The 72,089-nt window shown below is 38.3% G+C and overlaps 1 non-coding gene across 1 annotated transcript; it reads right to left on the bottom strand.

Annotated features, from left to right (window-relative positions):
* Positions 1 to 41,934: 41,934 nt before the first annotated feature.
* Positions 41,935 to 42,017, bottom strand: TRNAL-CAG (transfer RNA leucine (anticodon CAG)). Its single transcript has one exon. It is a non-coding gene; the product is annotated as a tRNA-Leu (tRNA).
* Between the last annotated feature and the right edge of the window lie 30,072 nt (positions 42,018 to 72,089).

Genomic DNA, 72,089 nt, shown 5'->3' with positions numbered 1-72,089 from the left:
CTCATGAGTAAAAGTGACTGCCTGTTTTCATTGAACCAGAAGAAAATCACCAAGTTTATTTATTTTCTGTATTTATGGTAATCAGGGCATTTTGAAAGCATCTCTACACATTCTATAGCAAATTTCTTTCCTCTTGGTCTTGAAATTCTTGCTTGGTTCCTCAAAATTATTGCAAAAGTAATGGACTGTCAATTTGCTTTGCTGTTGTGTGTGCCAGCCAAATGTGCCAGTCTTTGAATCGTTTTGAGTACTTTAAATCTCATGTCTGCAAATACCCTTTGCAAAATTGAGCATTCAGAGATTTATTGTTGCTGTTACAATACTCTAGGGATAGTGTCTACCTAGAACAAAACAACCCAGAGAAAAGAAATGTGCTTTTATCTAGTCTGAAGCAAAGAACTGGATTGTGACTTGAATGCTTTCTGTGTAGGGGGGCTCACAATCAGCACTGGCCAGTTCAAGCAGGGACACCTTGGTGGCATCAGGAGGCATGACCCTATCTAAAGCATGCCAGGGTATCTGCAGAACCCTGTTTTGTTCACTTCAGGAGTAAAAGCATGGAAGACTTTTTGAAAGGAAGGAAAAGGCCTGAGTTTTCTGTCAACATGGTCTGTTGCACTGAATCTGGTAAAATATTAGGAGCCCAAGTATCAATGAGGTTCTACCAATGGGCAGTCAACAGTTAATTTTAGTGATAAGATCCAAATTGCTTTGGTCTGCTGCCAGAGTCACTGTTGAACATAGTTTATGGTTCTGTTTTGTCGTTTTGGGTTTTTTTTAAATTAAATAGACAGAAAAAACAAGGGAAATAGTTCTGAAAATGAAGAACTTTAATAATATTGCATTAACTGTTTAGCTGTGAGGAGTTGTTCCAAAGAAAGCTCTATGTTTGACAATCCTTTGTGTGAGACAGGAGCACTCAAGGGTCAGGGCAGGGGAAGAGATTTATTTATTGAAATTATCTGGGTTGTGGCAGTAGCTGTGGGTGAAACTTGGTCCCACTGGTTGTTCTGAAAGCTAATTCATTAGTGGGGTCAGAAGAGCATGTCAGAGATTAAAATACTTCTGCTGCTGCTCTTTACTTGCATTCTCTTTTCTTGAAGGGAGACCCAACACACTATTTTCACTCCTACACCAGTACAGCAGAATCACTAACTTCCAGGCAGCTGCAGGGGAGGGCCACATGACACAGTCCCTCCTCTGTGACATGCCTGGTGTGACGACACGCAGACACATGATGATCACAAAATATGTTGTGAAGAAATAGTACACAATTTATAGTAAACTTCTTTTTTAAACTTTTTTTATATCCATTATTTTCTCTTTTCATCCTCTGTATCTCTCTTCCTTGGTTTGAACATTTTTGTTTGAAACTAATTTGGCCCATAATTTTCAGTTTGGCCTAAGGTTTGTTCTTTCATTTTAATGTTATATTTCATTGCCTTTCTTTCTGTCTATATTAGATATACTTACTGTGTCTTTCTGGCTTAATTTCTGTTTTCTGGACTCCACTTTGCCTCTTTCTTCTCTTCTAGTTTTTATTCGCCTCAGTCTCCTCTCACTGCACATTTGCAATTTCCTACAAGGAAGGAGAGCCATGAAGGGAAAAATCTTTGCTTTCTCAAGTATCTTTTCTTTTAGCAGCCTTCACCGCATAAAACGTTGTCCTTTAAGAGAGATGAAGAATTTAAAGTCCTTTCCACCAATAAAAAAACCCCCAGACTGTGTTACCCAGGAAGGACCAGATTTTAATTTTTTTTCCCCATTCCCCTTATGGATATGTCTGTGCAAGTTCTTGGTTTCTATTTCAGGGAAGCTGTCACCCACATCACCTTTGTAGCAGCAGCACTGAAGCCATACCACATTCCGTATTTGATTTGATTCTACTCAGATGGTTTGAGCCACTCAAAGGCAAAGAGTTTCTAATGTAAGTATAAATAGGGAGACACTATGAAGGGTACCTATCAGAGCTACATTTTTTATATTATAACAGCATGGGAACCCCTCACTGATTTCAGTTGACTGCAAGTTGGGTCCCCGTTGAGGAAGGGACAAAAATTAAACAATACATCAGCACTGTTTCTCTTGCTCAAACCTTTTCACTCATTCAAGAGCTGAACGACAGTCTGTGACTCTCCATTCCCCGAACTAGCACAGCTCCAGGCAGCTACAGAAACATTCATAGCTCAGCCATCATACAAAAGAGTAAGCCTGAATTAGTGTTTCTTTTTGTCAAATCTTCCTTTGCAGAATGAACAGTCTGTATTATAAATCAGAGAATAGACTAACCCCTGATTTGGCTCCATTTCTTCTGGAAGTCAATAGCAAACTAACAAATACCAGGCAACAAGGAAATATGTGTGAGTCAGTGCTAAGTAGTTACTAACTCCAGGTAAATGTTGAGGGCTTCTGCCTACATATGGATGCCTCATTTCCCACTTCTAGAATATTTCACACTAAGTACAGTCATGACTAGTCTACATTGGAGCAAAAAAAAATGGTTATATCAACTTCAATATTTGAATGCATTTTCATTCTTATACCTCTACTGACATACAGTTCACATCAGGGTAGTTTGTTACAGGAGCTGAAACGTAATTTAAAAGCCTAAAATAACAATGAAACTATATGGAAAGAATAGTAGACTTGTCCCATGAACAGCACAGATGGCACCACAGTGTGCCAAACTCCCACTCTGCAGCAAGCATAAGGGTTTTCATATCAATAGCCATCTTGGTGCCCTGCCTGGATGCCAGGTGCCCACAAAAGCTGCTCCATCACTCCCTTTCTCAGCTGGACAGTGGAAAGAACATATAATGAAAGGCATGTGGGTCGAGATAAGGACAGGAGAGACAGCTCACCAATTACAGTCATGGGCAAAACAGACTTGACTTGGGAAAAATAGCTTAATTTTCTACCAATCAAATCAGAGTAGGGTAAAGGGAATTTAAAAAAGCCCAAACACCCAAATATTAAAAATGACTTCTCCTCACCCCGTCTTTTTCCTGAACTAAACTTCAATCCTGATTTTCTCTACCTCCTCCTCTAAGTGACATAGGGGTACAGGGAATGGGGGCTTTGGTTGGTTTATCACACACTGCATCTGCCACTCCTTCCTCCTCAGGAGGATGCCTCATACTCTTACCCTGCTCCATCATGAGATTCCTCCCATGGGAGACAGTCCTCCACGAACTTCCCCCGCATGAATCCTTCCCACAGGCTGTAATTCTACATAAATGGCTCCAGTGGGGCCATGGGATGCTGCCCTTCAGGAACAGATTGCTCCAGAATGGGTACCCCACAGGGTCACAAGTCCACTCAAAAAAGCTGCTCCAGAGTGGGCTCCTCACTCCACAGGACCACAGGTCCTATCAGGATCCAGCTCTGTCCCAAGCTTTCCATGGGCCCACTAACTTCTTTGGGCATCCACCCACGCAATGTGCTGCAGCTTAATCTATGCCCTAGTACCTAGAACACCTCCTCTCTTTCCTTCTTCACTGAAATTGGTGTTTGCAGAACTGTTTCTGTCACAAATTCTCACTCTGCTCTGGCTTCTGTTGCACAGGTTTTTTTCCGAACTCCTTCTTAAATACATTACCCTGAGGTGCTGCTACCACTTCTGATGGGCTTAGTCTTGGACAGCAGTGGGTCTGTCTTGGAGTTGGCTGGCACTGGCTCTATTGGAATGGAGGAAACTTCTCACAGCTTCTCGTAGAAGCCACCCCTGTAGCTGTGCTGCTACCAAAATCTTGCCACGCAAACTTAATACAGACATAGAATCTTGCAGGACCTTTAAGTAATAGAAATGAGCATGAGAGACCATAGCTGTACTGATTGCATTATAAAGATCTCAGTTAGAGGTTTTCCTATAAGATTTGCTTCTAAATATTATAACTAACTATGAAGTTTAGAAGAAACATATTTTTAATGCAGAGGTCTCCCAAAAGCAAGAGAATCAATCTGGAGAGGATCCTGCAGAATTACTTGGTGTCTTACTGAGGAAGACACTGTTAGCTGTAGCTGTGTTTCTTCTGGGCCTGTGTGGCACAGGTGTCAGTCTTGACCCAGTAGAAATTTAATGGGAATAGAAATGTATTACACAGCAAGTTCTTAGAGCTGTTTCAGACACATGAAATGGCCTGACTAGGTTTTTGAGAACAAAAGCACTATGTTGCGTTCAAAAGGAAAAATGTTTCAGAGATGAACAAAACAATGGTGAAGTGCCTTGCTTGGAATGGTAGTTTCCCTTTTCTTTAAAAAGCAGCATATGGAAGGTCAGCAAGAGAGTAAGGTTTGAGGAAAAAAAAGAAAAAGGAAGTCTCATTTGGTAAAGTGTACAGATTTAGTCAAAACTACATTTGACAGGCTATCTTATTTTAGAAAAACATTCCTTCATGTATATCAAGTGAGTATAGGCAGGATGAAGTGCTATTTGCACTAAGGAAGATTTAAGGTTTATTGTTCAAGGCTTTTTCACATCTAAATTCACTTTAGCCCTTTCAGGGCCTTTAGGCGTTTAACAGAGTACATGTAACGTTGTATGGTATAGTTGCATAAACTTCCTCCTGGACGTATTTGACAAGCCTTCTGAAGTCAAAATTCATCAGCAAATCTCATCTCCTTCTCAATATTTCATGCTACAACCAAGTAAAGACATTGAAAATGTTTAAGGGTTGGGACTTTTTGCTCTGTAATGAAGTCACTTAAAATGAAGTGTGAAAGGAATAGGAAGAGAGGCTGAGGGATTGAAGAGAAGTCCATGGCTTAGGGCACAGAAAACCACTCAAAAATAATGCATGCAGCTAGTGGGGAATTACCTTTCAGTTATGACCATGTTGTAGACAAGAAAAAAAATTGCTCAGTCTTACCAACAGTGATATCTAGACCTCTGTTTTTCTCCCCTTGTTTGCAGACTCTCCTCAAGACCTTATTTTGAAATTGATGAAACTCCTTGGATGAGAGTTTCAGAAAGGAGATAACTTTCACGGATCCTTGCTTGATAAACCTTAGCTAGGCTGTATTTTGGAGATAACCACTCATTCAACACTTTCTACAATCACAGTTCCCTTACATATCTTGGTCTGGGAATTCTAGATTAATGTACCTCCAATTACCAGCCCATTTAAAAAAAACATTGTAAAAGTGGTGACAGATGTCTCACAGACACAGACACACACAGACACACACAGACACACACACACACACACACACAAAATTTCCCAACCAAACTCTACAAAAATCTCTCCTCAGAGATAAAGGCATCATCTGGGCTGAAACTTCAGAATTGTTTATATGGAGTGATTTGATGATGCACAAATGTCTATATACATTAGAAACCTTCTGAGTGGTTCTGAATTATTTTAATGGTATTTTCCGATTTTAGCAGATTAGAAGTTTTTCAATTTGCAGGTTATTTAATATACACTTGCAGTATTTTACATAGAACTTATGTCTCAGTTCATTAATGTGATACATTTGCCTCTCATAGGTTTGCGACAGCTTGTTACAAACCTCAGGTTGTAATTCTTGAACCATTTTTGCATCTTGTCTCTCCAGGGTTTTAATGACTTCATCTACCCCTACAAAGTCTTTCATCAGCTGTCTACACACTGAAGTGTCTGACCTCTTCTTCTTATGCCTCCCTTTTCACCTGCATACCCAATCTGTCAGTGTTAAAGGTTTCAACTTAAAATGATAAACCAGAAGTGACTTCTAAGCCCACAAAGAAGTGACAGTTGAGAAAATACATCTCTACTGGACCTTCTCACCAGTAAGACTCAGGAGCTTAATGCTCTCTCCCCGCCGTGTTCCTTTTCCCCTTTTCCTTCTGAGCAACTGACATATCTCTGATGTCTCCTTCACTGCACCTGCCAACAGGTATTATCTTCTGTTTAATCACTCAACTGTTATATTCAAGTTTGTGCCTGTCCTCCAGGAACCTCCAAAGTACACTGCCAAACAGTGCATTTCCAGTTTTTGGACTGAAACTGGGTATTTTCCAAGGACACCTTTCATCCACAGATGATATTTTGTCTCTGTCTGAGCTCCTGAAACAAGCTCTCCATGCACTAGATTAAAGTTCATTTTGTTCCTTTATATCCTACCATTTTTTTGGTTTTGTTCTCTCAGCCAGCCATACGGCAAATGTTCTTGCAACTTCATATATTTAAAGCCAGCCAGGTGAAAAAAGGCATATGTAACAGCAAACACAGCACAGGCACGTGTACTGATAAGATTAATTCCTTGTCATCTGCTACAATGTCAAATCTAATTTGAATTGCAGCCCTTGGGACTTACAATTACATTTGTCCATATGTCAATAAACTGCCATTTTGAGTTGTACTGTAGTTCATTGCAGTTAATATGCAAAGCTTTCCCCTTATTATTCTTCCATCCCTCCACATCACCTCTGCTTTTATTGTCAAGGTATAATTAAAGACAAAGAAAGAGGAGCAACACTGAGTTAGCAAGTTATTTATTTAAGAAAAACCTGAAGGATCAAGATAGATATTATTTGCTCTGGTCTAGGAAAAAACCCACCAACCCTCTTTAACTACAGAAAAATTAAGGAATAGGCAAAAGTGAAACCAAAATTTAGGGAACTAATAAAATAGAATTTGTGAGAGACTATACTTTCCTAACACATGCTCTTTGTTTCTAATACTTTATCCCTAGTGCATGCAAATGTTCTCTGAATATTCAGGTTGGAATCTCTTGTTCCTTGTTAGATCTAAGATAATCTCTGACCCTGATAATTAGTTATGGGTAGTCCCAATGTCCATTTCAATTGTACCCACAAGGACAGAGTGAGCCTCATTTAGATCTGCTTTTCTTAGCTTAGGCATAGCTATGTTTGTACTCATGTACTCTAGAGAACCTTATAAAAATTCTTAATGTTCTATGGAGGATGGAAAGAAATTTGAGTTTTTATTTTTGAGTGCACTTGTTTCCTTCAAATTCCCTAAGCTGTTCTAGAAAATGTCTGGTAAATGATAACACCTTGAAACAAGGTGTAAATTTAGAGATTTCTTGTGGCTGCACATGAAATACCATTGATGTAATCACTGATACACTAGGGAGTCAGGCTACCAGCCAGAAGGATCTCTACAGGTTGGAGAAATGTGCCAATAGGTGACACATTTGGGGAGTTGCATTTTCAGCACAAGAGAGGTGGACATAGTAGAGATGGTCTGCTGAAGAGCAACAAAGGTGATCACAGAAGGCTGACAGAGCTGGGACTTCTTAGCCTGGAGAAGAGAAAGCCTAGAGGGGATCTGATCAGTGTGTATAAATATTGATGAAGGGGAGTAAAGAACCCAAAGCTAGACTCTTCTCAGTGGTATTCAGTGAGAGGACAAGAGGCAATGGGAACCATTTGAAATACAGCTAATTCCATTTAAACATGAAGAAAACTTTAAAGATGATCAAACACTAGAACAGGTTGTCACAGAGGCTGTGGCCATTCTTAGAGAATCTGAAAACTTGACTGCACATGGTCTTAGGCAGCCTGGAGTAGATGGTCTGCAGAGGCACCTCCAGCCTCAGGTGTTCTGTGGCTGCACGATCACCTTGGTGAGCACAATGCCCCCTCAGCAAAGGGCTTTATGTTCATAGTTTGAAATTGCCTTTTTGTACTCTCTGGACCCAGAAATTGATTCAGTGAGTTGTACTCCAGTGTCTTCCTAGTCACTGAGGTGAGGCTGAGTAGCCAACAGTTTGCCAGGTTCTTTTTCCATGATTTTCCAAAATGCTTGTTTGGTTTTTCTTCTTCCAGCTATCAGTGACCGCTCTGTCACTTAACCCCACAAAAAACAGATAGCAGCAGCACTTTAATTGCGGTTGCAATGTTTTTCCAGCTTTGTGGTTAATTTCCATGCAGTCCCATTGATCTGAATCCATCCAGTTTACCTAAGATATCTGTAAATTGTTGCTTCCCACAGTGTTGCCTGACTAAACAGGTATGAGCAGAGGCCCAGAAACAGGGTTTGCTTGTGAAGAATGAAGTAAAAATATGTTTCTGTATGGTCCTGTTTCTGTTTTACTTATAGAGAAGCTCCTTAGCAAAGCAAGACTTTTGCCAAAGCTCCCACTTGTCTGGCATAGTAAGTTTCTGCTAACCATCTCTTTTTCTTCGTGGTTGTAGTCTTAAGTGGAAGATCTGAATTTCTGGCCCTAGTGGTGGCTGTTTCTTCTCTATGACTGAGGCTCTGATCCTATTTCTTAGCAGAATAACTGCAGTGAGAAGGAAGCCAGCCTTCAGAATTCACTCCTCCTGGGGGGATCTGTGTCTTCATTAGATTCTTCCTCTGCTTCCATAATCACTCCACACCACTGACATCACTTGATTGGAGCTTAGGCTTTTGTTTTTGCAGAGGCTCTGTGAAGGTCCTCACAAATGTCTGTTCACCCTCAGCAATGATGAAGGGAAGGTGTTTGCCCCTTCCTCCAGCTCCCATGCCTGGTGCTGCAGGCTCCCCTCCACATGCTGAGGCCGTTCTCACTGCTGCTGGCCCAGGAGCTCCAGGAGCACACTGCGGTCTGAGACCTCCATGGTAGTGTCCATCCTCAGGAGCTGCATGTGGAGGGGTGGCTGCCCTGCAGGGGGTGTCTGCACCACCTGAGTGAGGTGCCACATTCAGGGCTCCTTCTCTCCTCCAGGCAGTCCCCTGTGCACCAGCTCATCCTGTGAAAACCATGAACTGCTGCTTTATGTGGTGTGTGACAGTTTCTTCAGGTTGCTACTTCATGAATGTTGAAAAATTTTACTCCATGTTAGCTAGTTAATTTGAAGGCAAGTAAGGTGGGCCTGCATCTTGGACATTATCAGACTAAAGTTGGATTTGAATATACTATAGAGCTCTTGAAAATCTGTTGTTGAAAATCTCATTAGAGAGCTTTTCTTATTTTCTTAAATAGATATCGGTAACAGGTTATTTTGAACATGATGGCTTAATTTAGACATCTATGTTTGAAAATCTTGTCTGGAGTTCATCTGCAGTTCAGTCTTTAGTTATGTTTATCATAGTTAAATTTTACTTATAAAATAAATACATAGCATTGTACAAGTGGTACCTTTCATTTATAAATTTCAATGCAAGCAAATTTAAATAAATGGAAATTCTGTTTAGAACAATGGTGAATAAATAGCCTGGGTATCTCTCTGGGCTTGTCTTCAGGCAGAGACTTAAAGAAATATATTCAAATAAACATTTAAGTCAGTTCCTAAACAACATAATTGTGGATCTCTCTGTACTTACAGCAAAAAAGTGGCTTTAATTTTGAATTATTTTCAATTTCCTTAATTTGTTTTATTTCAGTTTATTTTGGAAATGAGATAAGTTAGCTGGAACAAAGCAACTTGACTTCAGAATAAGAGTGTTTCTGGAGGGATTTAATGCTGTTTAATGACATCATAATACCCTCCTTTTCTATTTTCATGTAGTTAAGCCTCAAACACTAAACAAAATGTGAACAGCTTGTTAATTCTGGAGAAAAGAAGTCAGAAGTATTTTCAGGTTAAAGAGGTTCTTTTAAGACTGGTTGGATAATAATGCTGAGACACTTTGCATAAATGAATTAAAGCATTCATGTTAAAAGATTGACTACCCATATTAATAGTTCTATGCACAGAAACATCTTAATCAATCATATTATGTAGCTCCATTAATGGTGAAATACCATATGGAAGATCCTTTTAGCAGCTGTGAAGGATCCCAAATGTTCTGGTTTGACAAAAAATGGAAGGTCTTTTTGAAACATCCAAAGGAATATTTGAAACTGAAGGATTGTATAAATTTACTCTGTAAAATTTTATATGATTTTGCACAGAATCTTCATTCTCCAAAACAACATTTGCATAAAAATTCTCCTGCATTGAACATTTTTTGTCTCAGAAAAGAGGTATTTATTGCTGATTACTTCAATGTTTTCCTTTCTGTAAGTAATAAACAATATTCAGAGCAATTCTTTTTAACCTGGTATTCATCCTATCTTGCTTTAGTAGTGGTAACTCTATGCCAGTGGCATTGGCAACTGGAAACACTTCTGCCAAGGGTGAGCTGACTGTACATAGTGGGTAGAAGGTGAATAAGATTGAAGCCTAAGCAAACATGGCTTGGAAAAGGATTGGAGTATTTGGCACAATGGAGATGTGTTATACCTGTATAGTGATGACATCTATCTCAATTTCTGTCAAGTTTGAAATACAACAAAATTAAGAATTTATACTGGGCTTTTTAGTCAAAGCACTTGAGGAAGGGCTTGTATCTATATTTGAGCCCTGAGAAAGGAACACTTATTTCTCAAATGGCTCAATGTCAGACCAGGTCTACAGGGTGGAAACTGCCCAATGTGGGGGAGGAACTGGCCTAACCTCATGACAAGTAGAGGTGTGTCAGATGGTGCTTTACTTCAACTACTTGATTATCCTGAGATACAGTTTATGGATGTTGCATAACTATGTTGTCACAGCATTATAGTTAGACTGACATCAAGTCCTGAGCCTACTTCTGGCCTTGGGCTTCAATGTGGCTGTAGCAGCGTACCTAGAGCTGGGGAGATCTTTTATTTGCTCAGGTATGGGGATATACTGGGAAAAACTGTGGGTGGGGAAGTTGACTAAGGGAGCAAGACCTCCCCATTTAAGGACTGCCAGATACATCACAAAAAGCTCTTGGAATAAAGGATCTAAGAAATCACTTAGCTTCTCTTGATTAGAGAGAGAGATTGTATCAATCTCTGCTAAGGAATAGAAAAGCAAAAAGAAAACCAAGATAAAGCCAAGAATACAAGCTTGGCCACTTCTGTTCCAGTCTCATTCCATGAGTACAGAAGTTCTTTAAATTGAAAATCTGTAGTGAAATGTTTAACCAGAATATGCTAGACAGTGATAACTAAACAGACAGCACAGGATTTTCCTTTGCTTTTTATGCATAAAATGTTTTGTGCTACCACTGTAAAGAGTTGAAACTCCTGTTTCATACAGCAGCAAACACATTGTGAAATGTGCTTTGATAAGAAAACAATGGAGAGAAATGGTAGCTTGCACAAAGATCTGAAAAAGCACTACTAAATTTTGATTTAAAACAATATTACACAAGAAAGTAAAAATTTAACAAATAGAAAAGAGTACAGGGAAAACAGTAACTATTTTCACGAAAAGCAGGAACTGAACAAAATTCAGAAAAAAAAATGTCATTTCAACCCCTACCGTTACCATTCTATACTAATGTGGGAGCTCTAGAATAGTAATATTTGTGTGTTTACTTCCACACCTGTGTACTGAATCTGAGTGAAATGTTGTGAATGGATGACATGTAAATTTAGCTTTATTTGATTATTTTTTATCCTACTCTACCTTATCATTTTCTTAAAGAACTCAGCTCCAGCTGCTTTACTCTGTTGGGGCTTTTATTATTTGATGAAGTATTTTCAATTAGAAAAGGGAAATACACAGTGCTTTTGAAACAGAAACATGCACAAATCTTAAGAGAATACTGTTAGACCTTAATCAATAATTTAAGGAGAAATATAATTGGTTAATTCAGCCTATTCTTCCAGTGTCTGTACACAGAGATATAGTCATGTTGAGTCAGTAATTTGCTTGCATATTCTCCTTTTCCCCATATACTGAAGAACAGCAGCTTTTGTTAAGTACAAATACTTGATACTCAAGCTCTTTTATATAGGTAGAATTTTTACATTTCAGACTAATTTGCATTATCAGCAGTATGTTCACATGGATAAAGAAAGAGTGATTTTCCTGATACAAAGTTCAGCATGAATATATATTTATGGGAGAACTAAGCTTCAGATGCTATAAAACTAAACAAAAGGATGGGAAAAGATGCAAAGAGATGGAAAAATAATGAGAATAATACAAATTATAAGATTTAGCATAGAATAGCTGAGCTCTTCCACATAGGTTCCTTAGTACTGTCTCTGCTATGACTAAGAACCCTGGCAGCTGCAAATATCACTGAAATTGAATTTTATATGAGAACAGTTATAGGAGACTTTCATTAAGTTTGGAGTCACTGAGACTCAGCTGCTTAAATTGTCACTGAGAGCAAGTTCAAGAGGAAATGATCACACAGCTCTTGTAGCTGCCTGGAGATTTTTCCCATTGCCCAGATCCTTGTTAATATTTTTGTTGGCAAAGTTATATCAACCCCTCTGTCCCCACGCCAGATGCCAGTCTAGGAGACCACAGTGTTTAATTCCTTGGAGAATGGAAATCGTTTTACCCCAAATCAGGAAAATATCTGAGCGGTGATTTTTGATTGTTTGTTTGTCATTGTTTTGATTTTCTTTTTAATTGGGTTGATTACATTCTATAGGATCAATCATGCCAAACTTTAACACTTAGTACATTGTGTAAAGAGAAGTTTCTTCAAATACAGAATGAATTTCACAGTGTCAGAGAATCTTTTTCTTAGTATTTGGTACTGATGCCTCTGCATACTAATGCATATGTTACCAAGCGTCAGACCTTGTAAGCTCACATATATGATATTAAATGGATGAGAGCAGAGAGGAAGCAACAATTAGAAAGAAGGGTGATACAGATGTCCTTGCAGTTGGCAGTATAAGAAGGCTAACTGTATTTTTCCTAAGGATCCCTACTATATAAAAAGCTTAATTCCATCTTTTTAATCTTTAGTTTTTTGTGCATTATGTGTTCCAACCCCACTGTCTTAACCAGTGTTTTCACCACTGCAGTCAATCATGAATCTTTCTGAAAGGCTTAGCTGTGGGTGTATGTGAAAGTTCAATGCATATGTGATGGAATCAACCACAAAGCAAAAAAGAAATCTTGTTTCAGTGCAATTAGTGCAGGAGTGTTTTCATGTTGCCACCTTTCTGCTTTTCTGTTACAATGGTTCTTCTTGCATTATAAATAAGAGCTCTGCTCCTGCTCTAACATTTTTCCTTCAGTGACTAAGTAAGTATAGCATATTTTTACTTCAAATTCGTCATTTATGTGTTCCTGGACTTAGTGCATATTCCAGCAGGTTCCCTGATGGCTGGATGTGCTTGAGGTGGGACTTCAATATCCCTACCATACTCTGAGAGTACAATAACTGAAGCTGCTTGTGTGTCTCTTCTCACATGAAAAACGTTCTCTCTAATTACTGCAGCTCTGATTCAGAGAAGCTGTGGATTTCAACATTGGGTTTAACACAGATGGAAGCCTTTAGGGATTTACTGAGGTGGAACTTCTTTCCCTTCAAGTAAATAACCAGGGTGCAGAACACTGTGCTATAAAATTAGTTGACTTAAGAACTATTTTTTGCTTATGATTTGAAAATATCATGAAGGATGTGACTCAGTGGCTGAAATAAATACTGGGACTAGATATTTTCCATTTAAATAACATAATAGTAATATTGTGCTTTGCTGTTTAAAACTCATTAGCAGAGCATGACTATTAAGAAGAAGTATGGATGGATTTTTAAGCAGTCACTGTCACATGGCTGTGCTTTGCTGAGCCACTTAAAAGCTGCCTTGACTCATTGCAGAAGACTGAACATTCACTCTTCACCTTACATTTGAGACAGTGAGGGTGTCAGCTCAAATTCTTTGTTAGAGCCCTTGTGGTACTGTGATAAGTGCTCTGGAGATGTTCTTATGATAACTGCAGAGATTATTTCATCAGTTTTTAAAATCAGGTTTTAAAACTCGGGAGGACTAAGTATGAAGATGCATTATGATAGAATTTAATCTCTGAAGGTGATTGAAGATTTCTTGTTCCATAAACTTGCTTATGCAGAAAAACAGTTGAGTAGGACTGGAATGGGTTCACAAACTCATAAATTTCTGAAAGTAGAAAGGACTCCTACTTATTATCTAAAAAATTATTATAAATTTGAATTTTATGTATTAATGTTAAAAACCGATCTGAGCTCAATTTATTTCAAGAACCATCTGTCCAAGAAATGCCTCTGTGCTCATATATTGATTATGGAGCTATGATCTTTATGCTTTCAGATTCATTAGGAGACTGGCACCCTTTTTTTTTTGTGGTTAAGTTTCATGGAATGAAATCCTATTTTGAATTAAAATGCAAAGATGTCATTGAAATATTCAGTTCAACATGCAAAAGAGCTTTCAAATCTGCTCTTCAAAAACCTATTCTCAGGATGAAGTATGTCACAGGTAAAATTCAGTCTGGGTTATTTTACAGTTGTTTGAATACATTTTTTCACTTGAGAGTCTTAAAATTATTCAGTGGAAATGATTGCATTACTTACATCTCAGTGGAACTAGCTGTTTGGTAACTAGTTTATAACTGATTTAGTGATTGTGACTTAGAAACCCCAATTCATTACGGTGATCAGTATCAATAAACTAATCACCAGCATGGATTCTTCTTTAAGCTTTTATCACTAAACTTCAAATATATGCTACTTCTAGAGGGATTTGACATCCCAGAGGAAAAGTCCCCTTGACCTGTCACTGCCCTTAACTCTTGTGAAACACAGAGGGGCCAACAGCACTGCAGTGCTCTCTCTCAGGCACCCCCCATGTGTTGCGACACTGCAGCACCGACAGGTGGTGGAAAGTTTAAAGATAGCAAAACCTGGTAAAATAAATAATGAGTGAAAAGCCATCAACTTCAGAATCAAGATCTAAGCATACAGTTTCAGGATATATATGTCTGTTTATGTAATATGTGAGTTTTCTACAATAATTTCAGACATATCAGAAATTAAATTCCAACCTATCTGTACCTCCTTCAGTTTGTGGTGCTTTGTTGTTTTGCATTGGTGTATACTTGAAGTGTGATGTTGACTTTGGTTAGGGGATGTAAGATAAGGGAGTAGTAATTCTACTTGTCATTTATTTTTACTGCTTGTTTACTTTGTTTTTAGTGAAGTTAGATAAATAAATAGATGAAAGATCTGTTATGTAAAGCTATTTACTCAACACAGCTTTGGAAAGAACATCACTGTGATATACATTAACTCATGTTAGAATTGCCTTAATAGATGTTGATAATGAAGGCCAATCATAATCTTGAGAATGAGTAACCATTAATTAGTGTCCTTAAATTCCAAGACAAGCATATGGAAGGACAAATATATGAAAGAGAAGAATAAATAAAAGAAAAGTAAGTTATGGGATAGGGAAAAAAACAAACAGGGAAGAGGCTGCCTCTGGCCAAAGATAAGGTTCTTGAAAGTTCTCTGACGGCTGTTGCAGAAGAAAGAGCCATTAAGCTCAGAGAATTCTGGAAACATTTTTTTGGGAAAAAGGATTTCTTAGAATTCATCGTGTACAAGACCATGTAAGAGAAGCTGGCATGCTTTGGAGGATACACAAATAATTCAATTTTGCTTTATGGGTTTAAAAATAAAAGATACCTCTAAGGGGTGAATCATGCTACCTAATGTTAAAACAGGACTCCTACTTTACATCAGAGAACATGACTTACCAAGTCTGTTTTCTGTACCTTTGAATTCCTTAAAATTTTATTATGTTCTAACTTAACCGTTGTGATGGGTGTATGCAACACTTGGAAAAGTTTTCACCCTTTTCTCCATCACATTGTGAAGTTTCAATAATGTGTTGTCAGAACTTCAGGAAGGGTCTGCCCCAACTGTTTGAACCACAGGTAACAGTAGGTGGTTGGAGATGAAGAGTGAAAGATGGTGAAAATGAATAAAAATAACTTTCCTTCAGCTGTAATCAAAATGAAAGAAGTGCTATTTGTCTAACATACATAGCTGTTTGGGTTTATGTTTTGTTCTTCAGTAATAAGTGACAGTACTGACAGCCTATGGCTTGATAATAGAGTCTGAAAGGTGTAAAACGTCTCCTAAGGTTTTCTTTCCCAGTACTCTTGAAAGTACCAGGCATTTGGGGCAATCTAACCCATTTTTAAAGAAAAAATGCAGCTCAGAAAAAAAAGAAGCAATGGCTGGAAAGGACAATTTAGCAGGGAAATTATCTCATTTCATCTTCTAATTTGAGGTGGAATTTGTACAAAGAGCTCTTGGAGTGCTGAGATGCCTTCCGGCCTCTCACCAAAGGAACATGTCTGTTAATTTAGCCAGCCCTTCCTGCACCCACGGTAAGGTGGAAAGATATTTCTCTCTTCCCTTCATGCTTTTTGCTGGTCTAATTGAGGGCAGTGAACTACTTTGTTCTTCTTGTGGAAGACACTTTAATAAATGTGTTCCACTTTGTACTTTTTTTAAGGCTATTCAGCTTTAAATGCTCTTCTCACAAGATGGTGTCATTTTAGTTACTCCAACATATTCTTCACTTAGTGTGAGATCTTTAAACAAGGGAGAACTGTTATATATTTCATCTGACTAATAAATATCTCTGCCACAGAAAAGCGTATGTGAGTCAGATATTTTCCTAGGCTTGATAAGCATATATCTAAAAGACATTCTGAGAAAAAAACCCCAGACATTATTATTATTTAGTGTTTACAATGCAAAAGAGACCTCCAACTCTCATATCCCTCAAAGGATTATACTGAGAAATAAAAACATGAAAAATGCCTTAGATTGTAGGAGATATTTCTTACCATAACCAGATATCACTTAAGATTGAATGTATACATACTTCTTATAGGGTCAGGAAAGAACTTGTGTCAGCTTGCTCCTTTGACAAACACTGACAATCCACTGCTAATTTGAGAGAGGAGTGGAAAATAAAATGTCATACAGGTATCCACAATGCACTTTGGGAAAGAAGGAGGGATGATTCAACTGACTGTAGTCAGATGTCAGAGATGTGCATTGTGCTGTGTTCAAAATAGTTCCAGGTGAAGATTTTTGAGTTTACAGGTTAGGTGTTGCAATTAGTATTTGCAACTACTGACATTGAATTCAAAACCCAGTTTGGCACTCTATCTGCCAAAAGAGAAGAATTGTGTCTGAGGAAAATGTTTAAAAAAATTTAGAAGGCAACCAGGGAAAAGACACTGAAAACAGGAGTGTGTCTGAACTCCCACTTCTTTTCAGAGTTAAGGCATCTGACCAGAGATCTCTCTAACTATTTTTGACCGTTTACTGCTAATTTTCTAAGTTAGTAATAAGTGCAATATAAACCATAAAGACTTTAATCTTGTCTTCCATGATTAGCTTGAGCAAACTATGCTGCAGGATAGAGTCTTCCCAGGGAAGTGGTCATAGCACCAAACCTGACACAGTTCAAGAAGCATTTGGACAACACTCTCAGGCTCATGATGTGACTCTTGGGGATTATCCCGTGCAGGGCAAAGCTTTGAATTCAGTGATCCTTGTGGGTCCCTTCCAACTCAGAGTATTTATTCTGTAATATTGTGATGCTGTGAATTAAGGTTTTTCCTCTGGAACATACAAAAAATCAACATATAAATGAAGGGTTTATTATTCCTGAAAAGTTCTGGCTATTTCAGTAATTTTTGTCAGGTATGCTCCCTCTTTATAAGCAGAAGGTACTTCTGTTTCCTGAGCGAAAAGTTTACAATAGCAACTGAATGTCTAGAGCCACAGAGTGGATTACACAACTATTACTGAGTTCATTTTACCAGCTCAAATAAGGTAATGATAGAAGAGTCCATGATACTTATATGTCTGTATCACCAAGGGCTGCTGCCCCAGGAAACTTTGCCTGGTGACAAGTGCTAACCAGTCATTCAACCCCAAACAAGTCAGTGTAACTTCTCCTTGAGAGTACTAGTCATTCCTCTTGGCATAGCACTTGTTATGGGTCTGTGATGGGCCTGAGAACTGCCCCTATGGCTCAAGAGTTGATGAATATTTTCCATGTGTGTGTTTTGTTCAACAGGCACAACTTGAAGCAGTGTGAGGGCTGTTATCACAGCACGATGGAATTGTGGATGCTGCTATAACATTATGTCTGGGCAGTGTTTCAGGCTTAGAGGACTCAAGAGAGCAATGGCTGCTTCAGGGGTGTTGGAGGACTATGAGGGCTTGAGGGAACCCAGGCTGGAGTGGACTTGTTTATTGGGAGCCTTGTGGGAGAGATTGTGTTTGAGGAAGTAGCAGAATCTTGAGCAGACCATGTCTGCTCCTTTGGGCCTCATACTTATGGCTTGAGAAACCTGTATGTTATTAATGTACTCTGTAATTTATCTGTGCTCATTAGCTGGAATGAGCAAAAGGGACAGGGTTTGCTTTGTGCAGTGTAATGTGAAAAAATCCATCTTGGCTTCATCCAAGGTTACATGCATTGAGGTTTACTGGCATCTGAGTACAGGTAAGATTTACTTTCTGTCTACATGTTTTTTCTTATCCTGTCTCATTGAAACAATTTATTAAGCTGTTTGTTGTTGGGTCTTTCTTATTGAGATACAGAAAGAGCCCTGCATTCTCTCTCACTCCCAGGGCAGAACAAATTTTCAATATGGAGCAGTCCTATGATGAATTATCTCAATAGCAGTTATTTAACACTATAAGTATACTCATTATTTAATACATGGCCATAACCTATTTCAAAATAATTTTTAAATTATAGGAGGAAATGTGAGACTCAAGTGCAGTAGATGGTTTTAGTGCTACCTTTTCTGTGCTGCAACAATGTATTTCAGAACATCAAACCCCCTCATTTTCCTTTCAATACCTCTAGACACTTTCATGTCATATGGGAAGATATTTTATAGACAAAATGTACAGAAATAAAACCAGAAAGCAATTTACTTCAATTTACCTCATATTTAGACCTGAGAAACTCATATAACCTTTTTATACAACTCATACTAGCACCAGCCAGGGTTAAGATTGATGTCTTTTTAAATGCATTGATTCTGACATATAAATACTAACTCCTGTGCAAGTGAAAATTCTCCAAAGATTTACAACATGGATTTAATGAAAAACAAAAGTGATTTCCACTTCTGCAAACCCTCTGTTTAGTTCTGATTTTATGTGTCTTAAAAGAATTCTTCAAAAAACTCAATCTGTTTGTCCACATGATAAAATTGCTCAATTGCACAGCTGAGACTGGGGCTTATAGCAGGAATTACAGACAGAAGATAACTCTCGACAGCACTGTTTATTGGAGTGTGGATGCTTAGAAACCTAGTCAAAGTGTTTGAAATGTAGTCATTTCCATGGCTTATTTTTGCACATTCCAAAAGGGATGGTTCAAGTATCTTAACATTCAAAGTGTAATATGAGGCAATTGATCATCACTAAATGTGAGCTAAGGAGAATTAGTTTACTTTGAGGGCTCCTCTGTAATATGGGTGTTGTGACTCTGCAACTAATATGACAAATTTGTCCATTCATCCAGAAGAGGCAGAGAAGGTTATTTTTCCTAGTTAGTATTCAGAATTCCACAGGTAGAAAACGAACTATTAGTTAGATGCACAGTTATGAAAAATCCCATTTACAGCACTATGTATGTATTTTTTTTGCCTCATCTCTCTGGAATAATATATTTAAATGAATGTGGTAAGGAAATGCTAATCTTCCTTAATTCCTATGACCTAGGAGACAATTTTTACATTTTCCATTAAACTTCTCCACTTCATGAGCTTCTGATACTCTGATACCACTGGCCAACATCAGCAATCACAAAAGTTAACTGGTGTTTCGTTGGTACAACCAATGACACTTCCTCTTTTATTCAATGCACCATTGCACTTCAGAAAATGAAAGAAGATTTTCCAAAAATTCCTATGATTTTTAGTCTTTAGGAGGGATGAAACTTTTACCTTCTTATCACCCTACCAAAGAACATATACTGCATTATGCATTCATAAGCTTTTTGGCTGGTACAACATTTTGTTGGTACATCTGCTTGTCTCAGAGAAAACTTGCATCTAACATAAGCACTCACTAGGCCAGCTAATGGAATGTGTTATTATGATTACCCCAGGAGAACTCAACAAGCCAACCAACATTAAGTGCTATCATATTCTGATAGACTGAAGAAGGGAGTAGTACATTTTAGGGTGAAGGGAAGTGATTTCCAGGAATTTAGAACTTTGTAATTACTTTTGCAATTTAATTTCCAAATTTATTTACTCTTCTTGCATCATTATTTCAGTATGAGTATTCCTTCAAAAGCTGCAGTCTGGATTGTATTTTGCTAGACATGCTCATTGGCAAATGCTGTCCCAGGCCTGAGGAGTTTCAAGACCACCGCTTCAGTCTAGTAAATTTGACAAAAGGGAGAAGAGGATGCCTGAAAATATTACAACCATCATATGTAAACATGTTGTTATATTACAAATAAACAGTATTAGCTACTGTTGGCTTTAGCGTGCATTAAGTGGGTTTTACCATCTGTCAGCTCTTCCCAACTAGTATGATTTTATAATTTCCACTGTCCCTTTCTCTGCTCTCCTATGAAGACAGGCTGAGAGAGTTAGGGTTGTTCAGCTTGGAGAGGGCAAGGCTCTGTGGGAGACCTTAGAGCAGCCTTCCAGTACCTAAGGGAAGCCTATAAGAAAGTTGGAGAGGGATTTTTCACAAGAGTATGTAGTGACAGGACAAAGAGTTAAACTGACAGAATGTAGGTTTAGATTGGATATTAGAAAGAATTTCTTTGCTGTGGGAATGGTGAGGCAGGAACAGGTTACCAGGAGAAGCTGTGGATGCTCCATCCCTGGAAGTTGGATGTACCATCCGAAGGCCAGGTTGGATGGGACTTTGAGCTAAGTGGTCTAGTGAAAGGTCTAATGGATGGTGTTCCCTCTCTATGGAGGATGGTTTAGAGGTAGATACTCTTGAAGGTTCCTTTCAACTCAAACAATTCTATGATCCTTTGTGTATACAGACAGCAGAATCTGGGTCTGCCCAACTGCTCAGAATATTCTTTTCCAAGTTTCCTTCCAGGGCTCCACAAACATAACTGCCCTCATCCTTCCCATGCTATTTTCTCCTTTATTCCATATTGTGGCTCTCTCATCAGTTTCACATACAACTTCTGGCAAAAGCCTTTAATTTTTTTTTGGTCAAGAAGTCAGTTTCACCAAATAGAATTTGTTCCTCATTAATATGTTTATTTTGAAAGCTCAAGATGCAGACTACTAGCACTGCATGCATTTGAAAGTTGCTCTATTCTTATATTCTCCAAATGAAAACTTGTACTGCACTTTTGCTTCCTTAAATGGGCCAAACTGACAACTTTGCTATGATTTTCAGTGGGTAAAATTTACCTTTTCACATTTTGGTTTGAGTTTGTGTGAATGAAATTTGCTTAATCCTGTCAAAGGTGTTATTTATGTCAAATGTGCCTCAGTAACCTCTCAGACCAGCAAAGAAAATTGCTGAAGCTATTCCTATCCCTTTATTTAAGGTTCTGCATCCTTGATTCCCCTAAAACTTAGCAAATTACCCCTTCATGCATGCAGATTTCATCCAAAAGCCAATGCACGAGCCTCTCTCCCTACTTACTCACTCTTGGTCTGAGGCAAAATTGCGCAACACCCGTATGACTGATCTGTTGTTAATAAAGCCCAGTTATAATTTCTGCCTGTTCTCTGAAAGTGGACTTTTGAGGATACTCCTTGAATACTTTGTGCCAAACATGACTGTTTGGATATTCATGCAATTAAAACAGGGACCTTCAGTGCTCTCAGCAGCTCTGTTTATAAATCCAGCTGCATTTGGCTTGTTTTAATGCTGCAACCTCATTTTGCCTCTGACTTCTTTTCCTGTATCTTTTAAAACCAATGAAATGACTGACTGAGACAATTTAAATGATCTATGCATTTGTCAATAATTATATCTATTTCTCCAATTATTTTACTTTTAAATCTCACATTGATTATTGTAAATTTCATCTCTGACATTAAACTCTGATCTGTTTTCTCTTTGAAAGTCATTATTTTAAATTCACCACCACTGGAAGGTAGCTGTGCTTGATGGCATGATATTATAATATATCGACAAAAGAAAGGGATTTTGAAACACTGGTACATTCCAGCAATAAGTCAGTAAAACAAAGGGAAACAAAGGAACTGTTGTATCTGTGAGAGTTTTGAAGATTTTGTATAAGGAATCTGGCTGTTTCAGTAAGAATTTTTTGCTCTAAGATTTTTTTTTGTCTCTTGCATACATGATTTTATGTGCATTCTGTTCCACAGCATTAGCGTTAACAAGGCTAAATTATAAAAGCTGTTTTGTTTAATCTAGGTTTCATTGAAATTCACAGCCCCAGACATTCCTACCTCTGTCCCATGGGAGCAGATGTGAGTTGTCTTTTCACATGTATAGCAGGACCACACTTCCTGGAAACATTTAGCCTGGTATTTCCACACACATGATCTTCAGGGATGCTTCCTTGGACTAGTCCCATGGCATGCTTGCAGGCAATCTGGAGCTTCTGGAAATTGCTGGAATTCCAAGACTTATTCAGTAGGTTTTAAGGGTAGGCTTTGCTGGATGGTTGTAATGGAAACTTATGACAAACAAAAGTCTCATGGAATACATTGATAGAAAGTGAGTGGCACATGGATCCATCCTGGAACACTGCTGACAGCCTTACAGTATTGGATTTGTCTGTCTGCTGCTCTAGGATAGGCTCTTGAGGTCAATTTCATAGAGTTCTGCCCAATTCTCAACCTAGAGTAAAATTCCAAAACTAGGTCTCCTGGGTTTTGATCCCTGTTCTTTAGACCTGACTGGTTATGAGCATACTTGGAGATTTGATTCACTGTGACACCCTGATTCCCAGCATGCTACTTGCTGTTATATTTAACCATGCACACAACTGTGAGATCCAGTCAGAAAATTATAATTATTCACTGTATACCCTCCTTTCCTTCCATCTTCATCTCAGATATGAAAAATTGATCTGCTTTCAGATATTTGGGCAGAACTATTTTCAAATGGCCGTGTGTCCATCTGTGGATTATTGAAGGCCTTTATTTGTCATAACACAAACTGAAATATCTTTTCTTCATTCTAGTTCTTGTTCCCTGTTTCTACATGACTGTTTTTTGTTTCCCTGAAGCACACATCCCATCATTTGGGTAGGATAGGGACAGAGACAACCTTATATGCAAATTGGTCTCCACTCCTCTTTACACTGTCAATACATTTATTTACTCTTCATTATTTTCTTTAACAATCTGAAAAAGGGAAAAATAATGAGATGGCAATATTTGTGATGATAAATCCTTCAGGGTAGACTGGGGCAGACTGCAGAATTACAGGTGTATTTTATAACAGTGAGCAACTGGGTAGGTAAAATGAAATTAATTGTGGCTGAAAAGGTGACAAGCATGGCAAACAGAAGTTGTTGTAGTTTGGAATTATTATGTAAATTCTCTCCCCTGCCACCAAGTGCCCATGCCATTAGTTAACAAAAAGAAGTAGTTAACTGCTACCATCTTCTTGATCAGTTGGGTGGGAGGCAGGCTGCCTCTTTTGGTTTTGGGGACATTTCCATTTTTAGCTTGGCTGAACACAGGAGAGGAGGGGGATGTGTGTGTGTGTGTGTGCGCTGCAGTAGAGGAGAAGCCATTTTCTCCTGCTCCTGGCTGCTGCTTCTTGGTGAGCCGGTTCTTTTCTCCTTGCGATGGCTGTTCTCCTGGTTTCTGCATTTGGGATCCCGGTCTCTGCTCCAGTCTCACTACCACTTGCAGTGTCACAGCCTGCCCGCCCCTGCTGGGGCAGCAACCTTGGAGAGAGAAGTTGCAGCTGCTTTCCAGGACACGTGGCGGTTCCCCGCTTCCAGTTTTTTTCCTTTCTTCATCTGGGACAAGAGACACAGAGGGAGAGACAGAATCAATCTGTGTGCTCGCCGCTTGTCTGTCTCACTGGAGAGAGACTGGGAGCTCACCCTGCAGCCAGCCGGGTTGTGACACAGACACTGCCTATAAGTATAACTTTTCTCCAGGAGGAAACCTGCTGGTTTGGTTGTTGTTTGGGTTTTTTTTCTTGTGGTGTTGGGGGAAGCAGTTTGCTCTGATCTGTTTACAGTTATATCTATGCCTACATATATATATATATATATTTATATCAGTTAAGAATAGTTATTCTTCTTATATCCATTGTCTGATTAAAGTTCCTTTTCTTAAATTTGATAAAGAGTGGCGTGATTATTGTGGAGGAAACCCCCTCCTCCACTTGTAGGTAAACATTTTGGTTTTTCCCCTCAAACTGAGACAGAAGTTCAACTTCACTAATACAGTAATGTGTTCTGAGCTGACTCTCATCACTGAAAATTCAAACTGATTTTTCTGTTGCAGTGTTGTCATTGGTCACTGGCACTCAAAAAACTATTTAAAGCTTTAGAAATTATTTGAAAGGTAATAGAAAACCATCAAAAATAATTATGCCAATGAATGTCTGCCATGCTTTCATAGTTGGAGTAGTGCATGCAGTTCATGTACTTCATCTGTAGAAGGAATAAAATAAAACCAGCCAGTGCAGAAGCATTTTCTGTAGGACAGGAACCATTGAACAGTTTCTACTCAAGCTACAGCTATGGCACATGCAAAATTATGGTCCCTTTATTTATCTTCTCTTTGAAACTTACAGTTTCCATTGAGTTCTTGCCTTGTATGTCTTCTACTTTAGAGACTTTTAAAATTCCACTTTAAAGAGGGAATTTAATTTTTTGTTTAGACAAATTTAGAGAATGTAACTCTACTGAGTAAAAAACATAAAGGAATGAGAAATCAAATTTCTAGTACAGAACATAGAAAATACTTAGTTAAAAGGAGCAGGAGATAACATAACAAACTAAACAAAAACATGGAAAAGAAAGAAGGAAGAAAGTTGTGTCTGGGTAGTTGTGTGTTGGCAATAAAATCTGTTCTATAAATGATGTGGTTGTTCAGTTCCTGGCCAAGGCATGTTCTGAGAGCTGCCCTGCCTGGCCAGAGGAAGCAAGGCTGGTACACTGCAAACAGGGAGATCACTCAAAGTGCCAAGTGCTATATGTTATCCCTTAGCACCTCTAGTTATGTCCCTAAGTAACCTCACATTTTCAGATACTGTGTGTTCTATATTCTGTTCCATTTTACTTTGATGCATTGCAAAGACTGGATGCCACATTTAGGAAGGAGCTATCTGGGGAAGAGAGTTGAAGAATACCCTGATCAGGTGGTGATCAACACCTCTGGTGAATAGAAGTGTCTCACATAATTTCCACGAAGAAAAGTTATTAACTTCGTTTTTAATTTTCTTCCTAGATTGTTGCATATCTTATATTGTTGAGAGGTACTGTTGTGTGGCATAGGCCATCACTTTCTCACTGTGTCTGTTTACCTGCATGTTTTTCCTCCATTATGACTTCACTCTGAACGGTTTTGCAGATAGAACAAGTCTCCTTTCTTAACCTCTTTGAGGAGGTGGTGTTTGGGACCTACATCTGTACAGGATAGTATTTATGAACAGTGCTCACACTCCCACTTTGTGGTCACTCCTCCTCACATAAATATCAATAAAAACACAGGTGTCTGCATGAAGAATGAACCTGTGGTCACACAGGACTCAGCCATCACACTCCAAGCTATGCTGATTACTTATGTACAGACTTGGCTTGCTGATACACTCTATTGGCTATCTCAAAACAGTGTAAAAAGGAGAATTAACAGTCTGGTTTGAAACTCAGAATATAGCCTCATTATACAAACCTTAATTACAACTTTATCAAAACATGGATTTGGCTTCTTTTAATTGGATTGGAAATACACTTTCACAGTCTCCTAGGTAATTAAGTGAAATGAACACATGGTTGTAAATGCCACTGCAGACAATAGAAATGCCAAGTTGGGAGGCTATGCAAAAACCTGACTGAGGAATATATTGTGGCTGTGTGGGGTAAGCTTTCACCTTCCTGCATTGTGCTCTGGCTTTGACCACTTACCATTGTAGTTTAAAGTTTGGCAAATCTATGTTAAAATTTTTAGAAAAGCTTTACTCACTTTATGCTTTTAATCTGCTAAAACACAGTAGGATTTTGGGTCTTAAACTATAGAGGACTTTAATCTTACCTTTGTTTTAAGGGAAAGAATGAGCAGGAAAATGATAAACAGCTCAGAAAGAAGATTATGACAAAATTTAGGTAAGGATAGAATGTTACCAGTGCAGAACTTACTCCCCTTTCACCAGAAGTGGTTAATATATGATGTTCTCATATTATACAGCTTATCAGGTTGTAGAATAATTTTTTAAGGAGTGGAAAAGCAATTATTAGAGTGATGCAACTATCAATACTTTTCTATATCATATTTTCAACATGTCATGGGATTTAAATAAATATCAGTGGATAAGAATGTCTCTCAAAGTGAAATATAGAGGGAATCTGTCCCTCTGTTTTAGGAAGACATTTTACATAATAATGTCTTTTCAAATAAATAATCTGGAAATATCTATATTTCTCAGCTCAGTCAGAACTACTTTGGGAATAGTCTTGTTTATACAAATTTTAAAGAAGAACCTGTATCTCTCGTTTTTTTCATACACACAAATACATGCATGGCAATCATTGAAAGGTGCACTGGGAAGGTCATTAGGAAGCATTTCTTTAGCAATAGGATGATCAAACACTGGAACAGCTTTCCTAGAGAAGTGATCAACACTCCAAACCTGTCAATGTTTTGAAGGCATTAGGATAATGCTTTAATAGTGTGCTTAAACTTCTGGTCAGCCCTGAAGTAGTCAGACAGCTGGAGTAGGTGATCGCTGTAGGTCCCTTCACACTGAAATAGTCTATGCCATATGCACATGTACACACACACACACACACAACTTAGAACAGGGACAGCAGTGTCAAAGTTATACCTATTTACTGCTGATAATTAATAAGTAATTTGAAATATTAGGAGAGGTGCCTTCCCTTTATTATCTTGCTTAAATGTTTTGCAGCTGCTTGCTTTGCTTTCTGGCCATTATAATAACATTAGTGTAATGTGCACTTAAAAATGCAAGAAGAGCCTCAAGCACAGTTGCTTGTATTGTTTCTCTGCTGAGACTTCTGCACAATCTGCTGGATTCCTATCTTCTCAGCCCAGTTCCATGTCCCATTATTGCTCCTGTTCCTCCCTTAGTCACTTGGAATTTTCAGAACAGTCTAAAAACCAAAGGTGTCAGTTTTTTGTGGACTCTTTCTTAGTGGAATAGTATAAAGATGCAGATCTCCAAAGCCACCTGCCTGGAAGTGAGGCGGCATGTTGTTGCTCTTTTGCTGTTTATACACATTCAGGGAACTTGTAGGCTTGCATGAAGGTTTGACAAGTACTTTCATTCTGTTAAATTTCATGAAAGACATGAAATGCTACAGTCTGGTGGATAGGAAACAGGAGAAATAGTACAGATAGCTGCATTTCTCACATTTGTCTTGATAACTTGGAAAAGTTCATTTCAGTTTTTTAGAATCATAAAATCAATTGGGTTGGAAAAGACCTCAGAGATCATCGAGTCCAACCCTTGGTCCAACTCTAGTCCATTTACTAGATCATGGCACTCAGTGCCACATCCAATCTGCGTTTACAAATCTCTAGGGATGGTGAATCCACCACCTCTCTGGGCAGCCCATTCCAATGCCTGATTACTCTCTCTGGAAAGAATTTTTTTCTGATATCCAACTTAAATTTCCCCTGGCAGAGCTTAAGCCCGTGCTCCCTTGTCCTATTGCTGAATGCCTGGGAGAAGAGATCAGCCTCCACCTGGCTAGAACTTCCCTTCAGGTAGTTCTAGACAGTGATGAGGTCACCTCTGAGCCTCCTCTTCTCCAGGTTAAACAATCCCAGCTCCCTCAGCCTCTCCCCATAGGGCTTGTGCTCCAGTCCCTTCACCAGCCTTGTTGCTCTTCTCTGGACTCGCTCCAGCACCTCAATATCCTTTCCGAACTGAGGGGCCCAGAACTGAACACAGTACTCAAGGTGTGGCCTCACCAATGCAGAGTACAGGGGAAGGATCACTTCCCTGATCCTGCTGGCCACGCTATTTTTGATACAGGCCAGGATCCCATTGGTCTTCTTGGCCACCTGGGCACACTGTTGGCTCATGTTGAGCTTCCTGTCAATTAGTACTCCAAGGTCCCTTTCTGCCTGGCTGCTCTCCAGCCACTCTGTGCCCGGCCTGTAGCGCTGCAGGGGGTTGTTATGGCCAAAGTGCAAGACCCGGCACTTGGCCTTGTTGAACTTCATCCCATTGGAATCAGCCCATCTCTCAAGTCTATCCAGATCCCTCTGCAGAGCCCTCCTGCCTTCCAGCAGGTCGACACTCCCTCCCAGCTTGGTGTCATCAGCAAATTTGCTGATGATGGACTCAATCCCCTCATCTAAATCATCAATAAAGATGTTAAACAGGACTGGACCCAACACAGACCCCTGGGGAACACCACTGGTGACTGGAGAAAACACTTCCATAAAGTTTTACATGAATCACTGAAATGAAAATGGTACATGAAGGTTAGGATAATCCAACTTCTCTCAGAAACAGAAGTTTCCACCCTCATTTCAGCCAGCATGAGAAGGTAGATGAGCACTATTTATCAGCTTCAGAATGGAGTCAGCTGCTTTTCTCCTGCTACCTCCTGGGTGCTCTTGGAAGAAGCTTTCGCAGCCTTAAACAAATTCCTTGAGTAATATCAAAAAGTTTGCTTGTCTGGGTGAACTGAAGGAGCAGCAGCCAGCAGTGGGGTGAGTGGGGATGATGGAGGAGGGAATGGGAGGGAGAGGCACAGACACTTCTGCAACATTCGTCTGTGTCCCTCTGCAAAGAAAATATTTTTGCAAAACACTTGCATGAAATACCATGACAGTCATAAAAGCAAAAAATGCAAACCTCAAGGGATTCCAGTTTACAATTTTCTCCATTATGGTGGATAATATGAATTTTTATTGACTGAAGAAAAGGATTCACATTTTTAAAGGCATTTTTCTTTCATTAAAATGTTTATCCCCTGTGCAATAAAACTTGGATGGAGACAATCCATTAGTTGCAGCTTCTAGATTCTGCTTTTAACTACTTTGACAGTTCATAACAATAATTCTGGGAATCTGGATGTGTCTTGTCTGGTTACCATTATCAAGTCATAAAGTCCCTACAGACAGAGGACATGGTTCCAGTCACTTGTGTTGTCTTGCTGTTGTTCTGCTGACATAAAACAAATGATTCCCAGTTTATACCAACAGGAAACAAATTAGTTTCTTCCCAAAAGCTCTGAATCCTCTTTGTGATCACAAAGTACATGAAAAATTGACTGCTTGGGAAATGAAGGAGTGGAGTGTTCGATGTGAAAAATATATTTTAAGCATTTTCTAAAAATTATTATTTTAAAATATTTAATATCATATGAAAAGTCAGAAATTCAAGTAATATCACTAATTGGTCTGCCTTCAATCTCCCTTTCTAGCATACCTGTACTTTGCTCATATATCCCATTTTCCACCCAGTGGTGTCAATAAGGGACTGAAAGTTGACAGCCTGGGTCAGATCACTCAATTCTGCCTCTGGCAGTTGTCAGAAAGGAGTATGTCACTCTAAAACAAAGTATTTCCATCTGTCAAATCAGGAGCTGTGACTGGGCCAAAAGAAGCCTTTCCACTCATTTGATTTCTGCAGCCCGGCATTTGCCAAGCATTCAGACTCAATCCATGCCCTGTGCTTATGAAATCTGGGAAATCTCCCACACAAAAACTGTGTCCAGAACTGTTTAATTTTCAAGATCAGATGAATCCTGTTTGTCATTAAATGAACATGTGGACAATTTATTTACTGTTATAAATGAAGAAGAATAATATTTCTGACTCTTGTCAAGATGTGCTAATGCACTAAATAAAATGTGCTTTTTCAGTGAGTTTTGATGTATTGTGCTAGGAATATGACAAAAATCTGTTGTTATAAAGTATCCTTCCTTTATTAACAAGACTCTGGAGGACCTTTTTGTGCTGTTGCCCTTCCTTCTCTGAATTAAAGTCCCTACTTTTCCTCTCCATTTATATATTATTTTACATCTAAACTTTTAACCTTGGTTTCATTCCTGGAATCTACTTTATATTAGCTTCAGTGAAAAGGGAACAAAGACTCAATAAGGACACTTGGACAGCAATTCTTGGGTTTTATTACCGTGGTTAGAAGGATTAGGAAACAGAAGAAATTCCTTACCCTACTGGTAACATGTACCCTGGACTGGGAATGCCTGCTGAAGGGAATTTAGGAATTCCATCATCATTAAAATCCATAGAGACAGAGCCTCAAATGGCTTTGGTATTAGGCCCTGTAAGTAGCATGTTGATGAGACATTTCTGTAAGTCTGTATTACTTTTATAAAATATTCAATAAATATATTTTCAATTTACTTATTTTGAAACATTATCAAGGGATGACATAGAAAAAAGAAAAAAATTAAAATTATTTTCATAATTACTCATTGATTTGTTTCTTAATTTTCTTAACAGTCTGATTTTTTTCCTTTCCAAATTCTACTTTCCAGCTAATTTATTTTGTCATATACTGAGCATGGATTGCCAGATATTCATTACCACTGACAATTTTACTATTTGGTATTATACATCAGCCACTATGTAACCCTCCTTTAAGAAGAGCATTCCTGAATTAAAAACTAATTACTTTCAGTATTTTCTTACCTATAAATCTTGTTCTGTTTCATTTTATTTATTTATTTTATTTTCTGTTGCCTTCATAGAATGTGATTTCTTCATGCCCTTAAACTTGTTATGACTTCACTACCAAATTGTTTTCTTGGTCATTTGAATTTCTGCTTTATATTCGTTCTTGCAAGTACCCACATTTGTTTTTGTTTCATCTGTAATCAGGCGCATCAAAGTTGTTTCCCTCTAATAGGCAGAACTGCTATTTGAGTTTTGTGATCAGATATTTGGATGCACTTAAGGACAAATGAAATAAATTACTAGGGAAAACAACAGAGAAAACAAAAGATATTATGGCATAAAAGCACAGGAAAATGGCAGATACACGTAAAAGTACAAGGATGAATTGTTTGTACTCATGACTTAAAAGAATTCAAACTATATACCTTTACTAAAGTGGATTTTGAATGAAAATTGATGTGACTTTACAGGCAACAGTCTTTTTAAATGGAAATAACTGAAGTAGGAAATATGCTGCATATCTACTTCTATCCTTAAAGGTTTTGAACAAAACCCCAAAGAGCCTGATAATTTAAGATTACTAATACATAACACAGTGCATATATCAAAAGCAAAAGATAGCTGTTCATGATGGGCAAGAAAATAAAATCAAGACTCAAAGTATAAGTTGTGTTTCCTCTTTAATTAAGTTAATAATTTTACCCTTGAACTGAAATAAATTTATACTTCAATTTTCAAACTTGGAACAACATGTTTTGCACTTTCCAAGAGAATGAGTGAGAAACAGAGCCTTTGATTAATTAGGGCTAAGTTCACATCACATGTATACATAAAAACAATTATGAAAAGAACTGTGCATAGAAAGAAAGAAATCCCTTGGTCAGGCAGTAATTCCAGTTCCTGTTGGCTATTACAATAATGACTCAGTATTTGTCAGCTCACAGGCCGCTGCATTCAACTTGCACAGAGGAAGACAGATAACACTTTTAAGCATGTTAAATGACTTTTCATTTGATTGAATTAATGTTGTCTTCTGGTGTCACCACATGTAAAGAATTATCACTGTTTTATTCATATCAAAAAGGAGCAAGCTACTAACTTTAGGCTTTTGAGTCTTTTTCAGCTTTTAACAAAAACAAACCATCTAATAGTAATGGAAATAATCAGGTCTAGAAAGTATGAGGGGATGGAAATCAGAAAACAAACCAAGAAACAAACAAAAAAAATAAAAGACAACCCAGGAGAGATGAGTTACAGAAGGTTGTCTAAACACTTCCTATGAAGAAGGATAGACTTGAATCAAGCAAACTGTTTCCTAGCTGTCATATTTTCCTTCTGGACTATAAGTATCAGGCCTCCAGGTATCACAGGCTCCCCAGAGGTGACCCTAAAGATGTGTGAGAGTAAATCTTTAGGAAAACTTGCAGGTCCTGTTTATCAGTGTTCAGTACTATTTGCTGTCTGACTGCATGGATGTGATCAGGGACTGGATCAGCTGTGAAAGGGAAAACCATGCTATATGAAGCAAAGTGAACACTGCAAATTTCAGGTTTAGAGGATGCCTGAGGTGCCATGGAGGTCCACTAAGATGTTTGAGGGATAACTGAAGCACGTGACCTACAGGAAGAGGCTGAGAGAAATGAGTTTGTTCAGCCTAAAGGAGACAAGCCTAAGGTGAGATATTAATGTTGTCTGCAACTACATAGAAATGGTAGAGCCAGACTCTTCCCAGAGTGGCACAGTGATAGGATGAGATGCAACAGAGAGAGCCTGTATTAATGGAAATTCCTATTAGTCACTAAGAAATATTTTCACTATGAATGTGGCCAAACACTAGAGAAGGTGTTCCAAAGAGTCTGTGAGATCTCCATCTCTGAAGATAGTTAAGACTTTGTTCTATGTGGCCCTGAACAACCAGCTCTAACGGGCTCTGCTTGGAGCAGGAGGGTGGAGAAGAAGGTCTGGGGGTGTCGCAGGTTTGGCCTAGCTGTTGCCAACCCTGGACTGGCCCCCTTTCCCCTCCCAGAACCTTCCCAGCAAAGGAAAGGAAAAAAAACTGAAAAGAAACACACTCTAAAGAAACTGAACTGAATAAAAAGAATAAATTATATTTACTAACATTTACAAACCACACTGTATACACAATACATAGGATCCCACCCCCCAGGGGAGAGGGGAAGGGAGAAAAGGGGACTGATTAGCCGGAAAATAGGGAAGACACCAACCCAACCCAAACAAACCGAATGAATCAAAACAAACACAATTAAAAAACCTCAAGGAAGGGGAACAAGAATGAAACAATCTCACCCAGGACAGGAGAACCACCAGGGACCGGAGGGACCAGACTTCAACCACCTCCCTCCAGCTCCTCAGCCAAGGAAGGGATGACAGCAACCAAACCACTCCCCCACCTGCTACGTGGAAGACACGTGTGGAATACTTGTAACTTCCTTAGATACAATGGTTACTGAGGAAGCCATGGGTCAAACCATTACAGGGGGTCTCTTCCAACCTACACAACTTGATGAGTCTTACTTTGTCTGTTTCTGTGCATGCACAAATGGCCACTACACTGTAACAAAATCTACCAACCCAGCTGCCATATTCCCCTTCCCCTCCCTGTGAGACTGTGTTAATACCCTGAGTGTCCACAGCATTTTGAGAATACTGATAGCACACAGGATGCTACAAAATTACTCATGCCATCTGTTTTTCTATTGTTAATGATTAAAAATAAAACTCTGAACATTTATTGTGTTGGTAGACTGAAAAGCACAAATTGATATTTTGCATTCCCTCACTTAAGTAATTATCAAGTGTCCAAAAAATAAGTGGGCAAGGAGAAAAGGGGAGATAAAACCTATCTTGCACCACACTAAATTATAACTTAAAAGCAATTTCCACAGAGTTTATCTCATTCCAAGTTATTCTAATAAACCCTGCAGTTCTGAGCGCAACTTTGCCCTTTATGAAACTAGGAATTGGTGTTCTCAGGAATCCCCCAGAAAGATATGGGAATAAAAAGTCGGTCATGGGAACTGAAGAATGCTGTGTTCCCCTGTAGATGATGTCATTGAGGAGTGAGGGACAGTTAGGTCACTGCCATGCCAGCCAGCTTCTCCACCCTTCCAGAAGAGACTGCTGCCTGTGCAGTTGAGGGGATGGAGAAGAATGGAGTGGGAGACAACCTATATGCCTGCAGTGTATAGTGTGCTTGTTCTAATGTGCAGGACAGGCAACCACGGCAGGGACCAACAGTACTTTTGCTCCCACATGCCAAAGCCTTCAACTGTCATCTGTTAGCACTTCTTGAAGTTTTGCCTGGCAAGAACAGGCAAAAAGGGAGTTTGCTGGTAATCCTATATATTTTTCAACAGCAAAGACATCTTTCTGAGTTTCTGGCAGGGCTAGTTTTTTCAAGGTTCAGGCCTCCAGTGTTCAGTGTTTCTAGTTCATCTGTTCTACCTGATTTCTTTTTAGTTATAAAAACTTTCATCCAGCATTGCTACTTATCCTTCCCTTTGCCCTCCAATCTCTGGAACTCAATTTATGGTGAAGTTTCATAATTTCATGTAACATATGCCAAGACTAGACATTTACAAAAAAAGTCTTGGAAGAGTAGGTCATCCATATTAGTGGAATCCTTGCAAAGCTTGCCTCCAGCTCCTGGAAGCCTGCATGCTTCAGAAACAATTACCTTTCTTGCTTTCTGTCCAAAGATAAAGCACACCTGCTCTCCTGTCTCAGAGTAAAGAGTCGTCACCCTGGATAAGGTACAACTTTTTATGGAAATCCTAATCTTGGTAAATCTCTGGTAATTTTTATGGGATATCCAGGTCTTTGCTCTTTATATAGACAATAAATACAACCCACATACCCTCAAGCCAAAGGCATATGGCAGAGCTCCCACTCTTGGAGTATCTCCTTCCCTACCTTCCCTTTTCTGCTTTTTATCTGTGAGCAGCCACTGTTTTCCACACTGTTCCAGCCCTGCCTGATCTGACTTCTGCATTGACCCAGCGTGCTGGCTGAGTGAACTGACAATCTTAAACCCCTCCTGACTGGGAGAAACTCACCCATGCATTGCTTTGCTGTATCAGTTAGCTGGCTGGCTGTCCAACAGTTGTATTAACTGCATCACAAATAAAAGGAACATAAACAATACCTGGATTAATAATTAATCCATCTGTTTCCAATTGAAAAAAAAGAAGTTATTCAAAATGGGCCTTAGGATTCCAGGATTGTTCTCTGCCATTACAAAAATTAAAGATGTTGATGTTGATTCACAAGGATGAGTTAAGAACATGAAGATCTCTTGTAGTCAGGAAAACTTGGACTTTGCTGTGAAATGGATTTGCAGTAGTTGTGAATGGAGTCAATCTTCTGGCCTCGCTTTGGCTCTACATGTTATGTTGTAGTGCAAAGTGGTTCAAAATCAGGTGTTATTTTCTCTGATTTATGTTTGCTGCACAAGTGCTTATTGCAGCAGGAATGTGTCCATAACAAGAAGTATGACCCTGTTTCAGGTATTTTAATTTGAGGCCACACAGAGTCTAAAATCAGGGTAATTAACTTCTTTATGCTAGATTTTCTAAATTGAGTCTGGCATTAACAAGACTGGCTCAACATTAGTGAATATACTCTAGATATTTTATTATTAAAATTTTATTATTATTATTATTCTTTACCTCTCTCCTAAAACCCACTTTTCAGAACAGAAGACAAAAGTTTATGTAGACAAGCTATTGTACAAAAAGAATAGGGTGAAGGGAAAGAAATTGTCTTTGACAAATTAATTAAAATGTACCAACTAATAACTAATAAAATGTACTTTAATAAGAGCTCAGACATTCTCTGTCTGGAAGTGTCACTTAAAGAAATGTAAATTCCAGTTAAATAAACCTTTTATGAACAATTAGCAATTACATTTTCTGTTTCCCTGAGCAGAATAATGTGTGCCTGCAATGTTCATGTGATTAGTCCAAGCATGTGCCATGTTTGAGATACTCACAAATATCTCTCTTAGTACTATCAATTAAGATGTGACTCTAACTCTTTAGCATATTGGCACTTTGAATCTAAAAATGGGTTTGGCCATAAAGCCTTTGAAAGAAACTAGAACTAATAAGAAAGTGCTGCACATTAATTCAAAGGTAAGGTTACGTTATATACATTACTAAGCAAAAGGTGCTCAAAGTAACATCACAACTCTGTCTTCAAAACAGAATAAAATTTAAGTTTGAAAAAAACCCACCCTGTTATCCTTCCCTCCTTTTTTTCTTTAACATAACACATTACACATATTCTTGTTAACAAATTGTGATCCTGTTTTAACTCCCCAAGAGCTCTGAGATCATGCTTTAAAGTGTGATTTGGTAGCATGCAGATAGACATTTACACTCATTTTTTTCACTCATATGTATCAAGAACAGTACAATTTCAAACTCACAAAGAAAACCAAAAATGCTGAACTAAGTTCCTCTGATTTTGCTAAAAAACCCACCAAAGCCAAAAACCAAACCCCAGACCCTTCAACAACCTTGAAAAGTATCGGTTTAAACACATCAGAAGTGTAAAAGAGCTTGGAATTTATTCAATTAATACACTTTCATGTATTTTTCCTTTGATTAAGGCCATCTTATTTCACAGATGTCTGAAATGAAGACTCATTCATTGCCTGCATAGGTTTTAGACTAAGCAATTCTATGCAGATTTACAGTAATGACTACCTAAGAAAATCCAGGGATGTGTATAGGAGTACAAGGAAGTACCTCTGTGAGCATGGCTTCACAAGGCCTTATTCTTTTAACAGAGTCCTTGTGAAAGAAATAGAGACATAGGAGTTGTCCTGGAGGTAGTCTTTGCAGAAAATCAGCAATCTCTGTTACCATGAAGTGAACCAGGTTATATTTGCTGTAAGAGAAGGAGCATTCCTACACCCCAGAAGTCACTAAGAGTACTTGTTCTTTGTAGCTTTATATGGCTGGGGACCATAGCTTTTATAGGCAGCAAACCATCAAGCTGTACAATATTGCTGAGAACTTTCACCCTTGAAAAGGAAATACTCTGGTGATGGAAAATTCACTAACAAGTTCATCCTATAAATCATTATTCTCTTTTCTCTTAAGGTAAAATAGATGAGCCAAGAGGTTTTGATATGAAAACTAAATTGAAGACATATTTGTCAAATGAACCAAATACTTAAGTATTTCCCTAAAATATGCTTTCTTTATTCATATTTATTCCTGTATTCTTCTCCAGTGCTTTCCTACATTATCAACATCTTGAACTGGTGGTGTTTCAGTAGCAGTTACCACAGTAATAAATACAGAAATACTGAAACTCCAACAATGTACTTCATTGTTTAAGCACTGAAAGACTGAGTTAATCCTTTTTTTTTTCCAGCTGATTATCAGTCATCACCTGTAGGTTCATTTCAGGATACAACTGAAGCTCAATTTCTCTATTGTACCAGTGTGGTTATGTTATTTCCTTCTGACTTTATGCCTCCAATGTTGTTCTACTGATCAAGACATCATTTTGTACCTATTACAATACCTTAAAAAGTTCTAAAGATATTCCATCAGTTTTATTTGTACCCAAGGATCTTATAAAAAACCTATTTTCTGGATCATTGTGTTATTTTTTCTACTCTTTCCATTTTTTATTATCAGACTAAAATGCTCTTTATGTGATGCAGATCAGTGTCAGATTGGCAAGCCTGGAACTGATTGTGTCATTCAGCTTACTTGTTTTAAATTTCAAAACAATTCAATCTTTCATATTTGTAAAGAACATTTTAAGTCAACAAAAATTACTTAGAGGTTTCTTAAGCATTTTTAAACCTCCTAAATGCAGATTGTTTTTATCTACCACTTAAAAATATCAAACATTTATTGTTTTGGTTTAATATAATGTTTGATTAGCATTATTATCACCAGAGGAGAGGAAGTACTGCTCTATATTGCATCAAGTAAAAACTAGAAATGTTCAGCAAATACTTTGCCTTATTCTGGATCATTATTGACATTTCTACCATACTCCTAATAATTGGATAAAAGCATAGTAGGAAGCATTCCAATTTTCAGTTCTTGTTTTACTAGATAATAGAATTCTGTGTTATCAGTTTTCTCTTCAGAAGGTTTTTCTGACACAGTAATTAAACCACTGCTCAAGAGTTTCAAGATAATCAAGGATGCTCTTTAAAAATTTGAGCACAAAATCCTAGTGGAGCAGTTCATAATGCTTTTATTCTGCAATCAAGCTGCAGAAACCAAACTTGCCTGTGCTTCTCACATTCAACAAAAACACTGAGGTATGATTTAGCCTAATCCTCCTTCAATTGCCTTTTGCTCTAAGTGGAATTAGTTACTGTGCTGATCTGATCTGCATTAACTGTTTTTGAACACCCTCAATCTCCTCTAGGTCTCTTCCTCCACAGTAGTCCTTGACAGATATTTCAACCAGAGGAACACAGTCCTGCTCAAAGCCTGGGCTGAAGGCAATACAACTATAGAAAATCATGGCAAAATAGAGGAAGGAATTTGTACATGAGGAAAAGTACAAATACTTCGGGAAGTAGCTGGTGGAAAGAGCCAGGTAAATTGCATGATTCCTCTTTGAAAAGGATGCTGAAAGAAAAATAACAAGAGAGCATGTCACCCTGGAGTAAGAGAATAATAATGAAATAAAAATGCTTAAAAAAATAACAGCTGGCAAGAGAAAGAACAACACCTGACACTTCATAAAAAAACTTCCAGCCTCTCAATTTCTGATGAAATGATCTTATGTGAACATTGATTATTTTGCATTCCATATAAAACTGCTCAAGAAAACAGAATCCTGAGGATAATGTATACATCCCAAGTGATAGCACAGATCTGTTGAAAGTAGCCAAGATCACATGATTAAACATGGTTTTCAACTTCCTGGTGTCAAATCTTCCTAAAGTAGTGAAACTGTGAAGTCCAAATTACAGAGGATATCAGGCTTCTTGAGTTTTTGCTCAACACAAATTTTACTTAAGACCAAAACAAAGCAAGTCAAACCACACCACCACCACAGCAACAAACAACAAAACCCAGCAAACAATAAATGAACAAACTGGAGAAAACTCCTAACTTTAGAAATAAATTTTCTCCATGAAGATTTTGGTAGTGTGTCTCTGCTCTTCTATAACATCTTAATTGTAAATCACATAAACATCACTGGCATCAGCAGAGACAAGAGGTGAGCATGTCAGTGTCTCAGGTTGGCCTAGTTTTTTTACCAACCCTGGACTGCCTCCTCCCTCCCCTCCAGAGTCTTCCCGGCAAAGGAAAAAACAACCTGGAAAGAAAAGAAGTCAAAAGAAACTGGACCAAATTAAAAAGAAATTATATTTTCTAACATTTGCAACCACATATGCAATTTGTACACACTATGTGCCCCCCCCCCCCTTCCCCCAGGGGAAAAGGGAAAAGAGAAAAAAGGACTGGTTAACCAGAAATAGGGAGAAACCAAACCAAACCAAACCAAATGAAACAGACAAATACAATTACAAATTGTGAGAAAAGAGGACAGGCATGATACAATCTCACCACGTCCCAGACTAGGAAAACCAACAGCAACAGAACAGACCGTGCAGGCTTCTCCTGCTCCTCCAAGCTCCTGGAAAAAGGAAGGCTACAACTCCTTCCTATCTCCCCTCCCCTCCTCTTACATGGAAAACATGTGTGGAATACTCATGCCATGTGCACTTCCTTAGTTACACCTAGTTACTGAGGAAGCCATGGGTCAAACCCATTACATTTTGCTACAGCCAAACTCCTTGGCTCTCTGACTCATGAAGATTGTCAAGTATACAGGAATCACCTTTATTGGATACCTTTGTTCCAAAAAGAGTAGCATGAAAGTATAAAGGAGAAAAGTAGCCCTGGATTTTTTATTGGTGCTATTAAGGCTGATATGTTTAAAACTTCCTGAAATGCTTCTAAATCAGTTAGGCATCATGCAAGATGCCTGCATCAGTAAAAGGGGTGTGCTACAGATCTGTTACATGGGTTGTGAGGTTAGATGCAGGAGCAGCGCAGGGAATGGACATCAGGTTCATTATCTGAATGAAAATCTTAGGATTACCCAAGATGGAAATCTTGTGTTTGACAGTACAATACAGCCCAAACCATGTGCCCAGCCCCTCTCATTACACCAAGATTGATGCTTACCTCCTCCTGCCCTTCAGAACACCGCATAAGTAAGAAGACCAGGTCTCTCAAATACCATGCATTTCTAGGCCATAGAAATCAAATTGAAAAATATCTGTGATGGAAGTAAGAGCATTGCAAAGGACTTGCTCTAATGTAGCTTGATTTTTGTTTCAGCCTCAGCTCCAAATATTATCCTTGCATGGGATGAGGTGGAGGTACACTGGAAGAACAATGAGCAAGACTACTGGTCTCAGCAGTCTGGACCAGGTTTTTATCCTATCCTTTGTTAAGAGATAATAGTGGATTGTATTTTATATAAATCAGGTGGTGCCTATTACTTTGGCGGTGAGATACCATGGCATGGATAGAGCAGACAAATGGTGGTGGACAGTGTGCCGCATGTGCAGGAGCTATGGGTTAGGTGCCATGATTGTGATTGGCAACTCTAAAGACACGAGACAACCTAAAAGGCTGGTGAGGATGGAATCTTTCAGCTCAGATGTTATTCCAGGAATAGCATTCAGGACCCTACTGAGAGAGAACAATTGTGCCAGACTGAAAAGAAACCCATAGGGCACATTCTAGTGATAACCACAGTGCATGGTAATTTAACCTGAAAAAGTCTGCCCACTTTGTCTGCAGGGTCTGAGTGATAGCCAAGTTTTCTGCATCTTTTTTGCTACATCTTTGTGAGAAAGTCATGATTGTATGAAAAATATACAAAATACTCATTTTTCAGTCTTATTCTTCTGTCAGGGTGAGGAAGAAACTAAATGTTCATCATTTATTCTGTATTGCATAATCATGACTACAGAAGGTTTCTTCATCTCTCTGTAATTGTAATAGGAAATGATACAGCTCCTACTATCTTTCTGCACAGTCTTTTGGCACTTTAAATGTCTTTATATAACGATCCAGAAAAGTAGAAAGATTTCCCTTTTTTTTTTTCTCTACTTACATTTCCCTATTCTCAGAGATGAAGGATCATAGAATCATAAAATGGTCTGGGTTGAAAGGGAACCCTAAAGATCATCTAATTCCAATCCCCCTGCCATGGGCAGGGACACCTTCAACTAGAACAGTTTGCTTAGACCTCCATCCAACCTGACCTTGAACACCTCCAGAGGTGGGGCATCCACAAGTGCCCTGGGCAACGTCTTCCAGTGTCTCACCACCCTCACAGTAAAGAATTTTTTCCTAATATCTCCTTTAAACCTACTCTCTTTCAATTTCAACCCATTCCCTTGTGGTGAAATGACACCATGAACTCCTGGCTTGATGGACAGTAATCACTTTAATGCTAATGATTCAGGGTTTATATATCATTGGCTTTCCATTGGGAGTGATTAAGCAAACAAGGCATAACACAGCTGCAAGCCACACATCAACCACACTCACAGACTGTCCATCCACACAGACACTACACACACACACCTTGGGAGTTTCAAGTTACCCGATTCACACCTCCACATGGAAAATTGTAAACCAAGAGTTTAGCTCTGTCCCTGGACAGTAAATCAAGGCTTTAGATAAAATAATACAAGGTCATCTCGACATTTCACAGGCCTTCTTGATTTTCTTTCTTGTTCTCATGCTTGGCTCATGACGTTCCCCGTTGTCCTGTCACTACATGCTGTTGTAAATTAAATTGTCTTGCCCTGTCTTTCCTGTAAAATCCCTTCAGCTACTGGAAGGCCACAATTAGGTCAACCCAAAGTTTTCTCTTTTCCAGGTTGAGTAATCCCAACTCTCTCAGTCTCACCTTATAAGAAAGGTGTTCCATCCCTCCAATCAACTTGGTGGCCCTACTCTGGACTTGATCCAACAGGTCGATGTCCTTCCTGTGTTGGGGGCCCCAGAGCTGGATGCAGTGCCCCAGGTGGGGTCTCAACAGAGTGGAACAGAGGGGCAGAGTCACCTACCTAGACCTGCTGGTCATGATTGTTTTGTTGCAGTCCAGGACACAATTGGATTTCTGGGCTGCAAGTGCACATTGCCAGCTCATGTCTATTCTGTCATCCACCAGCACCCCCAAATCCTTCTTGGCAGAGCTGCTCTTGATCTGTTCATACCCCAACCGGTCTTGGTACCAGCGATTGCCCTGGTCCAGGTGCAGCACTTTGCATTTGCTTTTATTAAACCTTATGAAATTCCCACTGGCCCACTTCTCAGGCTTGTCCAGGCCACTCTGGGTGGCATCTTGTCCTTCTGGTGTGTCAACAGCACCACTCAACATAAAGAAATTGTCAGAAGTGGGATTCAAACCCACGCCTCCAGGGGAGACTGCGACCTGAACGCAGTGCCTTAGACCGCTCGGCCATCCTGACCTGCCTGAGTAAATGGAAATTTCTCTTTCAAGGGATATAGATCATTTGTAATGACTTTCAAAAGCAACTTCAGGTTATTAGCCTCCAATGCACCATAGATGTTTCTGTAAACGGTAAGAGGATAGCATAAATACTACTCTTGTTTTCCTGTTTGTTCCTTTTTCTTTCTTGAAAACAATTCTTGTGTATGTTGGTATTATTTGAAATTGCTTGTGAGAACAGTTGAATTGCTCCTGTTACAAAGATTAGGCTTGTGGATGTTTGAAATCAACATTTGTAAGAACTGACATTAAGTAGAGGAAAAAAAATGTGTGAATCTGAGAACTCATGTCAACATATCAGCTTTTAAGACACTGGTATACAATTGTTTCTTTATAATAACATTGCTTAGCAGGCATATCAAAACCCCCCAGAATATTTTACCAACTAGATTCCTCGGTATGACATGAAGAGATGAAAGGTTAAATAAAATACTAAGTACACATAATATACTTTTTTCCTGGCTTCTCCAGAGTAAATTCTTCATTAACGTACTTTCTGGAGGAGATTTTTGCCATGTTTGTCTAGGATAATGAAGAATTTGCATTAGTGTGTAATCACACTAAGTCTGACTTTCTCTATTTGTTTTTACATAAGCAGGTGAAGTCACTGCTCAGGTTTGTGAAGAATCAAAGTTAGTCCCACTGTTGTTCATACAACCGTAGTTATTAGCTTCAAACAAGGTGGTTGTGTGTTAAGAGAGCTTGACTGCCAGATGCTGTAAAAGCTACAATTTTTCCGATTTCCAACATCCTGCCATATCTTTCCTGGCACTACTTTATTCCAGTGCTTGCATAGCTTCCTTCCTCAACTTGGCTTGTACAATGCAAAAGAAATAAAATTATTCTTTGAGCCCAAGACAGGATTTTTGTCTCTCCTATTTTGCTCATTGGTCCTCGGACAAGATATACAATTGCAACCAGAAGACACTCTGCCCCAGCCTTGCATGCTTCTGGAGAGAGAAGGCATGCTTTGGTACCTGAAAACAACCCCAAAAGCAAGCTTGATTTTAAATACACTACTAGGGACCTAGAGGGTTAGTGCAGAAGCTGGTGTTGTCAGCTGTGGGCTTCAGTTCCAGGGCTGTTTCTTAATTTCAGAGAAAAAAAAATCTACTTGGTCTGTTTAAAAGACTACAAATTAGATGTTAGTGAAAATTCACCAGTATTTTCAATTAACTGTTGTTATTGTATATTTACTTATTTAAAGGAAGGCTTTTCCCTGCCAGTAGCAATCAATTTGTGTCTAAGAGCATAAGGTGTGTTTTTTTGAATTAATGTACCTATTCATCTAAACAATTTCTCACATTTTGATAGCTAATATAGAAATATGTCTTTGTGAAGCCTTGACCCCAGCCATCAACTAAGCCCCACATAGCTGCTTGCTCATTCCCTCCCACCAGCAGGACTAGGGAGAGAATCAAAAGGTTGAAAGCTGGAAAATTTGTAGGTTGAGATAATGACGATTTGATAGGGGGGAAAAAGCCATGCACACAAGCAAAGCGAAACAAAAGGGATTAATTCACTTCTTGCCATGGGCAGGCAGGTGTTCAGCCATCTCCAGGAGAGCAGGGCCCCTTCAAACGTAATAAAACACCATCACTCCAAACATTCACCCTTCTTCCTGCTTCCCCCCCACCCCCACCCCTGCTTTATACACTGAGCATGATGTCATATAGTCTGGAATATCCTTTTGGTCAGTTGGGGTCACCTGTCCCAGCTGTGTCCCCTCCCAACCACCCATGCACCCCAGTCTCCTCACCAGTGGAGCAGTGAAAAAAGGAGAGAACGCCTTGGCTCTGTGTAAGCACTGCAATAACAGAAACATCTCTCTTCTAGTGACTGTGTTCAGCACAAATTCAAAACACAGTCGCATACCAACCATTGAGAAGAAAATTCATACTATGCCAGCCAAACCTAACACAGTCTTTTACCCATATTTTGGGAAAAACTATCCGAGCAGCAGCAAAATTGGAGTTACTAAAGTAGCTTTTCAGTTTTGGAAGCTCTGATGGATAGAAAAACAAAAGATCTGGTGCATTTCATGAGCCGTCATGCAACTCCTAGACACTGTCCAGCCTCTACTCATCATGAACAGACAGGTTTAACTATTTACAAGAATTTGTTTTGTTCTTTTAAGTTTTTTTTATTATTTCTGTATAAAACTCTATAAAAATTTCTGTAAATCTTTGTAGATCAATATGCATATCTCCCAAAGGGAAAATTAATACCACTATTAGTATCATTGCTTTCAAAGAGATTCAGAAAGGCAATACATTGCTTTTTAGCATTCCACAAAATTTAAGCATTAGCTTAGCTTTGTTAGTTATTCATGTTAAAAAGTCCTTTATATAGACTAGCAATAGAACCACTGAACCACTCAAAACTATGGTGTTTTTTCCATATATGCTCTTACATTATTCACTCATAAAAATTAACCTGAGTTCAAGATTCTAGATAGTGGAATCAAGCACTAGTAATTATGTTGATGAATACTGTAATTGATAACTAAATAAAAGTATTTTAGAAGTGAGAGAATAATATAGTATTTCCCAACTAGGATGTCTGCTGTCTTGTTTTGGAAATTATATTATAACTTTTACTCATGTATTTAAAATATATGAATTTGGGAATGTGGGAGGCAATAAAAAAGGAAATTATGTGTTCTATTGTAAAATGTATTATCCTGTGTCCATCATCCTTTATAAAGAAGGATTGCTGCCTACGACCACATTATTCAAGTTTTATTAAGTGATGAGGAAGACAATCTATTGGTCTCGGAGTATGCACCTAATAACCCTTTTTGAGGCTATTAGATTAATATTGACTACTAATTACCTTCTATCTGGGATTTACTTCCTTGTAAATAGCATAATATTGTGATTCATCCTAGTATTATTTTGGCAAAACAATTGCAACCTGTATGTACCTTAGTTTAGATTACCTCTATCAGCAGACTATCAAAATATTTAAAAATTTGAGGTGGTACAACTTCAATCCTTTGGTTTATTAACAAATATGTTTCCTGACCAAGTGTCTGTCTTTCATTTGCTATAGCTACTCTACTAGAAGCAAAGTGATTCAGGAAGATCTTCATGGACCAAAGCAGCAAAAAATATTGAACTATTGATATTTAGCCCTCTGTATTCAGAAAAAAATCTTGTGAATTATCAAAATCACAGATTTCAGATTTCAGATTTAGTCTTTAGAAAATTTTCAATGAAAATTCATTATTCACTATTCCTTAGTTTCAAAATTGCAACTATATTCTTTGTGGAGGAAAAAGAGTGATGTAGGACCTAGCAGATGTTTGAAAAATGAATAGTTGAAGCAAACGGTGCAGAAACAGCCCAAACCACTATTCAACTCATTGGCAAGGAGTTGCTACTAGAAAAGACATTTGCAAAATACTGTTTGAAATTGTCATTTAATTTGATCTCCTGTTAATAGCACAAATTAAGAATAAGAAGCAAATAGATGACACGAATTTAAACTTTTTATGTCTTGTTGAATAGCATTCTTTCTCAAAATGCATAGGCTAAATGCTAAGACACACAACAGCATTGTGCTCTTTATTATACATTTGTTCATTAACATTGTCAGATTAAAGGTATAGGATATGCAAAAATTCTAGTGACAGAGGTGGCACAAGATGGGGATCTGCACATGGCTGTATCCCTGGCTTTTGATCCTGGCTTCACAAAGGCAGTTTCTTGGGCTAGAAAGCTTGTCAATCCCATTCTTCTTTCTGAAGCATTAACTAGGTGCAAGCTATGGTGCACTCTCATCCTTTCTGGCTCAGAACTGGCATCAGTATTAGGAGTTGACCATTACATAACCTACTGAGGAGAAAACATAATTCATGGGTAAAACTCGTGTGGTCTTCCAAAAGCAAGCTAGAGCTGCAACATTCTGGAGACACCCAATCCATAGAGTTCACTCTATATATACTAGCATCAAATTAACCTTTAGTCTGTGGAGTTCAAACCCATTTATTTCAACAAAGGTCTGAGGCAAAACTGTGTTGTAGTTAAAGTGGGGCAATTTTTTTCCCGCCACATTACATACAGCTAAAACATTGATGATATATTATTCATCAGATATGGTCAGCAAGGCATATTATAAATGGGGTTTTGTGTGAAACCTGCCATCTCCTTTTTTACTACACAGATTATGTTTTGTTATGTGGGCTGCATGTTCACATGATTCAAAAATTAGTTTTCAGGATCCCGTTTGTTGTCTCACATACAGAACAATCTTCTCCTCAGTGGGGTTTTGTTGATTTAGGAAAAGATGATGCTGTCAAGCAAGAAAAAGAGATTCTGCAATCATGACTCTAGTTTTGAATTATAACTGTTCAATCCTTATTATTATTCAGATCAGACAGGAGCTTTTAACAACAGAAAACATCATTGGGTGTTTTCTCATCCATAATCTAGAAAGACTGTAGAAGTGTGAACTTTTCAAAACGAAAGTTTTAAGAGGAAAAGGCTGAGCCTTTGGTCAGGAAGTTCTCATAATATGTTTGCTGGAAGATGAACAAAGCAATGTTGTTTGTCTTTGAGAAGAAACAGTATTCCTTAGCTAGCAGTACATGGCTACTCTTTCATTCTTGCAAAGAGAAGAAAGAAAAATATTTTTCTAAGAGTATCTGTCTTCTTTTCTGTTCTCTAAATGAGAAAAATCTGTTTTTCTACTGAAGTTCAGACGAACAAATTAAAGTTAGTAAACAGAATAGCTAGAGGTGGCCTATTTGGCTTCTCTGGGAGTGTAATTTTTCAATAGTCCATACTTTAAGGAAAACTGTGGCAATGAGTAAGATTTCAAGAAATGGCTGGGATCATTAAGCCATACTTTCATCAAATTTATGAACTAGTACAAAGTTTTTACTTCCCTGCAGTCCATCTAATATTTTTAGCAAAATATTTGGTAGAACAAAACCATTAACTTGAACAATGGGACCATATAGAAATAAAAGATGGGGGGGGAAAAACACAAAAAATAAGGTTTGTGTGTTTAAGTATTGTGTGGACTCAATTTGCTGCTTCTCTCTTTTTTTTTTTTCCTTCAAGTATGGCTTAGGGTTGTTACTGTATGTTATTCAACAGTTTATTAGGCTAAAGTCTGTATTCAGGTCTACATTTGTCTTGTCTCTGCATTGCAGTTCACTGGAGCAGGACCTGGTTTTGACATGAGCTCATAATTTAACCCCAGAATTAGTGCTGTAGAGTTACCATGCCTGAAAGAAAAATTATGTTCAATTTTTTCTCAGAAATTCCAAGAAGGCAATGCTTTTGTAACTTCATCATAAAATTGATAAATTTTTCTCTCTCAATCTCAAAGTAATTTCAATTACACTATGCTGTTCAGCCTGCCATTTTTTGAAAAGAATTGGAAAGTTTATGAAGTCATTCATGATCATTGACAGCTGAGAACCTATTGCAAGCAGTCAAGTTGCTCATGATAGGAAGGATAATTACTATAAATAAGAAAATTAATTTATGATAGACTTTTTAAAATTATATTTCTAAGCGGGGTTGCATTTTGATCTAAAGTAACCTAAATATTTCAGTAAATCCTCTCTTTAAAATCTGGGTCAAAGATTTGTGGTAGATTTATCATAAATTATGTATATCTTTGTCAGAGAAGACTGGAGAAATATATTCTCTAAAACTATGTTCTTCTGCACAAAAGAAAATATCATAGAAAATAGCTTCATCACTTAGTCATATTGTTGACAAAAGGAGTATGTGCCAACAATTGTGATTGCATTAATTTGAATTAATATTTTGGGTCAATTATATAGTTCTACCACATGAGAAGACTGCAAATAATTGTCTTCACTAGTGGTATTAAAAAATAAAATCTCCTTCTACACAAAATGAATCAGTCATATCCAGGTTTTATTTTTTAGCACACAAATTGGATTAAATAGCTGTCAAGGGATTATGAAGTATTAACTACAAGAAAGTTAAGCAATGTCTAAGTCATTTCAGGACCAGAGTTGACCTCTTGTTATAGTGTATCTCTCTGTTAGAGACTTCACCAGTAAACCCAATTGCATTTTTATAACAATAAAACCTTTGTTAGGCTATGTCAATATTTAACCAATAGCAATTAAAGATAAACTTTCACATTTCAGGGAGTAAGTAATCATGGCTACTTTGAAACAGCTCAATTTAAAGTGAACCTGCAATGTCCAGATACTGTAGGAAGATTTAAGTACACTGACTGGGGAATAGCCAATGTTCAAGCTTTGACAGCTGCACTTGAAACCTTGTCTGTGATAACTGTACTTGCAGAACAGTTCTGTTTAATCACTTCAGAGGAAATGTGTTTTATTTGCTTCAGTACTTTTCTTCTTACCACATGCTTTAGTGAGCTGTTTTTATTGTCAAGTGGAAGCTGTTAGTCTTTTTCTGTTGTACACATTGAGTGTTTTGCTGGTTCCTTTCTTCTTTTCTTTGAACGGTATCACTGGTGATATTATGGTGAACAACATCTATCAGGAAACTGAAAGAAAGCCAACAAACACAACTAAACTCTGTGTTCCAGCACGGAACTAGTAGGTTCACATCCTCTCTTGACGCTGTCCCTATCAAGAACTCTGAATAAGCTGTTAGCGCTATTATTTGAGAGAGAGCACAGGCCTCTTCAAAGAGTGCTGTGCCATCCCACGCAAAGGGCAAGCAAGCCACATCTCCTTTCTTTTGATACAGCTGCAGCATTATAGGCAGAGAAATACCCTTCTTGTACAATGCTTGAGTAAGCAAACTCTGCATGGACTTTGCTGTGAGAGAATAAATATCTCTATTACAAACCTCCTTCTGCTGTCATGTCAGTTTGTAGAACTGAAAGAGAAACAAGGTTTTATTTGAGTGAAGTTCTGCAGGTCAGACATGAAGCAGATCTGTAGGATTTGTCTTTCCACTACCTCCTCTCCAAGCACTTCCATAGCCTGCCCCAGGAATTGATTATGCTGTCATTGACAGGACAGGGTGAGGAAGTGACTCTTCAGGCAGTGGCTCTCCTTGGGATAGCAGACATTTCATTTTCTGCTGACCGTAAACTGAAATAAATCAGGGTAATAGTAGAAAATAACAGTGATAAAGCAGCCATGTGAACTCACCACATCCCTGTCCCAAATCACTACTTTCTCCACTTGATGCATCATTTTTTAATGCCCAGTAGAGTTCTGAGCTGGAGAGCTGTAGCCACTAGAGAGCAATTGACCATGTAGCAATCCTCTTCCTCTCTGGTCTGGCACATTTATTGGATCTAGAGGGACTGAGGATATTTGGCTCCATTTATCTCATAGTTCACACCAGGAGTAGAGATCTAGTGTTGCCAGCTGGAGTCCTGAACCAGGCAGATTTTAGCAATGTTTGCTGTGGGCCAGCTCCCTGCAGGCCCTGTGTCCCCATGCCCATGAATGGCTGTGGGGTTGGGTGCTCTGTTGAGATTTCTCTCTGACTAGGATCATCTGAGAACAGCTAGTTTATGTGCTCCAAGGCACTCTGCAGGTCAGCCGTGGTGGGTCATTGAGGACATTCACACCTCATCAGAAAAAAGAAAGGCTAGTGGAGACTGCCCATTCCTGTTCAGTTGACCCACTCCTCACCGGCCCAGTTGGTACAATGTATAGATAGTTTTAGGGCCTCTGCAAGTCACTAAAGGGCTAGTGGTAGAGCCTGTAGACCAAAGATTATTCTTTTCAAACCTTTATGTCACACTATTTTCATGTTCAAAACCGTATTATTTAATGCTCTCTCCTGAAGAATTTTCTGCTAGTGAGGATGGAGTAACTGATTACAGATCTTCACCAACTGCAAGAAATATTTCGTATCTCTCTGTATCAAAACCATAATATCTAGACAGAATTTTTTGTGGGGTTGGTGGGCAATATGAACTATTTTTTAAAAACCCTCTTAAACACTATTATTTGAGAGGAACTCTGGTAGTGCTCATCATGTCCAGAAGTATATTTTCAACAGGATCAGCTGTTCACTAAACTTTTAGTACTCTTTTCCTGCTCAATGAGATGAAGAAATGCTACTTATCTTTTCATTTGCTTAATAACAACAGTTTATGTTTTATGTAGTATTTTACATGTTGTCTTATGTAGGTTAGTTTAGCAGCAACAGGAAAGCTCAATTAAAGGGTATCAACTACTCTACTGTTTTTAGATTGCATGTTCATTTACAGCATTCAACGCTGAAATCAGCCTGGAAACTGTTTACTTGTCATTTTTGTTTTAACAGTGTGGGAAGAAACACAATTTTGCCATGTAAAATAAAAAAAAAGGGCAGCTTTCTGTCATGTAAATCAGCTTGATCAGAGTGTATCCTGTGAAGTCACTACTGAGACAGTCACAAGAAGCCACCTAAGTTGCTAGAAAAAGAGCTTTAGGAAAAGTCTTCTGTAACACAACAGATACATTTGAATTCCTGAGCAAAACAACTGGGTAACAAAGTTGTCAAACACAGTCTTTAATCCAACTGATTTCTTGATTACTGAAGTGGAAAATTAACAGGGAAAGAGGGAGCAATATAATCATTGTAAGTAACTGCATAAGACCAGTCAAGTTTGCAATCAACAATGTGCTGATTTTCTTTCTAATTACTTTGATACAGGTTTTGGATAAATCTTATATGGTGCATATATGTTATTTTCAAAGAGGAGTTGCATACACATCAGTGAGCTTACAGTTTGTAAACTGTGAGACATGGAGATGGTCTGCTATGCTGAAAGAACAGATGACTGGTTCCTTTTGGTATTGAGTATTGTCCTGTGTACTAGGCTTATTGCTCCTCTAATCTCCTATATATGGTGTGTTGTGGTAGATTTTAAGGTAGATTTTAAAAGGGTTTCAATCATACTGGGAGAAAGTCTGTCTGAGTAGAAAAATTGATAGTTTATAAATCTATAGAAAGAGCTATATTATAATGAAAATTCCAATTTTCTCCACTCTTTGAACATCTTGAAAATGAACATAACCCCTCAAGGTATAAAAAGCATTCTCAAATGTATCACATTTTCTTTAACCACAATTTTTCACTCTCCACCTCCATATTTTTCAGTGAATTTTCACGTCTCCAAGGTCATTCTTCCTTTAATTGTCTTTTTCAGCCTCCATCATTTCTTTGTTATATTGCTCATCACCACCAGCTCAGATATGCTATTTCTTCAAATCTTTTTTTTTTGTTCTTCTTTCCACTTCTTCCCCTTGCCCTTCATGGGCTCTACCCAGTCCTGCACAGGATGACCACCACTGCACCGAGGCTCCTCCACAAGTCTCATGTAGCCAGCATAGGAGTCCTTCCTGTGTGCACTTGGTGCTGCAAAAGCCCCATTTGTCTCGGAGCAGCTTGCCTGGCTTCTTAAGCTTTGTATAACACAACCTTTTCCTGAATGTCTGTGCACGCTTCATGCAGGTCAACTCTGTCTTCCTCCTCCAACTTGTTCTCTTCCTCACCAGCCTGTCATCTGGCAGTTTCCTTCCTTCAGCCTTTGCAAAGCCCTGTGCAGTTTCAACTTATTTTTCTGTTTTGTGGATCCTCATCCTCCAAGCTGACAGCACACTTGTGCCCTTGACTTCCACTCATTTATGAGAGTCTTGTTACAAATGTTGGTGCCATTATTTCGTTTAACTTCCAGATTAAGTCTTAATGTCTACCTAGTTACCTATGAAAAAGGCAGAAAAGCAATTTTTTGAATCTCACCTTAAGTAATTTAATGGAATTCAGCTATGAAGTGAATTCAGCTGTGTAGCTTATATCAAATGGGTATGCAAATGATCAGAGAGTTTCTGTGAGAAGGGAGAAGAGGAAATAACTCACTTATAGATGCACAGAAATGATACAGGCAGTGGTCAGAATGGATTAACTCCTCAGTATAAATTAGCCCTGTATCATGTTCTCTAACTGAGGGCTGAAGGCTAATAAGCTGTGAGGGAAAAGGGTCAATTCTAATTACTTACCAGTCACTTTCTTGAGGACATGAGGTTTATGTGATGTCTTTTCATTTACTAGTCCACTGTTCAGCCTCACCTGGACCTGTTGCTTAGCTTTAGTCAAACGCGGCAGAGCAGCTGCCACCTCAGGGATATAAAGCTGCTCCAGGTTTCATTGAAGTGGATTGCTGGACAAAAGAAAAATATCCTTTCTGCAGCAAGAGAGAAATGCTTGTAACGCCTCTGCTGACAGTGCTTACAGTAATGCTCTCCCACATGGATGAGAGAGTGTCTGACCTGCACCCGTGAGGGTTCATGTGCTTCGAGAACCAAACAATCCAGACAGAGGACATAAGTAATCCAGATTTCTACCTTCCACAGATTTATTTAATTGTTAATTATAGAACTTCTCAAAGCACATAGGTGTGCAAGCATCAACTGTGTCCTGTCTTTTCTATTTTAAAAGTGTGTGCTTGGCAGAGACCTTGCGTGTGTTTTGCTGATATTTAGAAAGTTGAGCTCTGAATATCAATTTTCTCTATTTGCTACTTCTGTGTTTCAGATTAAGGCCACCATGTATGTGTCATGTTCTTAGAAAAACTGAAAAGAAAAGTGCATTCCTGCTTATTTGATAATTGGACTGTCAAAGCTAAATCAGGCGAAAGTGGTTTGATACCCTTACCCCTATAGAATGGCTTTTTAAAATAATAAACTTATGTCTTGTGTGCACTTAGAAATTTTTCCTGCTTTCTGAACATCCTACTGAGAAGATTTTACACTTAAGTTCTTAGGTCAATCCAGACACCACTGCCAAAATACTCACAGACAATGACTTGCAGTAACAGGTATTTGTCCTGAAACTGGCAAATTTTACACAGAAAGAGAAATACTTGGGCACAAGAAGAGACCAGTAGCATTAACCCTTTTTCTAGCACTCTGACAAAGAAAATGAAATGAGAAAAAGTGACTTACTATGCTGTTCAAAATTGAGGCATTTGGGCCTTTAATTGTCTATGACAACTATTCTGGGTACTGCCATTGAACAATTCTGTGCATTTAAAGTTCACAGAGAGGTGGAATCTGGTTGTATAATTGAAAAGTCCAGCTAAAGTGAGTCCGTTCTTCTACCACTTTGTTATTCAGATTGGGAAGTGCATAAGATGACTTAAATTGGAGTTGGTGCAAGATAGCTAAATTTTAAATCCTGTTATCTCTTGGATGCAAAGGTAATACTGAGAAGTGGGCCTTGGGCAATCTTCATATATTCTGGAAGAGTTTAAAAATGCTTAATTAACTCCCTTTCTTCCAGCATCCTTGGAGATACTGTTCTTTATAAGGTTGATTCCTCATAAAAAATTAAACTGAGGTTTCAGGTATTAAGTATACCTATTGAATGTCACTGAGAATTTTAATGCTTGAGCAGTAACAGCTCTTCCCTCTCCCAGTCCCTGAAAACTCCAGAAAGTTAACACTCTGATCTACATATGTGAGAGACATATGTGGATAGCTAAATATTAAATTTTGTTCATTTAAAAATAATATAGTGGATATCAAAGTATGTACAGGGGGGGAAGAAAAAAATCAGGAAAAACCCCTTAGAGAAACTGGATTGCCTGATACATGAAAGTAATGGTTCTTTTCCTCCCTTTTTGATCACTTAAATTCACAAAATGATAAGGGTCTTTGCATTCATGCCAAATTATTTCAGTTGCACTCAAAAAGATAGCTTATTCCATTGCTTTCACCTCTCCTGGCATGGTCAGTGACTGCCTTAGTCATGGGAACCACTGACCTCTCTGTGGGTGCCATGAAAGCTGAGGTTAGGTAATTAATGCACGGCAATGTGTGTGATCAGCTGTGCAGAGACAGTCAGAGGGCAGGTGACACATTTGATAAAGGAGGAGACAGGGTATGAAAATACGTGACTCTTCAGGTTTTTTTGCTTTGTACTGCCAGAGTCCAGTTAACGAGATTGAATGTTAATGAGATTGAATATTAACAAGCTTGTATAATGACTCTTGTATCTAATTTAGGCATTCATTTTCCTCCCTACAGAATGTGCTCAATATGGGGTTCAATCCAGGGTTAAACCCTTGCTGCTCTGTATTGTTTATGCTATTAATGCCTGCAAATAAAAATGACTGGAGCAACTTGTCTCCATAGAAACTAGCATCTAACTAAATCTAAGAAGAAATTTCCTTGCTTCTTTCTCCTTCTCCAGACCAGACCAAGAGGAACATGATGTCCCTGTAGAATGAAAAGTCTTCTTAATTTGAATATGTAGCTTTCCATGCCTTCCCTCACAAACTATTTTTTTCTTCTAAAAATGTTGTTGTTGCTCTCACTACATTCTCAAAGCATTATTATCTCGTTATTTGCAAAAGAATAGGAAAAAAATGATCATAAAATGCACTAATATTGTGTGAGGATCATTCATCCTGTTCTTAGAGAGTAAACAGAAAAAATAAGAGATGTCACATGGAAAATAGTTTTCAAAATTATAGTAGCTATTTCCTCCGGAAATGAGAAGTTGCACAAAGCCCCACTCTTTCAAATCATGTGGTGCTACTTTTTTCTTGTGTATAAACATATATAAGCCTGAGTTCTTTCAGACTTAGGGAAACTAAAACTCAAATCATGGCAGATGCACAAGCAGAGTGTAGTGCATCAAGCTTTATGTTTATGATTATATTGTTTGCCTTTTTTCACATGTCCTCTGTTTCCTTTACTAGAAATTCTGTGCTGTTGGAATTTGAGATCTCAATCAATTTGTCTGGGATTTTCCAGCTTCCTGGCATCTTGGCCAAAGTGGTAGTTCTGTACAGACATGTGGAGGGAATGCACATGTGAAATATGGATTTCCTTCAGGTTTCTTAGAACACTATTGAACTGCGCTGGGTTTCTGAGGTTAGTTCTGTCATGCAAATGTAGACTAAGAGGCACTGAGATGACTTGGCCTATGGTGCACAAGTAGCCTACGACACATCAAAGGTTCTGTGTATGTGCAGAATATAGTTCATATGAGGTATATTCCAGTATGCAAGAGACAGAGCTTGCACACATATTTCTGTAAGGGCCTTTTAAACCAAGACTTGTAAGTGACCTACAGTTTTATGTTCTCTGACTACTTTCTTTGTCCTTTATGTCTAAGCTTCAGATGAAATGCACTCAAATATCTGTTCTACTCTAGTACATAAAATTTAGTTTAAATATGAGATGCCAAACTCCTTACCTTGTTCTGTTTTGTTGTTGTTTTGTTTATTTATACATGTCTAATACTAATGGGTATTAGAACTTGGTGTCATGTGTGTGGGTTTTAAAGTGGCTTTACATCACCTTAAAGGAAATTAAGACCCATGTAATTATACCCCACAGTAAGTAAAAAATTAAAATTGCTGAAGAATCTATAATTTCCATATCTGAACCATAATTAAATCATTGTATATGGACATTTGGTTTTGAGCCATTTGATACATCAGAGACAAGTCTCCGTAAAGCAGAGGTTGGAATGAATGGGCCCTTCTCAAAGAAGTCAGAGTATTTGAACTCTAATGACTGACTTACTGACAGAAATCAAAAGCACATGAATTGAACAGCTGGTCACTTTCCAGTCAACTCTCCTAGTCTCATGCATTTTTCAGTAAGCCTAGTGGTGCCAAAAAGGTCTGGAAGACTTCAGCATCTTTATTTTCCGTCTATTCATGTTTCCTTTTCAGAGGGAAATGTAATTGGTTTGGAGTGACACAGAAAAATATAATATGGAAGCACCTTCATGCTTACAGCACTTTGGCTTTTATCTAGGCTAGAGAGACAGAATTCTGGAGGATTTTAGATATAAGATTTTCCAGCTATTCCCTTGCCTACTCCTCAATTTTACATGCTACCATCATATCTCATAAAGATTCATTCAGGTGTTAATTGAATGCAAAAAGAGCTTAGTTGTCATCCTGTGTATTTGTGGTGGGTTGACCCTGGCAGGACATCAGGTTCCTCCAGGTGCCTCCATCTCAGCCAGGCCCAGTGCAGTATTTTAGATGTGTCTGTGCTAGGCAAAGACAGAAAGGGAAATATGAATATACAAATATAGATGTTTTTAACAGTTCCTCCATGTTCTAATCCTACAAACCAATGAATCTTTCTGTAACTTCACAGCTGGAACAATACTGTTCTGCTACAGTGTCCTCTGCACCCACTGGTCCTGTGGGCATCCTGGAAGAGCTGGGACAACACATGGCCCTGCCCATGACATACCCGTGCTCTGCAGGGTCCATCTTTCAGGGCTCTTCTGCCTGAAAGACTAGAGTGCTACAGGCAGTGCTGCACTTGCTCCATAAAAGAACTGCCTTCCTGTGCATGTTTGTGCCTCTGCACTAACTTGATGTCACTATTCAGTTGTAAAAGGACTGGAGGGACAGCCTCAAGCTGGAAGAAGGTCCACACACTATTTCTCATAGTGGAAGGAAGGTAATTTTTGCAATCACTAAGCTGAATACACTGCTCGAGCATAGCATGCAGTGAGAGCCTTGTCCCCTGGCTTATGCATGGAAACTATGGAGATGGAGGGTGGAGGTCTGTTGCACACTTGCCAGACGCATCACAGGGTTAGTGTGTACCTACTCTGCATGCCAAGATGGACCAGGATGACTCCAGCTGCAAATGAAGGATCAGTCCTAAAAGGAGGATGGAAGAATGAAGTGCTATGGCTAGGAAAGGAAAAGAGAAATAGTTTTCTGTACTCAAGAATCTTCAAGATAATAAGTAGGAAGACCAGGGACATCATGAGTTCCCAGAAATAGAGTCAAAACAGAAAATTTGTGATCTCAGGGTCTGGTAAGGAAACCACAGGCCATTTCTTCCCTCTCACTGATTAGTTTGACTTTGTTCTGGATGCTCATATGCTGTCTATGAGTACCAGAAAGTAGATTCCCTGGCTCTCCAGGGCCTGTTTGATGCAACAGTTTTAGAAGAAGGAATACTGACTGGGGATGGATAGACCCAAAGGCATTTGCAGAGTCATTGCTGAGGTGCTTCATTCATCAGTAACAGATAAAGGAACTAGGTGGATAAAAGTTTGCAAGAGCTTCTCTCAAAGTCCAAGGACTCTTTTCCACATTCTGCTTGTGAATTTAAGATTTTGACTGTGATGATGGAGACTTCCAGACAGTACTTGAGCAGACAGCATGAACTGTGGCCTGGACTAATGTGACTCTTATTGCTATTAAGTATTGGTGCCTTCATTTTTAATCTACTATTTTCATCTGATATTATATTAATCTTTTTGAGAGTCAGTCTAGGATCAACCTGTGTTTATTTTTCCTGTCTTCATTTGAATAAAAATCTGTCACAGATCAGGGCATAAGGAGGTCTAAGGATATATTAAATCCAAGAGAGTTCTGATGGATTCCACTAAAGAAGGAACTGGATGTAGTTTATCTCTCTTCTTTGCTGCGGCAGGGACACCAGGCACCCAGGAGCATGCAAGTGGAGCAGCAGGACCAAGGCATTGCTTTTCCATGTGTCATATAGTTCAGACAGTCTGAGGAACAGTAACCTGTGGTAAAACACTGGAGACCTTCTGAATAGTAATGGCAGTCTGTATTTTGTGGTCTGGCAACTTCCTGTTGTTCAGCCAAATTCCCAGCACTTCCAAAGGCGGATGAAATGCAGCTGATCATGGAGACAGATATGGGGGTAAAACTGGTCCTTGGTAGGACTGGGGTGGTGCGTTTGTCCACCTCTGGCCAGAGCTTTCTGGAGGACCTGCCCTTTGGCAATACAGGGGCTGCAGTAAGTGCTGGTGCAAATGAGGTCTGCAGAGACCCAGTGGGTGGTCCAGGACAGGGATGTGGACTGGATCACTGGAATGTTCTTTACAGAGAGGAACTGGAAACAAAGCTAGGGCTTGTGGGTTGTGGTTGTTCCTAAAGGCACTCAGCATAAACGGTAGTCTGGATGTGCCTGGGGTAGTCTAGGGTCTTGAGTTGAACTTGGTTTTTATTAGCTGGTAGGATATTCCGTGGGAAAGCACGGGTCTAGAAATATAGTGCAAAGATTTCTGAGGGGGAAGAGCAGGAAATCTAAGTGATTGGGTTTTTTAAAAATTAACTTTCACAGAAAGAGACTTTTCACATAGGAAGATAAAAGGTTACTTCCTTCACCTTCTCCCTTAAAAATTGCCTTTGCATTTTCAGTCACTTTTGTGGATTGGTTTTATTATGTGTAATACAGTACAATAGTCAAAATTTCAGTTCCTGGTTATTTTAAATGGAGCACAAAGCCAGCCTATCAATACCACCTGAGCTTCAGACCTAAGATGATACTGAAGCATGGAGCTGTATCTAATTTACTGTACAGTTGGTATTATAGATTGACAAAAAAACTGTTGTAGAAGTATTTAGTCTTTGAATTTGGAAATTTAGTCACTCAAGGGATAAAACACATCAAGTATATAATCACATTTAATCACCACCACAGCAATGCAGATTACCAATGAAGGGGAGAAGAATTGTATTGAATTTTGAACATGTGGAAAAGTAAAATCTATGGCTGTCACAAATGAGTGTGTCTTACAAACAGGTAATTATTCATGATGAATAGCATAACGATTTCTCTCATTTTCTTTGGTAAGTTGCATCAAGACATCAACGATGACAGATTATAGACAAAGCCATAAGCGAAGAACACAATGGAAATCTCACCCTGTTCAGCAGGCGGGTGTTTGAGCTGTATTGCAGAAGCATCTTCTGGGCTTTTCATTTTAGTAGGCAGATTCTTGACATCACTTTTGAAATGAGTTTATTTTCTCTCTGGGCTGTCATTTCTAGAAAGGATTACTTTTAACTTTTAAATTGTAAATTTTTACAATGAAGGCTCAGGGCAAAAGTTGATCTACTGTGGATAGAAAATCAGAAACACCCAATCAAATTGAAGGAATTTATTATCAAATGTTATAAATGAAGGGAGGCTGGGATTCCTAGCTCTAACAGTGGTTGATAGTAGGCATCCGTTTTTTTCTTTTGTATTTTTTTCTTATGAGAAATTGCTCAGTCTCTTAGCTTTGATCTTGTGTGAGCTCAAAAGTAATAAATATAGGATTAGTTATCATATTGCAATACAAAGGGGGTAGCTTGGAGGGAACAGAAGAACATTTCAAATAAAATTGGTGCATTATAGCTCATTAAGCAATTCACATATCCTATATTGTAATTCCATCTCAAGAAGGAGGTAATCACCTTTGAAGCATTGAGGTTGTTTACTGAAGCAGCAGAATTTGTAGGCTCCAAGACGTAACTGGACTGGGTCTTTTGTGGAAAATCATGGAGAATAGACAGTGAACCAGAACTGATATTTGTAAAGTAAATGTAAATCCTGGGAGACAATAATTTTCTGTATTAAATTAAAAAAATGTGGAAGACGTTTAAATATTTACTCAATTCAATCAAGTAATTCTGTGTCCAGCAGTGTTGCTAACACATTTGATAAATAATCATATCAATGTTTTGCAATGAACTTGGAGGATTTTCTTGCATATGAAAAATAGTTTTTTAAATTTTGACTAATTGAAAATGTAATAGTGCTGATTTGATTACATGCATTATTTGTGATGAGAACAACATTGCACACTAAAGATTTGCTTCTGAACTGTACAGGAACTATGACATTCTTTAGATGTAAAAGTAAATAGAAAATGGCTCAAGCTGAAATATGTGGTATTGCACAGTAAAAGCAAAGCCAAAGCTGAAATCTGTAGTGTTGTGAACAAAAGGCAAAGTTAAAAATTAAAAGTGAGGACAAGGAAGGCATAGGTTAATTGTCCTGGTTTCTGTGTCCTTAGCTACCATTTTTAGCAGGCATAAATTATAAAATTTGGAAAAACAGTGGCAGCTTTTCTTTTTGTTCATTCCATTCTTTGTGCTGGGATAAAACAGCAGACTCCACTGAAAAATTAGTGTGGGATACTAAGGATTTAACAACAAACCATCCCTGAGATTTTGGAGGTTTAGAGAGGCAAAAAGAAAGTAGAAACCTAAGGACCCATTTACAATCTGCAACCAACTTCTTAATACCTAAACTTGCGATGAATATAGATGTTTCTTTTAACATGTATAGCTGAAAAAGAAAATGAAACTTTCAATGTTTGTGATGTTTTTGAGTTCCTGAGCCACAAAAAGTTTGTGCTACACAGGAGGCAATTGTCTACTTTCCTGAGGTTCAGCTCTATTCCCTAAAGAATGAGCTGTGCAAATTTATCCTTTGGGGCATTAGCATGGCTGTTTGATACTACCACTCCAAACAGCTGGTTATGCAGTTCCTTTCCTTGATCCAGCCATCAGGTAGCTGAAAAGTAGTGTTGTTTTGAAGATGATAATGCAGAGCAAGTCTCACTGCTGCACTGCTGGATTTTTTTACCAGGGTTGTTTCAAAATCTTTTCCATGGGCTCTTCAGACAAAATAAGTTAATGAGTCAATGTCACTAGATTTGTCTGTACTGTATGGTCCTGTGTCATGACAATATGAGAGGATTAAAGGCATTGGCAGTGCTACAAAGACTTGGCACTGTCCTTTGGCAAGTGACTCTAGAAGTCTGCTCAGCAGTGAGAAATAAAACATTGGCATGCATCTGGTGAGGTTTGTGGCAATGAGCAGGATCATTGCATGAGATACAGGTACACTGACTTCTCATCATCATCCCAGGAGATATTTCTGTCATGGACAACAGACTAGCAAAACCCACTTGATTTTCATTAACTTCCCAAAAAGCAGAAGTGTGCATACTAACTAGAAACATAACTGGAGTCAGTTTTTCTGCAGATAATCCACTACTTCTGGTATAGAAATTAACTGAATTTAGAGCCTGACTTACTTGACTTTTTGGTAAGTGTTGGCTCTTGGTGTCCTAAAATTCAAGGAAAACTGTAACTAGACCCTGGAACTGCGACTCTCTAGGTTAAATGGACCTTTTGCATTATGTAACTGCCTCATGGGGATATTAAACTCAGGTTTCCTGCAAACAAAGGCACATCTCTCCATGTTACATTGACTAGCAATGGCCAGAAACCAGGCAGTTAATTGAGTTACAGGGTTATTTTTATGTAAAAGCATTTCAGTATCAGGATTAGTAACTCATGTTTCTTAAAGGACTGTGTCTCAAGGCTGTGCATGAACGTAGACTCTTTGATGTCTGAAAAGAGTTGAATTAATGTTGTGGCTGAAGGGTTTTTGTTCTCAACCTGAAAAATTTTTCTGTTAGGCATATGCCAATTTTTTTTAAATTGACCCATAAGCTAGAAATTATTGAGGAGAATAAAGAAAGCAAGCTAGATAGATATGTCTCATTTTCTTAGGAATTCAAGTAAGAAACTGCTGGGACTTTCGAAGAGTGCATTTGCAACTTAAACCTAAACACTGTTTTTTCTGGTTAGAGGTGGAACATGAGGAAAACAATAACCACTGAGTCTCTGGAACAGTCTACTGAAACAGGCTTATACAACATGTATTATACAATTTGCAAGACTGGAGCAGCTGGAGTTTTCATTTAGAAAAGCAGAGCAATAAAATGAGCAGCTGTGAAAAGCACATGGAAGGGGAATTAAAATGAATGTAAAATAAATCTATGCTTGAATTTTATTTTCTCATTTAAATATGGCACTGAATTCAAAGAGGAATCATTGTAAACTGTTCAAGCTAGAAGAGAACACAGAGAAAGGAAATCGACTGTGATGCACATTCACAGTTTTCCTGGATTTGTGACAATAACCTGAGAAAAAGAAATGAAGAGCAGTATTGTATTCAAATCCAGTATGCAAAATTCACCTAGGAAGTTCTAGGAAAGCACTTTACATGAACAAAATTATGTAAGTCTCTTAATGTTTTCCAAGTACAATTCCCTTACTCAGTGGCTAGATCATAACACTCTAGGTATTAAAAAGTTGTTAAAAGTTCCTAAAGTCTTTATTGGTTCATTTATTTTTCAGCGTGGTGACTGCCGATGTTTAGGAATTTTTGGTGTAATTCATATTTTTGCTATTATCAGTTTCTTACACTCACTAAAGTTGGTCTTTGAGGGTATGTAAATTCATAAGAATTATTAATTATGAATGTCAGATTAATTATGAACTTCAACGCTTTTTTCAAAAAAAGCTGAATTGAGACAGAAAAAGGAAAATAGGTGAAGTAATGTAAAAATGAAAATTTTGCTTCTGAAAATGGACCCATAGCTGACAAAAGGAGTTTAAAATGTGATCTTATAAAATGGAGCAAGTTTAGCTGGTGGATGCAATCCCTCCCCTGTCAGAATGAGCAATATTTGACAAGCTCTCCAATCAACTACCTGTAGGCAGTCATGGTCAGAGGAGTACTTTTGTCCTTAGAAGCAAGAACTACACCTTCTCTTTTCATCAACTGGTTCTTACTTGCAGCAGCTCAAATACCATTTGTTAAAGATATAATGAAGACTGGATCATCGAGCAGTTGTCACTGAGAAATTGCAGACAGCATAGCTCTTCTTTGCTCTTTTAATACTGTAAACTAAGACCCATTTTTCTGACATGAGGCATGGCCTTGACTTGTGGAAATATCATTGGTTTGGAAGGCTGGCACTCACAAAAAAGTGCTTCTTTTGAAGATACTGAGTCAAATTTAAATGAGTCAGAGCACGGGAAATATGAGTGATTTGGATAACAAAGTACCACATCTGACATCTCCTTTACTATTGGCTTGATTTATTTCATCTCAAATGGCTGTCAGAAACAGAAGGGGAGTCAAGAATAAAGTTTATTGCTCTTCATGGGTTAGATAATGGACTACCCAGAGTGATAGCCCCACCTGTTCATAGATTCCCAAATTTCTCCTTATGGGGAGGAAAAGAAGTCAGAAAGCAAACTGCCTCTTTTCATTTCCACTGAAGATTTCAGAAACTTTCTGTGCTGCAAAAAGGCCTTGAAATCTTCTGCTATTCCTTTAACCTGCCTTCCTCCAACTTTCCTTATACAAGCTTTGTGTTTTATACTATGACATTCTCCTCTTTAGTATAGCTTGATTAAGATCTGATATCTGAGATTAAATACACTAAAAGGGTTTATGTGTCTTGTTCTCTTTGAATGACAGCTGTCAGTTCTAACCTTCCAAACAGCTGTAAAAATCTTCATTCACATGGCCAATGAATGGATGTCCTCCTTTTTTTGGTCCCTCCAAAAATCTTCCTTCAAAGCTCTCACTCACCATTGCTTCATGGTTCCCAGCACACTCTACCTGGCACATTAAACCTATAAAAAGTACTTGTTGCAGGATGACCAGTGGCCTTCTTTTACATACTTTTCCTGCTGACAATGTATTCAGAAGTTATTTTTATTTGGTTGTTTGTTTGTTTGGTTGTTTTGTTTCCAAGCTTTTCATGATTTTGAGGTTGGGAAGTCCCCTGACACTGTGCAATATGGATATCCCAAGTGGGATACTCCAAGGATCACTCAGCTAAATAAGGACTATTCCCAAATACTCTCTGTGACTTTTCTAATGGGGAAAAAAGCCAATAGTTGTGAAAGAGAGATCTCCATGGACAAAGGCGATTCACTTCTGGTGTATCAGTGCCCTTCCTGGTAAAAAAGCAGTTCACACACACAGTTTTCTATATTCAATGGGAAATAGAAGAGGTCCAGTTAAATAAGACACATTTGGTAGTGTAAGAATTTACCACATTTTACAGTATTTACAAAGCAGTTCAAAATTGTAATCCCAGAAACTCTTGCCTTGGTATCCAACATTTGAGTCTTAACTGCTTTGTATCACCAGAAGTTTCAATGCTATCCTGGGTTAAACCTGGCCAAATAGGTTACTCTAATACTCCCATATTTTTCAGAAAGAAAATTTGATAAGAAAATATGATCAGAAAAGGTAAAACAGATGCTCTGCTTTTTGGTCTCAACTCATTGTAATGGGATTCACAGAAACTGTTGAGAAACTCGCAGAATTTGAGAGTTCTTGGTTGTGTTTTAATTATTGTATAATTATGTAGAGAATAAATAAAAGATCTTTTCCATGTTAAGAGGGGTTGTACAATATAGTGCACTTCTCATGTGATGACAATAATTATGGAGAACAGGATGCAATAATGCTTCTCCCTTTCATCTAGTCTCTATGAAGAGCAGCAAAATTCATGTTCTCTTTGATGCAGCTGAAGCCAATTTCTTCATTTTGCATTTTCCACCTGGTGCAGTGCTGTCTTTAGGAGAAAGCCTTTGAGCTGAGTCTTGTGAGAATGACCATTTATTGCAGTACGCAAGAAGAAACATGGACAAATCCTATTAAAAAGAATGATGTGGTTAAAGTATTTAGCTCCCTGTGCACTACTTGTGAAAGACTGTTCTTCACACACAAAAGAACTTCTATGTTAGAATATAATTATCTGTGTATTTCTTAATACCTTTGTTTCCTTACAAAGGAAAAAAATATACACTTTTCCTTTTATTCTGAAAATTACTTTTGACAAAGCCTCATCTTTTGCAGAAATCAATCTAACTGGTTTTCTTTTGATGATTCACTGAAATAATAACAAAGATCTGTGAATAAGCATTGTAAGATCCTTAAAGTATAATTGCGATAAGCAGTTTAACTTCAAAGGCAAAATCCTAAGACAAAGTATATGTTGTAGCCCACTAAGAAATATTCCTGAGAATTTCTTGTTCACTTAACTCAGAAATAACCAGTCTAGTAGTTCTACTATGTGCAAAATCCAAAGCAGTGACCTTCTACAATGCATTGAAAAATAATCTCTTTAAAGCAATCTTTCCTGTTAAAGATTATTACGGAAATTTTCATAACCTATATGAAGAAAAAAATTTGCTAATATCTCTTAATTACTTAAGTAAAATAATATTTGCATACTTTCTATTGGATTTAGAAGTGTTGAGGAAAATCAAACCAGTGAATTAACTGAAAAGCAGATATCAGAATTTTCTGTTCTAAGAGACAGTTTTTGATATATATGCTGATGCTGTTGAATAAGTGCTTCTTAATTTTCATTCCTGTCATTAGATCAGTTCAGTAGCTACTCAATTAAAACTTAAAAATTATAATTGCAATTTTGAAAGCAAATCTGCCTGACAACGTAGAAACTAAGTATAATTTTTCCCTTTGACCATTACCAAACAGGAATGTGGGACTAGAAATATTCCTGGTAACCATTAGAGAGAGAAGGGCAATGCCATGTGAATGTTGCATTCCATCCTACCCCACTGTGTATACAGTAATGGAAGTTTTGAAACCTGCTAGGGGTTTATGAAGATGTATAAATCAATCAATTTAAAGTGCCATAGTTCCGATTCAAGGAGAAATGAGAACTCCAAGAGCATAAAAGCAGTAGCAACTTCAGGAGGAAGGGAAGGCTGTGAAGGTGAACATATCTGTCTCCCTCTGAAACTGCTGGCCTGCTGTGTCACTAGGGGTGGGCAGGCATGGAACAACCTGAGCAATTAAACAACCTTCCAGATAGAGACCATGGACTTAATTACGTGTTATTCTGAAGTCAACCTATATAATAGATTTTTAATACCCTTCCAGAGTTTTTTGGATCATCACTTGGTTCTCCCTTACCCTGCAGCTTCTGCTGGCTCCCTGATTCTAGACCTGCAGGTTGGAGGAGACAATCTGTATTCTTTTCTGTCTAATTTACTCTCTACCAAACCAAAGCTCACAAGCTTTGCTTCTTTCTTTCTGGAAGTCACTCTGAGTTATGATGTTTAACCACTCTGCCTGGTCAGGTTGCTGACTTTCCCCCAAAGAGTTTCAAGCAGTCGAAGACCCTTAGAATATTTTACCCTGGCTGGGTGTAGAAATGCTCTAGAAACTGAGGATTTTGAAGACAATATCTTACAACAAAGAAGTTTTCAGAAATTACAGAGAGCTGAAAATTGTTCTTGTGGAACATTAGGAACTACAGATATTTTTGATGCTGGATACTTGTTTAGTTTTTGAGAAGGGTTCATAGAATCATAGAATACCCTGAGCTGCAAGGAACTCACAAGGACCATCAAATCCAGCTCCTGGGTTAATTCTGTAATCTTTGATGTCACTGTAACACATGTGCATAATGTGAGTTGCCTTTTCTTTGTACACATATTCTTGTCTCAGCACAAAACTCTAGTAATAGTAAACAAGAGAAGAAGAGAAAAATTCTTCAGCATTTTATATCCAAGAATAAAAGTGTATCTTACTGATCAGTTGTTTAGCAAAAGATTACATGAAATCCACTAAAACTCTCTCTTCTTAGAATTTGTAATTTAAAAGATTATTTTTATTTAATAGAGCAATTTAGCTGCAATGTTTTCATTCAACTGTTACAAAAGATGTGCAAGGCCTCACCTGTGCAAGTTATAGCTTTCTCTCCAACTCCATCCTGTAACATTTATATAATTACGCATGTTTATTGGAAGCAAAAATTTGCCACAGAATTAGTGAAGTGGTGCAGCCTCTAATTAGTTCCTGCAATATGTGCCAGTGCTCTCACAAATACTATCAGCTTTGCAGGTTAGAATGCAGCCTTTAAGACATTGATGTATGTATTCAGACTCATGTAATTAGATGGGATGAGATCCTCATATGTATGCTAGGCAATAAAGTTTAAAAATTCATGAAGTTTCCTCTATCAACAGCAAGTTATTTCAAAAGGCTGTTGACTTCTAGGTTTGCAGCAATGCAGATAAGATATGAAAAAGATAGGAGAGAAAAATCCAGTGTCAGAAGTTCATTGAAGACAATCAGTAATGGAACTCTTTTGATTAAAGTCAGTACAACACAGTGACCATGTTCAGGTATAGGACTCTCAGAAAATAAGGATATTTCATTGCATCTGATTGCTCCTAAATCTTAAAAAGGATGACAGACATTGAAGAGAAGGGCTCTGGAGAAGGACATTTTCTGGGTTTTCATGAAAGCAGAGTTTTTACATGTGGTTAATCCCTTCAAGTGATATTTCCAGGTGGACTATGGCACTGATGACTGTGAGTGAGAAAGAAATTAGCAGTTATTTTTGCTTTGAAATCATGGTATATAGCTCTCTTCCCTCTAGCATTCCCAGAGCTCACACATGTTGTTCTGTCACATGCAATCAGGATTTTACTGAACACACATACAGGAAAGGGCCTGACCACTAGAAGTCTGAATATTCAATTTTTGACGAATGCACATTTTGTACATTTTTTTAAATTAAACTACCAATTTGTGCATATTAGAGTGAGCAAGTACTTAGGACAACTAAGAAAGCACAGTTAGGACTTATAAATATAAATTCTTTAGGTATTTGCAGGAAGATCTATGTTCATAGATGTTTCCCTTCCTAAACAGATTTGGAATAATTAGTCCATTTAGATGAATTCACTCTCCAAACTCAATGGGACTAATTTTCTTCTAATGACGTGTTTTTATGATGTAGAACTTTGACTGCGGCTGGGAAAATACGACTCTTATTGACAGATAAGGAATTACTTCTAATAAGGTATAATGAAAGTGTAATTATGTATGCACCTGCAAACATTGTGTAATGCAACAGTCTGGCTGTTTCTGCAATTTTGTTTCATCACACTAATGTTTGAGCAGGGCTTTGTGGTTGTGCTTTAGGACAAAGTACCAATATTTCTCAAGCCCCAAGCCAAAGTGAAAGTCCTGGAGATGCATAACAATGTCTGTGTTTAATATATAATTTTTTTTTTTTTTAATCAGTGCCTTAAGTGTCTGGCACCAGCTGTCAGAACTTCTAGAACCTTTAATACTGTGGTAATATCAAGTTCTACTCTTCCTTCATTGTTCCTCATTCCTGATCTTTGCCTCTGGGAGCTGTCACTCTTCTCATTGGTGCTGTCAACAGGAAGAAGCGTACTGGTGCAATGACTTCATGCACCCAGGTAATCTGTTTGCTGTACAACTCATGGCAGATTTACCATGAGTTTAATAGCAGCATCCATCAATAGCCTCTGCCTGTCATACGAAAAGTATTAAAGAAGCCACACTTCATTAGCACCTATAATATTAATCACAAATGCTGTAGCATCAAAAAGATTAACTATTTTGTAAAGATAATCCAATACACCCTAAAGGCTGTAATTTGCTAATTAAAGGTATACCATCTTTCTTTTTCTGTCTTTCAGTAATTACTTGAGCTGTGGCAATAGCTTCATAGAATAAGCACTTGCAGCTCATGCTTTGTGGAATTAATTGCAAATTGAGTACTCTTTTCTTTTTCTTTCTTTTCTTTTTTTTTTTTTTTTGGAGCATATAAAGTTGTCTCCCATATACATTTCTGAGCAGGACAGAAGAAACAACTGTGCAGAGTAAGGCTTTCTAATCAATGCTACAGTGGAATAGGAAGCTATATTGCAAAGGAAAGAAATACTCTATGGAAGGTGGTGAGATATTATCTCTAACAGGACAGATTGAACACAGATTATTCATAAAGATTTTATTTTTCTATTTTGTTTTTTGAGGTGGGGGTGGGGTGGGGTGCTGGTATACAACCTCTTATGTATTTTTTTGCTTCAATCCAAAAGGAATTTTTTTTCTGTCAAAATAGAAGCCCTGAAGCCTCCCTCTATATGCCCATCTCCTTATTCTGCTGGGGAATTCAATTTAATGAAGTTAAAAACTTTATACTCTGGCTTTTTCAATTTCTTCCTCATGAGCCAGTGTGAAGCATATTCCTCATAGAATCATAAATTGTTTAGATTGGAAAACACTTGTTACGTCATTAAGTCCAACCATGAACACTATCAAGACTTCCACTAAACCAATGTCCCTAAGTACCACATCTACACATCTTTTAAATACCTCCAGGGACAGTGACTCCAGCACATCTCTGGGCAGCCTGTTTCAATGTTTGACCACATTTTTGGGGAAGAAATTTTTCCAAATAGCTGATCTAAACCTTTCCTCATGCAACTGGAGGCCATTTCCTCTTGTCCTATTTATTGTTATCTGGGAAAAGAAACTGACCCTCACCTTGATACAACCTCCTTTCAGGTAGTTGTATAGAGAAATATGCCTAAGTCTCCTTTTCCTTCCAGGGTAAACAACCCTAGTTGCCTCAGCTGCTCCTCACAGACTTGTTCTCCAGACCCTTCATACTCATTGACCTTCTTTGGGCATACTACTTCACCTCAATGTAACGAGGGGCCCAAAGCTGAACACAGGATTTGAGGTGCCTCACCTGTACTGAGTACAGGGGGACAATCAGTGCCCTGGTCCTGCTGGCCACACTATTTCTGATACAGGCCAGGATGCCATTGGCCTTGTTGGCCACCTGGGCACCCTTCTGGCTCATGTTTAGCTGGCTGTTGACCAGCACTCCCAGGTCCCCTCCACTTTGCAACTTTACGGCAGCTCTTCTTCAAGCATGTAGTGCGGTTGTGACCCAAGTTCAGGACCTGGCACTTCACCTTGTTGTATTTCATAAAAGTGGCCTTGGCTCACTGATCCTGTCTGTCCAGATCCGTCTGCAGAGCCTTCATGCACTCCAACAGATTGTCACACACTCTCATCCAACTTCATATTTATAGTCCAATTACAAGTGATGATTGGAGAGTACTATAGGAGCTATTTGAAAAGTATATTTCGGTGGAAAAAAAAATCCCCCATTTAGAATAAAAGCACTTTCTAATCAAAGTAATGAGACTGGTGAGCATAGACTGTTGTTTGATCAGAACTCCAATTGCTATCGTATCTATCATCCCCAGATATATTTCCTTGCCCTTGACAAACATGTCAGTTGTCCTGATATGACCTTTTTAGAAGGCAAAAACAGAGGAGTGAGGAAGAGCTGAAGACATGTTGTTTTGTTAAAGAACATTCAGGAAAGGTGCTCCTGTTTCCTCTAGTACATCCATTGCCTCTGCAGCCCACCACCAGGATAGCACTGGGATCCCTTGAGGGACCTATGCTCCTAGGTTTGGATGTGTTTTCATTGTGTTAATTTGGTGCAAAGTGACAGAAGGGCAAACCCTGGAAAACATGGGTGTTAGAGTCAGAGGAAAGGGGATGGCAGGGACTGTAGAGACAGTTATGAGCTGAGTTAGTATTACACTGCAAAAGCTTTAGAAGGAACGACATAAAGGAGCAAAAATTGAGGCCTTTTCTGATAGCTGTTGCAAATTCCTGTCTAGGATTGAATAAGCAGGAAGGGCTGTATAATGCCATTAAACACTGTATACCTGCAATTGCTAATTAACCTGATTCCTAGAGTTGCATAACCAGAGCCAGGAGAAGATTACCTACCTTAACGTTATCATTCCTTTCTCAAAGGAAAAGGAAAGAACTTTCAGATGGGCACTTCCCTTAGATCTGTGAGTGCACTGAGATTAATACAGCCAATTCTGGTATGTGGTCACAAGAACTGGTCCTTGTAGGAGCATCAGTGGTGCTCTTTCTCTGTATGTTATTGAGGGATGATTGTGGAGTGAAAAGTCACCACAAAGTTATTGCGTGTCATGAAGAAAATCCACAGGGAAGGCTAAAAAATATAAAAGTCAGTGAAAAAGTTTTTAGTGAAAAAAATTTCTTGGAGAAAATTTAACATGGTGTTAGAGAGAGGAAAGGGACCTTGGTTATAATATCATGGATTAAAGTCAAAACAGAATTTTAAGTATTTGCAGAGTGGTTGCTGATCTCTGAGAAACTTATGCACATAATCAACTCAAGGACAACTACAAAAGGGAGTCATGCAATCACTGGTATTTGTTATAATTGCTGTAGAGGGAAAATATCTAATTCCTCCACTTATGCAGATGAGTTAGTAAAAGGTTAAAGGAAAAGAGAAATACAATAGGTGGAGACAGGCTATGTGGTGGAAGCTATTAGAGGATACATTTGAACTGCAATTTTTTATCCCTGTGTAATCAGCAATGGAGACAATTATTCTTCTTCTCATTTCTTAAATAAGGTTTGTGCAAGGCTCTACTTTTAGCACATTATCATCAGTACAAAAGCTATCATTATGTTTATATTTGACTATTTTCTTACACCATTTAAAAGGTAGTTATTGTTCTAAAGGTTAAAAATTAGCTACAATCATATATTGTAAGGCTGTGTGGTATTTACTATGCAACATAGTCATAGCTTACTTTTCTGACAAGGACTTTATTAGGACTACAGGGGGAACTAAAATAAATATGATTAATTCCAGATTTCTGTAGATTTGCCACCTATTAACCAATGGAATATTCAGAAGAAAAGCTGGCAGAAACTGATATCTAAAAGCTCAACAATTCACTGCTGCACCTAGGTACTAATGGGACATTTTTGCCACTCTCCCTGATTTCACCTGTGTATCCTACTCCCTCTATTCATTTCCCAAGAACTGTTAACAATGGACCATTTGCAGCAGCTGCCCAGAGCACTCTTGACCCCTTAGGATGTAAGCTAGGTATTAAAGAAACCTGTGAGGTAGGAGCTGTGATAACTCCCCTCCAGGAAGTTCTTAGCACCGTCACACCCAGCCTGAGGAGTCATATCTGCTAATGGGCCGGCAACAATTCCAAAAATATCCCATGACTCACAGACTTAAATCACCCATTGTAGAATTGGGCATTCCCACATGAGCCTGAGGGTGTATTATCTTGGGGTTTGGAGACCCCTGGGACCTCTTGTCAGATTCAGAGGAGGACCAGAACCTCACCAGGACTGTGACCATCATCTGCACCAACAGGTTTTTCCCTTCCTTTTATTTTGGACTCAAGGGAACCACATGGGGCTCTGCTCAGGGGCTAACAAACACCATTCTGTTTGTACCCCATGGTGCCGGGTTATATTTCTGGGTTTTGTGGGTTAAAAGCAATTTCTCTTTGCATCATTGCATTTATTGTAATATTTTTATTAAATTATAACTCTGACTTATAATCTCTTTTGTGTTGGGTTCACTTCTCCTGCCAGTTTGCCTTTAAACCAGCACATCTCCCTGTAATGACTCAAAGCCCCATACAAACTGTCCTTGACCACTTTCAGGGATGGGGAATCCACATTTCCACTATGTGCCCTTGTTAAAGATCCCTTTTCAGTATATGCCAAATATAGAATGTCAGAACTTACAGAAACCTCTCCACAACA

The sequence above is a fragment of the Pithys albifrons genome, chromosome 4 (assembly GCF_047495875.1).
Source record: "Pithys albifrons albifrons isolate INPA30051 chromosome 4, PitAlb_v1, whole genome shotgun sequence".
NCBI lineage: Eukaryota > Metazoa > Chordata > Aves > Passeriformes > Thamnophilidae > Pithys > Pithys albifrons.
This window is presented reverse-complemented; position numbering and strand designations above follow the sequence as displayed.